The sequence below is a fragment of the Coregonus lavaretus genome (genome assembly GCF_964263955.1).
Source record: "Coregonus lavaretus genome assembly, contig: HAP1_SCAFFOLD_386, whole genome shotgun sequence".
NCBI lineage: Eukaryota > Metazoa > Chordata > Actinopteri > Salmoniformes > Salmonidae > Coregonus > Coregonus lavaretus.
This window is the reverse complement of record NW_028165272.1, coordinates 247,648-311,079: the sequence shown is the minus strand read 5'-3', so window position 1 is coordinate 311,079 and position 63,432 is coordinate 247,648. Positions and strand designations below refer to the sequence as shown.

The window sequence follows — 63,432 nt, the reverse complement described above, 5'->3', positions numbered from 1 at the left end:
GCCAACGGAACGAAACGTGAATAAACATAATTGAATTTGTCCAATAGAAACTCTCGTTTGCAACTGTTGGACTAATGATTACACCCTAGATCAGCTAGATGCAGGCAAGAGTGTACAAGGCGGAATTGAATGTGTCACTGACTGTCACTTTGATTACAAAAAATTATCTTGACCTGTGCACCTACGTTGTAAACTTTCATTCATAGGCTAGGTTGTAGCAACCTCATGATGGGTATAGGGAAAATGTGAGTATCATGTAGTAGCCTAAACCTATCGATGTTACATTGAGCTGGGTGAATGGAATATGAACGACAGTCATCCAAAACGCTGTAATAGAAATAAGGCCATGCAACAACAACAAAGAAATCATCCTCCCTCATCTTAACGACCATCACTGCTGCACAGGGTTCTTCAAACAAATACATTTTGATTAAGGAGCTAATTGTTGAGTTTTTCATGATTTCGTGAGCACTAATCAGACTCTTTTATTTTCCTCATGAAAGGTCAATTCATCCATCTGAACTTGCAAAAAAGCCTTTTGCGTGTTTATTTGTCTTACAGTGTTTATAATGTGTATTATCGTGATTTCACCACTAGAGGGCAGGAGGAATACGCTAATCATTATGGAACTGTATATCTGCCAAAGATCAATTGGAAATACAAATTAACTAATGATAAATCAATATCACAATTGTCAGTTATTATGGATGATTTTCAAGTACATATGTTGTAGAATTAAACACCTATATGCCTTAAAATGTTTATGGATTGAGAACCAGTTGAAGGGTTAATACAGAGCAGAGACATTTATGTGTTTTTCATAAACTCCCTGCAGCTGGTCTGGGTATGTCAATGACATGTGATGGCTGTGTGGAGATTGGAGTAACAATGGACCTAGTGTTATCATTTGTTTTGCTTATGACCCTATGACCTGACACATGGCCACATGCACATAATCTCAAGGGCCAGGGAGGATGGTAAATGATAAATGTTTAAATGTATGTGTAATGAGATTAGGGAAAGGGTCTGCTACTAATATAATGAGATTAGGGAAGAGGCTTCCTGTGGAAAAGCGCCCATGACCTTTTGGAGTAAAACACATGTGACATTTGGACGTTGAAAGATAAGGGTAGAGTGGCACTAAAATAAGTTAATCATTTGCCCTAAGGGGAGGGACTGTATATGCTATGTAACATGATTATGCATTTGTGTGTATAAAAGGGAGCTCTAAGCCAAAGAGAGACAGTTGTTGTTCCATGGAGCAAGCTCGGCTTTGTTATGCAAATAATAAAGTGTAATTCTTAGATTCACAAGCTCCGATGTCTTGAGAGAGATTTTTGAGTTGACTATTTTTGAGTCAAATATTTCTACGACATAATTGGCGAGCTTTACCAGGAGTTGAAAAATAGGGACCAGAGACGGTATACATCTGCAGTTGTGAAACGGCTTGGACGGACCATACAAACAAAAGCGGCTGCTTTTAACAGGTAAGCCAAGTTCTTACTTATATAGTATAACGTTTGTGTAGTCTGATCCGGGGCTCGGCAACATCTAAAGAAATACCAAAATAGGTCTCTCCAAATTTAAGAACCAGAACATTAGAGGCTAGGAGCGTTTGAATTTAAGAATACATGTCGATGTCACTCTGTTGTTTGTCTGAACCGTCTGTTCAATTGATTTGATTCATTTGATTCATTTGATTCATCTTGCTGATCGCTCTGTCTGGGTCATTTCGACACGGGCGGCTGTCCAGCTGGTTGAGCGATCAGACAATAACATGTTAAAAAGACCTACAGATACCGCTCTAGACGTGTAGTGGAAGTTAATCGTCTTGAGGACTGCTTAGGTAGGCGAAATCCTGTGCAATAACGCTCTTTCTCTGTGTCGTGAAAGTGTATCAGAGAAAGAGGGCCGAATTTACAGGTCGCTTAGGAAAGCGTAGTAGAAGTCCAGGTGTGTAGAGGAAGTGTAACACCTGGGCTAAATAAATAGAAATCCTGTGGATACCGCTTTGGAGAGCTAAAATTAGCACTCCAGAGGTCTGAACGGGCAGGTGGCTAGCTAAATTTGGGACCTACGGTACCGCTCTAATGAGGAATTCATTGTTAGAGGTCTGCTCGGGTAGGTAGGGCATCATCCTGTGTTGTGGTGATGCCAAAATTAGGTAGGGTCGATCAGGTAAAAAAGTTAGGTCAATCGGCGTAGGTGACAGCATAAATTGGAGTAACACCGGTCATCCTGAGTAGGTGAACGGGTTAAAGGGCTTCAAAATATTGAGAAAGTGTTAAATAGAGTAGGTCTGCTCATCTCGTATGGGTGAATGGTTTGCTTGGGCGGCTGTGAGTCATTCAACTGTCTGATTTATTTGGGCACAAGTGGCTGCTCATCTGTATGAATGAGAATAATAAGAAATCCTGCAGATAACAGCTTATTTTCTGTGTTGAGGAGAGAAGCTGTGTTTGAGGTCGTTTGAAGTGTCGGTGTTTGGTGGAGAAAGGTTGGCGCACCTTTCCTGGACCGTTGTTTGAGTATAACCTGGTAGGAAGGACGCACCCGGTCTCACACCAAGAGAGGAAGAGTGAATGGTGCGTGGATATTCATTGACCAACTGAGTGTAGAAAATTCACGTTACCAGGAGGGGTAGAATAAAACATGTTGGAGGAACAGGTCACATGTACCGGTGTGGTCATATGACGTCTATGCATTGTATTTTGATAGATCTTTTAGGGTATGTTTCTGACATTATATTTAGAAACTTTAGAGGTGATGTATTATTATGATAAATTGACTACAGTAAAATAATAACTAGGATAGGGTTAACATTCCAAATTTGGGCCCTTTGATAGAATAAAATATTCCTGTAGGTTATACAAATAGTAATTAAGGGCGTTTGAGAACAACATTGTATAAATATGGAATAAGAGTGGTATAATGATGTAAATTAGTCACACTCTGAAGTTTGAATGATGAGATATAGAGGTGTGTTTGATAATTATATATACGTTGGAATAATAAGCTTTTCTTGTAAATTATATCTTGGAGTTTCGTACAACAATGCCTGTCATAGAATTTTGTAAGATCAGGGAGTAGTGACCAGCATATATGATTCTAGGAGGATTCTATGACTGAGGGAAAGGATTTGGGTAATTTGTTGTTTGTTCCGCTGAGACTAGATGGTGATTAACAGATTGTGGCAATAAAGAATAATTAGAAACATGAATGGTTTGGTAGATATGAATATATTGGAATATAATGAATTTTCTGTGAGTGTGATTTAATACGAGGGATTGGATAAAAGTATAGGTGTTGACTTGCACGCCCAAACACGTAGACGTACGTGGAAATGGCAGAGAGTACATACGGCATGTGGTAGAATTAAGCATTATAATAAACTATCTATTATTTCAGAAGCAGAGGTAAGATAGTCAAGGAATTTTAGTATATTAGGGGAAAATATAATTCATTTGGTTAGGTCGTTAGATCTGTTTCCAAATCAATGAATGTGGGGTTTGACTTGTTGACTGTTAAATTGTATACGTTGAGCGTGTGAGATCTGTGTCCTTCAAAGCTATTTTCTGATAAAGTGTGGTATGTGCCAGATACTAAAACTACTGACCATTATCATTGAAATAAAGGAGGATTAACTTGTCTTTTCAATAAAGCATAGATTCTGCATCGCTGAACAGAGTCTGGGTTTTCTAAGTATAGTTTAGCTATAGTTGTGGGTTGTTTAGATTGAAGGAACATTCAGGATAAGACTGGACGATCTAGTAGCCTGAGTCTTTTCAGACTGAAGGACTCACTTATTCAACGGGAAAGAAGGAGGAGTGTCTATAGTCTAAATCAGAAAGGACAGTTACATTTGAATAGCGGACTGGCAATTTGGATAAGAGATTTGGCCATAATTTGAATTGTTTAGGTAGACTGGAATGAAAGTAAGGTATTATAATAGTATGAATATAAATATATTATTAGTTATTGTTGGGATGTTAATAGACTCTACTAATGCCATGAATTAGTTTCCGGTTAAAAGAGAGTCATACTTGCTTGACTGTATCGAGCTGAAAGAGATATTTGAAGCAAGTTTGAATAGTTGGATGGAAAACATTTATTTGACAAAATTCTAATTGTTATTACTTTATTCTATGGTTTGCGTGACACCAGTAATGTATGCGAATAGTTGGTGAATTGTAGAATGATAATGTATTTTCGTTACGTGAACAAGGGGATGCAAGGAGCTTTGGCTATTATGCATGGTGAATAGCACCAATTTATAGTGGGTTCTAGATTTGTTGAATAAACAAACTTATATTTTAAACTAAAGTAATGCAATAGGCTACAATTATAACATTATCCGAAAAAGGCACTATACGCTCATCTGTGGTCCTCTGTAGCTCAGTTGGTAGAGCGCGGTGCTTGCAACGCCAGGGTTGGGTGTTCGATTCCCAAGGGGGGCTAGTATAATAATGTCGTTTGGAATAAGAGCATCTGCTAAAATGTTAACGGGTATGGAGAGGAGAGTACGTGGTGGTAATTTTTTAGTCATTGAATAAGGTGTTGCTAGATTAAACGAGTGACAATGGTGGAATATGTCTTTAGATAAATTGGATTGTGATAAATGGATGATTTCAATATATGATGGTAAACTACAGCAAGTGTTTAGTGTTACTTGTAGTTTACTTAGAAAGGATAGATTAATAGATCTAATTCATTCTGATAATGGCGGAGTGATGGTTTAATTGCGTGGCATGATTTTAGTTGATTACAAGAGAAATAGGATATAGTTTACGACGCATGGAGAAGTGAATGTCTTATATGGTAATAGATCAACTGAACCAAACATGACGTTACTACGGCAATTTAGGATGGTTAATGTTGTTAAGTTCGTTTTTAAACCCTATGATAGAGGTAAATGCAGAATGCTGTTTGAAAGTGTGTTTTATTAGGTCTGCTAGTAAAAATGGAAGAATTTCCATTTTTGTCTGTGGGTGATAAACATTGGGGCTTGCTGAAACGTGAGAACGCTATAAGGGACATTATGGGTTAAGTTAGGTGTACAAGGATCGCGTATTTTGTAGGAAGTCATAGGAGGTTGAATATTATGACCGTAAGTCGCTTTGGATAAAAGCGTCTGCTAAATGGCATATTATTATTATTATTATTATTATCGGCAGGAAATTGCTAGCTAGTTAGCGGTGAGAGCTAGTGCGGTTTTTGTTGGGTGACGTCACTTGCTCTATGAACTGGAAGTAGATGGTTTGTGTGGCATTGGTGGAGCGACGGGTAACGGTGCTTCGATGGTGAATCCTGTCAATGTGTGCAGAGGGTCCCTGGTTCGAATGCAGTAAGGGACAGAAAGCAAATCTTTTACATTGATGCTATTGATGTGAATTACTGGTTTCATTGATAACATTATAGGAAAGATGTTGTCCTACCAATCCATGTCGGATAGGATAACATAGTAATTAAAATTGCATATTGGTGAATTGGATGTTTTATTGGTTTTTACTATAAATATAAAATAATTTGTCATCTGTTGAGGTACCGTTATAAGGGAAATTAGCGGTAGAGTATGATAGATATTGTAGAGGGTTTAAAAAATAAGTTAATTGGGTGATGAGACAGGTTGACTTGATGTTGAATGGGATTGTTTAATAGAAGTAATTATTTATATTTAGGAGAATGAGAATATGTTATTAGGTAGTATTGCTTTGTGGAGACGATTTACTAATGAAGAACATGTCTCGATAGTTGAATAAGGAACGATATTTGATAATTGATCATTTTATTATGACATTATATAGTTTGTTTAAACAGCAGTGAGTTATGATGATTGTTTATTACTTCAGATAACGATAATTTGTTTATAGTACGTTGAACGATGGGAGGTAGTTGTTGCTGTTGGCCTGGTGGATTAAGTAGACATATTTTTATGGGTTTTGGATTATGAAACAATAACTTTATATTTAAAAAAAATCATCAATGCAACAGTTTGCGACGTTTAAATTACTAGGTTTATAGTGGAAGGTGTAGCTAACTTAATAAAATGTGTTATTATCTAGTGTCTTCTAAGTGGGAGTTTTCTTTTAAGGATTGATGGGAGTCTCCTATAATATTATGTTAGGGGTAAAGTAGGACACGACGTATCAAACAATTTTAAATCGATGCTGGGGTTAATGATTGTTGATGAGATAGGACTGGGGATATATGTATGATGTTTTGTGTGTAATTACTATCTTTGGATTGTTGATAATATGTTAACGACATGTATACTTTCTCTTCCAGGAACATGGGGATTTCTTTATCTCATTGGGATGTTAAAAAAGTCTGTAGGCTAGGGTGGAATTCCCATGGGGGGCCAGTATAAAAAAATAAAATATAAAAAAATAAACGGTATTCACTAACTGTAAGTGGCTCTGGATAAGAGCGTCTGCTAAATGACTTAAATGTAAATATATTTATGTTGTCTCTCCACACAAGATTATTGTATGCATAATCCATGGCAAAATTCCCTGAAAACTTTGTTCTAAGTATTTCCAGACAAACTCCAGTGTTCTTTTTCAATTGCTACCATGGTTATGCATATGCTTCTCATAATTTGTTTTATTTTAGAACAATTTCAATTTTGGCGTGTCCATATAGGTAAATGCCGCAGAGTGTAAAGGGTTAAAACTATCATTTTGATGTTATGAATGGTCAGTCCTTGCATCCATAGCTCTGTTCATGAATTTGAGAGTGGTTACATTTCTCCAGCCTCATCCCTCAGATGTTTACCTTAAAAAGTGACCCCTCTGTTGGATTGACCGCTTTGTTGTTGTTTGAATCCCACATTGCTCCTTTAATTAAAGTACAATATTTCTATGGTATGACGAAAAGCTGTTTTCTGAGTAATAAGTCCACAGTCACAAAGAAAGTTTATGTAGGCCAACATGTTTTTAATCAATGCTCAACATTTCACCATGAAAATCATATTTTATGCATCAAAGGAAATTGATCAGACTTTGGTCTTGTTTATTCAGCCGCTTCTTTTCCCTGTAAGAAGAAATACAGAATATAATGGATCAGTATTAATAATGAACATGATAAATATATGGACAGATTTGGATAGAATATAATGGATCAGTATTAATAATGAACATGATAAATATATGGACAGACTTGGATAGAATATAATGGATCAGTATTAATAATGAACATGATAAATATATGGACAGACTTGGATAGAATATAATGGATCAGTATTAATAATGAACATGATAAATATATGGACAGACTTGGATAGAATATAATGGATCAGTATTAATAATGAACATGATAAATATATGGACAGACTTGGATAGAATATAATGGATCAGTATTAATAATGAACATGATAAATATATGGACAGACTTGAATAGAATATAATGGATCAGTATTAATAATGAACATGATAAATATATGGATAGACTTAGATAGAATATAATGGATCAGTATTAATAATGAACATGATAAATATATGGATAGACTTGGATAAAATATAATGGATCAGTATTAATAATGAACATGATAAATATATGAAAACTTGATGTGGTCATATTTGAACATGAGTCAAGTGTACGTTTAGCAGCAGTTCTGTACCTTTCCAGTGTCGCGGGTCTTGGCTCTGAGCTTGTTGACCTGAGTCTCAGCGATGTCAGCACGCTCCTCAGCCTCCTCTAGCTCATTCTGAACCTTCCTGAACTTAGACATGTGCTGGTTGGCTGCTTCCTCCTGGGTGAGGAAAACAGAGGAGAACATAACATCAGTATTCAAAGTTTAAGCTTCAGATAGCAAATTAATATTATTTTTTAAAGTTTTTTTATTGATATATTTAGGATAGCAATGTATATAGGGAGATAGATGATATAGCAGAGAAAGTGACTGGTGGAACAGAGGGATCAAACTGCTGCCTCCAGGGACATACAGTGGGGGAAAAAAGTATTTAGTCAGCCACCAATTGTGCAAGTTCTCCCACTTAAAAAGATGAGAGAGGCCTGTAATTTTCATCATAGGTACACGTCAACTATGACAGACAAAATTAGGAAAAGAAATCCAGAAAATCACATTGTAGGATTTTTTATGAATTTATTTGCAAATTATGGTGGAAAATAAGTATTTGGTCAATAACAAAAGTTTCTCAATACTTTGTTATATACCCTTTGTTGGCAATGACACAGGTCAAACGTTTTCTGTAAGTCTTCACAAGGTTTTCACACACTGTTGCTGGTATTTTGGCCCATTCCTCCATGCAGATCTCCTCTAGAGCAGTGATGTTTTGAGGCTGTTGCTGGGCAACACGGACTTTCAACTCCCTCCAAAGATTTTCTATGGGGTTGAGATCTGGAGACTGGCTAGGCCACTCCAGGACCTTGAAATGCTTCTTACGAAGCCACTCCTTCGTTGCCCGGGCGGTGTGTTTGGGATCATTGTCATGCTGAAAGACCCAGCCACGTTTCATCTTCAATGCCCTTGCTGATGGAAGGAGGTTTTCACTCAAAATCTCACGATACATGGCCCCATTCATTCTTTCCTTTACACGGATCAGTCGTCCGGGTCCCTTTGCAGAAAAACAGCCCCAAAGCATGATGTTTCCACCCCCATGCTTCACAGTAGGTATGGTGTTCTTTGGATGCAACTCAGCATTCTTTGTCCTCCAAACAAAGTTTTTACCAAAAAGTTATATTTTGGTTTCATCTGACCATATGACATTCTCCCAATCCTCTTCTGGATCATCCAAATGCACTCTAGCAAACTTCAGACGGGCCTGGACATGTACTGGCTTAAGCAGGGGGACACGTCTGGCACTGCAGGATTTGAGTCCCTGGCGGCGTAGTGTGTTACTGATGGTAGGCTTTGTTACTTTGGTCCCAGCTCTCTGCAGGTCATTCACTAGGTCCTCCCGTGTGGTTCTGGGATTTTTGCTCACCGTTCTTGTGATCATTTTGACCCCACGGGGTGAGATCTTGCGTGGAGCCCCAGATCGAGGGAGATTATCAGTGGTCTTGTATGTCTTCCATTTCCTAATAATTGCTCCCACAGTTGATTTCTTCAAACCAAGCTGCTTACCTATTGCAGATTCAGTCTTCCCAGCCTGGTGCAGGTCTACAATTTTGTTTCTGGTGTTCTTTGACAGCTCTTTGGTCTTGGCAATAGTGGAGTTTGGAGTGTGACTGTTTGAGGTTGTGGACAGGTGTCTTTTATACTGATAACAAGTTCAAACAGGTGCCATTAATACAGGTAACGAGTGGAGGACAGAGGAGCCTCTTAAAGAAGAAGTTACAGGTCTGTGAGAGCCAGAAATCTTGCTTGTTTGTAGGTGACCAAATACTTATTTTCCACCATAATTTGCAAATAAATTCATTAAAAATCCTACAATGTGATTTTCTGGATTTTTTTTTCTCAATTTGTCTGTCATAGTTGACGTGTACCTATGATGAAAATTACAGGCCTCTCTCATCTTTTTAAGTGGGAGAACTTGCACAATTGGTGGCTGACTAAATACTTTTTTTCCCCACTGTATGTGATATAGGGGCGGCAGCACTACCACTAGACCAGCCCCCGGCACAAAGCTAAATAATATTCAACCCCCTCTCTTTTAAATTGGTAACACATAGGCAGAGGAGTCACTGTGCATACATTTCTTCAGAAATTACTTGCACTATCAACTGAGTCATTGTTGACTGATGTGCAGTAGCAACACTTCAACTAAACTGTCTGGACATGAAGTTTTGTAATGTCTACTAGGGAACGTAAGCTTTCAGAGTATTTTACTAAGTCTGTGACTCACCGCTTCCTCAGCCTGCCTCTTGTAGGCCTTCACTTTCAACTGCAGCTTATCTACCAGGTCCTGAAGTCTGCCGACGTTCTTCTTATCCTCCTCAGTCTGTGGGAGAAGATCAAAGAATCAATACCCCATAGTTTAATACACAAACCAGTGTGCTTTAGTGTGTGAAGAAGGCACATGTTCTTACCTGGTAAGTGAGCTCCTTGACTCTGCGCTCATACTTGCGGACTCCCTTGACTGCGTCTACACCTCTTCTCTGCTCGGCCTCCACCTCAGTCTCGAGCTCCCGCACCTTTGTGGAAGAAATAAAGGTAGACATTTATGTGAGGTGGTGAAATCAGACGTAACAAATCTTTGTAAAAACAGAAGTATATTCTTCTGCTAGTCAAGGAGGCACAATTGGTGTCTGTTCCTATATACTTTTACAATTTTAATTAGAGGGGTCTATAATGAAAACAACTACTTTTCCTTATGTAGGTGGGTTATTGAGAGAAAAAGTCATTAAACCAGTCTCCTGTGTATTTTTATACGATAAAATACATTTCCAGCAATCTGTCTTTCAATACACCCTGCTGTTAACTCACCCTGGACTCCAGTTTCTGGAGCTGCTTCTTGCCTCCCTTCATGGCCAGATTCTCAGCCTCATCCAGGCGGTGCTGCAGGTCCTTGACTGTGACCTCCAGGTTCTTCTTCATCCTCTCCAGGTGAGAGCTGGTGTCCTGCTCCTTCTTCAGCTCCTCAGCCATCATGGCCGCCTGGAATGGTACTTTTTTTACTTTTTTAATTTATGCATCAACTGGCACCAACCATAATGTCCCTCTGAGATATTTGTTGTGGTTAATCAGCCCAGCTACCATTGGCAATCTAGCTAATGTAATTCAAGGACTCACGTCAGTGATGGCCTTCTTGGCCTTGTCCTCTGCGTTCCTGGCTTCCTGGACGATGTCGTCCACCTCTCCCTGCACCTGAACCAGGTCAGTCTCCAGCTTCTTCTTGGTGTTCAGAAGGCTGGTGTTCTGAAGGAGGAAACAAGGCCATTTGTTTGACTCAGAAATTACGAAAATCTAAAAGCAAGCATTGCCGAATTCCATGTGTTTAATTAGAAATGGCTTTTGACCCGTACCTGGGAGTGCAGCAGTCCGACGCGCTCGCTGGCGTCTACCAGCTCAGTCTCAGCCACTTTGCGGCCTCTCTCTGTCTGCTCCAGAGCAACTCTCAGCTCCTCAATTTCAGCCACCATCAGACCGTTTCTGCGCTCCACCATGGCTGCCTGCTCCTTCATATCCTCTGAGAGGCGGACAGCGTCATCAAGGTGCAATTGGGCATCCTGGGGTTCACAATGACATAGATTCATTAGGACTTGTGGAAATAGAGCGATACGATCGGTGAGAGAAATGTTAATGGGTAAAAATGTTCCTCAATATTCCTTCCTTTCTACACTCTTAGAATTAGTGGTGACTCGAGGAACCCTGGAGATCCTCAAGAAACCCCTGGGGTTTCTCATTGAACCATTGCTAGTCATATTTGCACCTTCAGTTAGTTGAGGGGTTCTTGGAGGAACCTTTAATGGTTCGATGTAGCAACGGGTTCCTGGAGGCATGGCTTAGTAGGGGCGTGGTTTAAGACGCTTACATTTTTTGGGCCACCTGTCAGAGTAAATGTAATTCCTGTTCATCTGTTCTGTTGTATTGTCATCACATGTTAATATTGAACACTGACAGTTTTGTAGCTTCAATGAGGCCAATGGAGGTGTATGAGTTGCTCATGAGCAAATCACAAAGTTAAAATTACTCACTTAGAATATGTAATTTGCATAAATATTCAAGGAACATTTTAATTTGCAGTTTTTAAACTGAAGGTGATGAACAGGAATTACATTTATGCTAATAGTTGACGAAAAAATCATCCTACAATAAGCCACGCCTCCAATCTGATAGGCTGCCACCTCTACAATATATTATTAAAATGGTTCAAAATATAACCCCTCCCATCACAAAAAGGTTCCGGTTTGAAACTTTAGACAGGAGTTATGAATAGCCATTTCAGAGGGGATCCTCATTGAACCTTTTTCAACGAGAAAGGTTCCACAGGAGCAGCAACCCAAAAGATTATTCCAGGCACCATTACTTCTAAGAATGTACAGTGTATTACAGTGTATTACAGTGTATTACAGTATATTACAGTGTATTACAGTGTATTACAGTGTATTACAGTGTATTATGGTGTATTACAGTGTATTATAGTATATTACAGGGTATTTCAGTGTATTACAGTGTATTATAGTATATTACAGTGTATTACAGTGTATTAGTCTTTACTTCTAAGAGTGTACAGTGTATTATTCTTTACTTCTAAGAGAGTACATTGTATTAGTCATTACTTCTAAGAGTGTACAGTGTACTACAAGTATTCGTCTTTACTTCTAGGAGTGTACAGTGTATTAGTCTTTACTTCTAAGAGTGTACATTGTATTAGTCATTACATCTAAGAGTGTACAGTGTACTACAATGTATTAGTCATTACTTCTAAGAGTGTACAGTGGATTAGTCATTACTTCTAAGAGTGTACAGTGGATTAGTCATTACTTCTAAGAATGTACAGTGTATTAGTCTTTACTTCTAAGAGTGTACAGTGTATTAGTCTTTATTTCTAAGAGTGTACAGTGGATTAGTCTTTACTTCTAAGAGTGTACAATGTATTACAGTGTATTAGTCTCTATTCCATTCCTATTTTCTATTATTTTCTACTGATTCACAAACAAATCCCTCCCCATGTTCAGGTTGTTGAGCCTGATGTCCCAGTCCCTTTACCTTGAGCTGTCCCTGGACGTTCCTCAGCTGTTTCTGGGCCTCAGCGGCCTGCCTGTTGGCGTGGCTCAGCTGGATCTCCATCTCATTCAGGTCTCCCTCCATCTTCTTCTTCACCCTCAGGGCGTCATTCCTGCTCCTGACCTCAGAGTCCAGGGTGCTCTGCATGGAGTCAATCACCCTCTGGCTGTTCCTCTTGATCTGTTCCATCTCCTCGTCCTTCTCAGCCAGCTTCCTGTCCACCTCACCCTTGATCTGGTTCAGCTCCAGCTGCACACGCAGAATCTTGGATTCCTCGTGCTCCAGTGTGCCCTGGACAAAGAGAAGCAGTCAGGTGAACTGTGCTCAATACATTTGGATGTGTATAACACAAGGAATTACATACTGTATAAATGACTACAATAAACACCAATAAAGGGGAGCATTAGACTGTAGCTGGCATTGGCTAGTGTAACACTGCTTTTCCTATCAAACAGCTGTAGTTTGTACCTCAGCCTCCTCCAGAGCGGTCTGGATCTCAGACTTCTCTGTCTCCACGGTCTTCTTAGCCTTCTCCAGCTCATGGATGCTCTTGCCAGTCTCTCCGATCTGCTCAGTCAGGTCAGAGATCTCCTCTGCACACACAAACACAGGAGCTGTTTAGACTTGGGAGATTTTCAGCGGACATCACCAGTGCACTGAAGTTTATATTGAATCATAATAACAGTTAATTAATTAACAGCACTTCATACTGTCTTGCTAATCTAATTGCCCCCCACATCCTTGGGTGGTTCAAAGGAATACCAATGACATGTTCCCAAAAAGTATATTTTATACTTTACATGAGACGGTTTAATAGTAATTTTGATATAATGTTGATGATTACAGTGAATTCCATTTTCAAACACTAGTCAAACATCAGTCAAATATAACTGCTGTCAAATGCTCACGTTGCAGGTTCTTGTTCTCTCTCTTCAGAGTCTCCAGATGATCCAGAGCCTCCTCGTAGGAGTTCTTCATCTTGAAGAGTTCAGTGCTCATAGAGCGAGCCTCCTTCTGAGCTCCTTCCAGCTCAGCCTGACCCTCCTCATACTTCTGCTTCCACTCTGCCAGAACCTAGGGAAATACATGGGATTTTCATTAGAACTCATTGATGGAGGGTTCTGAATCAAAAATATGCTACAATTATACTACAACTGATCAAATAGCAGACAGAAAATATCACCTAGAGTGACGTTTATAAATGTTCACCTTGTCAAAGTTCCTCTGCTTCTTGTCAAGGTTGGCGGCCATTGCGTTGGCTCTCTCAACGTCAATCATGAGGTCCTCCACCTCTCCCTGCAGTCTCTGCTTGGTCTTCTCCAGGGAGGCGCACTTTGAGTTGGTCGCCTCAATGGTCTCCTCAGCCTCCTGCAGACGCTGGGCCAGTTTCTTCCTGTTGGACAACAGAAGGTGGTGTTATGGTGAGCAATTTGTTGTGAAACAAATGTTGCACTACATATTGACATAACATTTTCTCAGAGCCCCCTATCACCCTCACCATCCACACCATTTATTTGAGTTTTTGCAACTGCGTGCAACTCACTTGGCCTCCTCCAGCTCCTCTGTGCGCTGGATGGCATCAGTTTCATACTTAGTCCTCCACTGAGCCACCTCACTGTTGGCCTTAGACATGCCGCGCTGCAGCTCTGCCTTGGCCTCCTGTTCCTCCTCAAACTGCTCTCTCAGGAGGTCACAGTCATGGCGGGCAGACTGGACACCGTGGGCCAGTGCATTTTTAGCCTGAGAAAGAAAGAAAGACAAAGACAAAGAGAGATTAGATAGAGAGTAAAACAAATGGCAGTAGAAGTCTCTGAGGGTGGCGTAGTCACCGTCTATATGTATATAGAGCTCTAAATTGTGGTGGGTAGTTTCCATTTTGTGTCCCTTACCTTGACCTCCTCCTCAATCTGCCTCTTCAGTTCCTCTACCTGCTGGGTGAAGGCCTGTTTGCCTCTGGTCAGCTGAGACACCAGGGCTTCCTTCTCCTCCAGCTGGCGGCCAAACTCACCTGCAGGGAAAGAGTGACCTCTTGTTAATGGGGTCTCTGTTCTCTAAGATTGAAAATGTATTTGAGGTATTGTAGGGCAGAAACTATGTGGACTGGATTTACAGCCCCAACACTTGTTATTGTTTACTACTGAAGTGTGCTACATTGGTTTGTTGTTCATTGTTGATGGTACCATTTTCTGTCAGGAGTCTGGCCCTCTGTCCGCTGATGTCGTTGACCTGGCGAGCATTCTCATCATTCTTAGTCTTGATCTCGCTCAGCTGGTCCTCAAGAGTACGGCACATCTTCTCCAGATTGCCCTGTTAGTGAAACATATGGGACTCCTGTCAACTTCAGTTTACTTGAATGGTAATGTAGCTGACCCTCCTCAACACTGCTTGACCAAAACATCACTACTCACCTTAGCCTTGGCGACAGCCTCCATGTTGCTGGAGAGGTCATCAATCTCCATCTTGTACTCACTCTTCTCCTTCTCCAGCTTCTGCTTGACACGCTGCAGGTTGTCGATCTGCTCCCCGAGCTCAGCCACACTGTCGGCCTGCTTCTTGCGCAGAGCGGCGGCTGTGGCCTCGTGCTGCAGGGTGGACTCTTCAAGATCACGACGCAGCTTCTGGAACTCAGCCTCGCGCTTCTTGTTCATCTCAATCTGAGCAGCAGTGGCGCCTCCGGCCTCCTCCAGCCTCTCGCTGATCTCCTCAAGTTCCCTGGAGAGATCGGCCCTCTGTTTCTCAACCTTAGCCCTGGCAGCACGCTCAGCCTCAATTTCCTCCTCCAGCTCCTCAATACGGGCCTAGAAGAGGTGGCAGGATCAGGGGGGATGAACACTACAATACAGTTGAAACAATTGAACCTCACTACATAATAATAGTATGTACAGTATATTTAGCATAAATGTGTTAATACATAGCCAGTTACACTAACATATTTACTATATTCATTAGACAGTGTCCCAAGGGCGGAACTAACACCGGTAAGAAGCACCATCTTTCCATAGAAAGAAGCACCATCATGAAGCACCATCTTCCATCTTACTGAGCCGTCAGAAGCTTCCAGATAGAATGTGTGCTACCAGAAGAAATGTGTCCGTTTTTTTCAGGAAATGATTCAGGTGTGTGCTTTCCTGTACAGGAGCTTAGATCCTGTACTGTACCTGGAGTTCCTTGATCTTCTTCTGCAGCTGAGCTCCCAGAGACTGCTCATCCTCAATCTTGCTGAGGAGCTGGGTGGTCTCAAACTCCTTCCTAACAAACACAAACACATTGATTGCAAAGTTTGATTTGGTTAGATAGTGTAAAGGGAGCCTATATTACCATTCTCTTTGCTTTTAAGAATCACATACAAATTAATAATTACAAGAATGAGCCAATAACAGCCATTATTTTGATCAAGATGGCAGGTAATACTGTGGTAATTGATTTGTGTTTACTTCTTGATTTTCTCATCAGACTGCTGCTTGTCATTCTCCAGGTCCATTATGGACTCCTGGGCCAGTTTCAGATCTCCCTCCAGCTTTCTCTTGGCTCTCTCAAGGTCCATACGGAGCTTCTTCTCTTGCTCCAGAGAACCCTCAAGCTACAAGATAAAAATACACATATATTGGTCAAATCTAAACAATTGAAGATAATATCATCTTACATACTATCATGGCCAAAATGTCAAACTCCACTCACGTCGTCCACTTGCTGTTCCAGCTTGGTCTTGGCCTTGGTCAGAGTGTTGACTTTGTCCTCCTCTGCCTGCAGGTCGTCCAGTGTCTGCTGGTGGGCCTCTTGGAGGGCTTTCTTCTCCTTGGTCAGCTTGGCAACACTCTCATCCACAGACGCCATCTCCTCTGTCAGGTTTTTAACCTGAAAACGGCAACAACAAAATTAGTCTTTGGTCACTTCACCATGAAGGGGAGATTTAGTTTAATTAATATTAGAAGTGTTTCAACAAGTGCTGTACTATAGATTCAACACTAGATGGCACTGTACTTCATTCCGGTGTATTGAGGGGAAGTCATAAACGAGGGGGGAACAGAACATGTAATGAATGTGTGGATTACCCCACAAATGAAATTCCACTATTTTGTGTCTTAGTTTTTACAGCACCCACAAAAAAACTTGAATTCCTTTTCTGTTTTGAGTAGATTATTGTTTAGATTATTGTTTGGTTAGACTGTCTACGAAACCTTGTTTTCAGTGGCGTGCTTCTCCTTCTCCACTTTGGCCAGGGTGAGCTCCAGGTCATCAATGTCCTTCTTCAGCTCAGAGCACTCATCCTCCAGCTTCCTCTTCTTGGCAGTCAACTCAGCATTCATCTCCTCCTCATCCTCCAGCCTCTCGGTCGTCTCTTTGAGTTTGGCCTCCAGCTGGATCTTGCTCTTGATGAGCCCCTCGCACCTTTCCTCAGCATCGTTCAGATTCTCTGAATCCTGGTTCCAGAGCAGGAGAAAATATCATTGGCCTCTCTTTGTGTATCAAAATATAAACTTAGTTTGGTCAAATAGGTCAGTGCAAATCAATTTAAATGTGTGAAATATAAATATATACCATGGGCAATACATTTTTTTGAGATTGCCAAAGTGTGCGTGTGTTCACATGTGCAGATGTGTGTGTGATTGTGTTCGTGTCTTTTTTCATGTGTGTGTAAATGTGCTCTAATGAGTGTCGTTGCTCACTCACAGCTGCGACTTGAAGTGCCAGGTCATTCTTCTCCTGCACCATGGCCACCATCTTCTCCTCCAACTCCTTCTTCTTGGCCAGAGCCTTGGCCAGGTCCGTCTGCATCTTCTCATAGTTCTCCTTCATGTTGGCCAGCTCCTTCTCAGTCTCAGCACTCTTCAGCAGGGGCTTGATCTTGAAGTACACCTTCATCCATGGCCAGGTTTTCACATTCATGAATGAGCGGATGTTGTACTGGATGGTGAAGACAGAATCTCTGGTCGACAGAAAGGATGGAGTGGCATGGTGAGTGGCATGGTGAGTGGCATGGTGAGTGGCATGGTGAGTGGCATGGTGAGTGGCATGGTGAGTGGCATGGTGAGTGACATGGTGAGTGACATGGTGAGTGACATGGTGAGTGGCATGCTTAAAGATCTCCTCCAGTGATTTTAGAACTTTTCCTGTGGAAAAGCGATATCCCAAGTATAAATACAGTAAAGTACACACACTAAAGGGTAAAAATATACATTTTGAAGAAAATAGTGTGAACTGCAGACTTCAAAGAAACTTCAAGGAGTTGGTCTGATGGTGGCTTTTCAAGTGGAGTTCCAGGTCTCTGGCAGCCTCTGGAACTTCCATTCTGCGGCCAACAAGGCAGAGTTCATCTCAGCCTATGCTACCCTCCAGTCCCTCGACTTCTTGGCGCTGACGGAAACATGGATTACCACAGAAAACACTCCTACTGCTCTTTCCTCGTCTAACCATGTGTTCTCGCATACCCCGAGAGCATCTGGTCGGCGCGGCGGTGGCACAGGAATCCTCATCTCTCTAAAGTGGACATTCTCTCTTTTTCCCCTGACCCATCTGTCTATCTCCTCATTTGAATGCCATGCTGTCACAGTCACTAGCCCATTCAAGCTTAACATCCTTGTCATTTATCGCCCGCCAGGTTCCCTTGGAGAGTTCATCAATGAGCTTGACGCCTTGATAAGTTCCTTTCCTGAGGATGGCTCATCCCTCACAGTTCTGGGTGACGTTAACCTCCCTTCGTCTGCCTTTGACTAATTTCTCTCTGCCTCCTTCTTTCCACTCCTTTCCTCTTTTGACCTCAACCTCTCACCGTCCCCCCCTACTCATAAGTCAGGCAATACGCTTGACCTCATCTTTACTAGATGCTGTTCTTCTACTAATCTCACTGCAACTCCCCTCCAAGTCTCCGACCACTACTTTGTATCCTTTTCTCTCTCGCTCTCCTCCAACACTACTCACTCTGCCCCTACTCAGATGATAATGTGCCGTCGCAACCTTCACTCTCTCTCTCCCACTACTCTCTCCTCTTCCATCCTATCATCTCTTCCCTCTGCTAAATCCTTCTCCCTCTGATCTCCTGATTGTGCCTCCTCAACCCTCCTCTCCTCCCTTTCTGCATCTTTTGACTCTCTATGTCCCCTATCCTCCCGGCCGGCTCGGTCCTCCCCTCCTGCTCCGTGGCTTGACAACTCATTGTGAGCTCACAAAAGAGGGCTTCGGGCAGCCGAGCGGAAATGGAGGAAAACTAGACTCCCTGCGGACCTGTCATCTTTTCACTCCCGCCTCTCTACATTCTCTTCTTCTGTTTCCGCTGCTAAAGCCACTTTCTACCACTAAATTTCAAGCCTCTGCCTCTAACCCTAGGAAGCTCTTTGCCACATTCTCCTCCCTGCTGAATCCTCCTCCCCCTCCCTCCTCCCTCTCTGTGGATGACTTCGTCAACTATTTTGAAAAGAAGGTTGACGACATCCGATCCCCATTTATTAAGTCAAATGACACCGCTGGTCCTGCTCACACTGCCCTACCCTATGCTTTGACTTCTTTCTCCCCTCTCTCTCCAGATGAAATCTTGCGACTTGTGACGGCCGGACGCCCAACAACCTGCCCGCTTGACCCTATCCCCTCCTCTCTTCTCCAGACCATTTCCAGAGACCTTCTCCCTTACCTCACCTTGCTCATCAACTCATCCTTGACCGCTGGCCATGTCCCTTCAGTCTTCAAGAGAGCGAGAGTTGCACCCCTCCTCAAAAAACCTACACTCGATCCCTCCGATGTCAACAACTACAGACCAGTATCCCTTCTTTCTTTTCTCTCCAAAACTCTTGAGCGTGCCGTCTCTAGTCAACTCTCCTGCTATCTCTCTCAGAATGACCTTCTTGATCCAAACCAGTCAGGTTTCAAGACTGGTCATTCAACTGAGACTGCTCTTCTCTGTGTCACGGAGGCTCTCCGCACTGCTAAAGCTAACTCTCTCTCCTCTGCTCTTATCCTTCTAGACCTATCTGCTGCCTTTGATACTGTGAACCATCAGATCCCCCTCTCCACCCTCTCCGAGTTGGACATCTCCGGCGCTGCTCACTCTTGGATTGCGTCCTACCTGACAGGTCGCTCCTACCAGGTGGCGTGGCGAGAATCTGTCTCCGCACCACGTGCTCTCACCACTGGTGTCCCCCAGGGCTCAGTTCTAGGCCCTCTCCTTTTCTCTCTATACACCAAGTCACTTGGCTCTGTCATATCCTCACATGGTCTCTCCTATCATTGCTACGCAGACTACACACAACTAATTTTCTCCTTTCCCCCTTCTGATAACCAGGTGGCGAATCGCATCTCTGCATGTCTGGCAGACATATCAGTGTGGATGTCGGATCACCACCTCAAGCTGAACGTCGGCAAGACGCAGCTGCTCTTCCTCCCTGGGAAGGACTACCCGCTCCATGATCTTGCCATCACGGTTGACAACTCCATTGTGTCCTCCTCCCAGAGTGCAAAGAGCCTTGCGTGACCCTGGACAACACCCTGTCGTTCTCTGCTAACATCAAAGCGGTGACCCGATCCTGCAGGTTCATGCTCCACAACATTCGCAGAGTACGACCCTACCTTACACAGAAAGTGGCACAGGTCCTAATCCAGGCACTTGTCATCTCCCGTCTGGATTACTGCAACTCACTGTTGGCTGGGCTCCCTGCCTGTGCCATTAAACCCCTACAACTTATCCAGAACGCCGCAGCCCGTCTGGTGTTCGACCTTCCCAAGTTCTCTCATGTCACCCCGCTCCTCCGCACACTCCACTGGCTTCCAGTTGAGGCTCACATCTACTACAAGACCATGGTGCTTGCCTACGGAGCTGTGAGGGGAACGGCACCTCCTTACCTTCAGGCTCTGTTCAGACCCTACACCCCCTCAGCCCAGTCACCCGCTCAGCCCAGTCAAAGCTATTTGCTGCTCTGGCACCCCAATGGTGGAACAAGCTCCCTCACGACGCCAGGACAGCGGAGTCACTGAACACCTTCTGGAGACACTTGAAACCCCACCTCTTTAAGGAATACCTGGGATAGGATAAAGTAATCCTTCTACCCCCCCCCCTCCCCCACCCCCCCATTAAAAAAAAGAAGAAAAAAAGTGGTTGTCCCACTTGCTATCATAAGTTGAATGCACCAATGTGTAAGTCGCTCTGGATAAGAGCGTCTGCTAAATGATGTAAATGTAAAATGTAAATGTCTGATGTTGGCTTTGTGATGTCATCGGCCTCCCCCCTTGCTTGAGGAACAATAGAGGAGCAATAGAGAACAAAAGAGGAAAGCCCCACCCCTCACTTGTGCCATGCCATGAGGATACCTGGAGCACCTAATGAGATGTGCCTTTTGTTAAGTAAATCAGGTGTTTAATGAGGTGAAAAGGAGACTGGGGTAGGACTTTAAAGCTACGTTCTGGGATTCAAAGAATAACAAAACGGGGACCAATGCCACTTTTTGCATACAGCTGAGGAATTGGGCTAGGGAAATGTAACCCCACTTACATTTATAGACAGCTCTCTAGATGAAAGGACTGACAGGTAATGCTAAGATCAGGAGGAGTCATATTCTTCAAGAATGAATGGGTAAATATCACAAATTTAAATAACAATTGAACAGCTTGTTAAATCCCAAACTGCTGCTATAACACACTTTCTCATAGTGAACAACTCACAGCATATACAGTCTGTAATCATAATGCTTTACATACAGGTGGTTGACAGAATTCTTTGCCAAGTTGTCTACTATTCCTCACCTCCTCTCCATCATCTTGGTGAACTCTCTCCTCATGAGGAATCCACGGCTGAGAGCCTGGACCATGCCGACCAGAGAGGCCAGCTTCTCATCTCTCATCTCCTCAAGGACACCCAGCAGACCAGCTTTGAAGAACACCTGAGACACAGGTAAACATGGTCAATTATGGAACCTCTGTCAGATGGTGACAGATAGAAAGGGTTGAATCAAAAGAGAGGAACAACGCCACTAGATTGATTTCACCAACATAAACATTGCAGTGCTTACAAACAAACCATGGGATAGGTTGTTTATAAGTTGTAAGTTATTTTACAGTTGTAGATGAATAATGTACACTGATACAGATAACTGCAGCCACACCACTCTGACACAATGCACATGATAATTAATTGAGATTTTTTCAAATTCTTAAGAAATAACGAAAAGATGGATAGATCAACTGGAGAGACATTGAATGGTTAGAATTTATATTATCATTGAGGTTGTGTTTTATTGTTAGCTTTTGCTGGAGGTATTTGACTGACCTTGGTGTGTCCAAACTTGTAATCCTCATGATTCACATCAATGGACCCAAGCAGCTTCTCAGAAGCCTTCTTGTTGTCCATGAACTGGCCCTCGGGGATGACACTGGCATTCAGTACTTTGTACCTGAATGAGGAGACATGTTTAACATGTGGTAGAAATTTAACAAACGTCAAGTTATAATAGGTTGGTTATATTACGTTAAAGAGAAGGCTATTCTGATGTTGGGAAAACCCTTAGAGAATATATTTCTGTGTGTCTGTCTGTTTGTGTGTGTGTGTGTGTGTGTGTGATTGTGTGCGTGTGTGATTGTGTGTGTGTGTGATTCTGTGTGTGTGTGTGCGTACATGCAGGAATTGTTTTGTGTTTGTGTGTGTGTACCTCTGCTTGAAGTCAGCATAGATGATTCTGCTGGGGAAGCCCTTTCTGCAGATCCTGATACCTTCTAGAACACCATTACACCTGAGCTGGTGGATAACCAGGAAGTTCTCCATCAGACCTGGAAACACAAACCAAGTCTCATTAACAGGTTAAAGATTGGTTCTTTAAGGTCACTGATACTGTACTGATAATATGTCATATTTAACTCAATATTTCTTGTACCTGGAGTCTTTGTCTCGTTGGGGATCAGGCAGCGCACAAAGTGAGGATGAGTGCTCCTCAAGTTGGTCATCAGCTTGCCCAAGTTCTCCTGTAAGAGGGTTACAAACCATTTTCTCAGAGATCATTTCTGATAATCAATGCACCTTTAGAAAGCCTGAATATACACATTTTAAAAGCTCACCCTGAACTGGGAGGACACAGTCTGCATGGAACCACCCTTCTTCTTGCCTCCTTTCTTGGTTGTATCTGTTAAAATGGGGAAAAGTGATATATGATTCTAAATTAGAGAATGTCAGGTTAACTTCACACTTATCTTAATGCAAATGCTGCCAATGAGATTGTGTAAAATAACACCTATTGTATGAGTACATTAACAGAGCGGCACGTCTTGCTCTTCATTGTAATCAGAGGGCTCATATAAATACTATGCATGCCAGTCCCTCTTGGCTAAGGGTTGAGGAGAGACTGACTGCATCACTTCTTCTTTTTATAAGAAACATTAATATGTTGAAAATCCCAAATTGTTTGCATAGTCAACTTACACACAGCTCTGACACACACACTTACTCCACCAGACATGCCACCAGGGGTCTTTTCACAGTCCCCAAATCCAGAACAAATTCAAGAAATGTAAATGTAGCAACAGCAGATTAACCCTTTAAAGGAGTTTTAATATGATGCTAGTCTTACCCTCAGGTGGGGCAGCGACATACAGGGTAGCCATAAGTTTGACTGAGGACTTCCCATACAGCTGAAGAACTGAGTCGTTCAGGGGGTCCTTGTTCTTGTCCAGCCAGCCAGTGATGTTGTAGTCCACCGTGCCGGCGTAGTGCACCAGGGAGAAGTGGGCCTCTGCCTTGCCTTTAGCAGGCTTGGGCTTCTCAAACGCCTTGTTTTTCCCAAGATGCTGGTCATACAGCTTGTTCTTGAAGGAAGTGTCTGAAGCCTTGGGGAACATGCACTCCTCTTCAAGGATGGAGAAGATACCCAATGGCTTTACGAAAAGAGATGTATATCAAATTAGTGATATTTACATTTAGGATCACATATATTCCTTTAGCAAGAACGCTATTATCAGAGTATCTTCATTTAGGGGCACATAATAGGATACAGAGTTCTCAACAGTCAGATACCTTGTACCACTGTGATAATATCTCACACAGCGCTCTCTATGAGCTTTTGCTGTTGAGGTCCATTACAATCCTGACAGACAGTTTACCTTCTCAATAAGCTCAATGCAGGCAGCCAAGTCCATGCCAAAGTCAATGAAGGCCCAGACGATTCCCTCCTTCTTGTACTCCTCTTGTTCAAGGACGAACATGGTGTGGTTGAAAAACTGTTGCAGTTTCTCATTGGTGAAGTTGATGCACAGCTGCTCCATGCTGTTGTACTGTTGATGGAATTTCAAAAGGGATCATTTCATCATACAGGGCTGTAATCCCTCTCAATCACAACTAATTGTCTTGTTCTGGTCTCATACTCACATCAAAGATCTCAAACCCAGCAATGTCAAGCACACCGATATAGAACTGCCTTGGATTCTTGGTGTCCAACATCTCGTTGATACGGATGACCATCCACAAGAACATCCTCTCATAGATGGACTTGGCCAGAGCCGAGACTGAGTTATTAACCTGCAATGATAATACCTCAAATGAATACATGAGACATTGACCATGTATAGTGAGAAGGTGAGAAGAAATTACTATTCAAAACAAGCAACGCACTAATCACCTAAATATTTCTGGTGCTCAGAAAATGGTAGATGCTGTGTTTGGCCACCTTACCTGAGGCACAGTCTGTCCCTTGGTCACATACTCGTTGCCGACCTTCACTCTGGGGTAGCAGAGGGCCTTCAACATCTCAGCTGAGTTCAGGCCCAGCAGGTAGCCGATTTTATCAGCCACTGGAGAGAGAACCAACAACAACAGACTCAGGAACACAAGATCACTTGATTCTGATGTCACACTGACAAAAGGATTTGGCAGTGTTTTCTGTGGGTTCGTTGAACCCACATTGATAATTTCAAATCATTTCTGGAGGTTGGAATTTGGTCTCCATAAATGATCTCCTGCCGGACTGTCACGATCGTCTGAAGAAGCGGACCAATACGCAGCGCGTGGAGTGAACATGATGACTTTATTTAATAAAGCAACCACGAAAAAACAACAAATGACGATAGTGAAGTCCTCTGTAACACTGACAGAAACATGGAACAAAAACCCCCAACCCCAAGGTGAAAACACACAGTATAAATATGGCTCCCAATCAGAGATAACGAGCCGACAGCTGACACTCGTTACCTCCGATTGGGAGTCATCGACCAAACATAGAAAACAACAACCTAGACACCCAACATAGAACAAAACCACATAGACTGCACACACCCTGGCTCAACATAATGAGTCCCAGAACCAGGGTGTGACAGTACCCCCCCCTAAAGGCGCGGACTGCGACCGCGCCTCAAAACCCCCAAACAGGGGAGGGCTGGGCGGGCATACCTCCTCGGTGGCGGTTCTGGCTCCGGCCTAGACCACCACCCCACCATAGTCACTACCCGCTTACGTAGGTTCCTCCAAATGACCACCCTCCACCTTAGCCCCACTAGATTAAGGGCCAGCACCGGACTAAGGGGCAGCACCAGGATAAGGAGCAGCACCAGGATAAGGAGCAGCACCAGGATAAGGGGCAGCACCGGACTAAGGGGCAGCACCAGGCTAAGGGGCAGTACCGGACTAAGGGGCAGCACCAGAATAAGGGGCAGCACCTGACTCAATGGCGGATCCTGGCTGGCTGGCTCTGGCGGATCCTGGCTGGACGGCTCTGGCGGATCCTGGCTGAACGGCTCATGGCTGGCTGAAGGATCTGGCTGCTCATGGCTGGCTGACGGATCTGGCTGCTCATGGCTGGCTGACGGATCTGGCTGCTCATGGCTGGCCGACGGATCTGGCTGCTCATGGCTGGCCGACGGATCTGGCTGCTCATGGCTGGCCGACGGATCTGGCTGCTCATGGCTGGCTGACGGATCTGGCTGCTCATGGCTGGCCGACGGATCTGGCTGCTCATGGCTGGCTGACGGATCTGGCTGCTCATGGCTGGCTGACGGATCTGGCTGATCCTGTCTGGCCGACGGCTCTGGCTGATCCTGTCTGGCGGAAGGCTCTGGCTGATCCGGTCTGGCGGAAGGCTCTGGCTGATCCTGTCTGGCGGAAGGCTCTGGCTGATCCTGTCTGGCAGAAGGCTCTGGCTGATCCTGTCTGGCGGAAGGCTCTGGCTGATCCTGTCTGGCGGAAGGCTCTGGCTGATCCTGTCTGGCGGAAGGCTCTGGCTGATCCTGTCTGGCGGAAGGCTCTGGCTGATCCTGTCTGGCGGAAGGCTTTAGCGGCTCCGGTCTGGCGGACGGCTCTGAAGGCTCATGACAGACGGGCGGCTTATGCAGCGCTTGGCAGACGGACAGTTCAGACGGCGTTGGGCAGACAGGCAGTTCAGGCGCCGTTGGGCAGACGGGCAGTTCAAGCGCCGTTGGGCAGGCGGGCAGTTCAGGCGCCGTTGGGCAGACGGGCAGTTCAGGCGCCGTTGGGCAGACGGCAGACTCTGGCCGGCCGAGACGCACTATAGGCCTGGTGCGTGGTGCCGGAACTGGTGGTCCCGGGCTGAGGACACGCATCTCAGGGCTAGTGCGGGGAGAAGCAACAGGGCATGCTGGACCCTGGGGACGCACATAAGGCCTAGTGCGTGGTGCCGGAACTGGTGGTCCCGGGCTGAGGACACGCATCTCAGGGCTAGTGCGGGGAGCAGGAACAGGCCAGGCTGGGCTGGCGACGCACACCGTAGACTTGGTGCGGGTGGCAGGAACAGGCCGGACCGGGCTGGCGACGCGCACCGTAGGTTCGGTGCGAGTGGCAGGAACAGGCCGGGTCGGGCCGGCGACGCACACCGTAGGCTTGGTGCGGGTGGCAGGAACAGGCCGGGCTGGGCTGGCGACGCACACCGTAGACTTGGTGCGGGTGGCAGGAACAGGCCGGACCGGGCTGGCGACGCACACCGTAGACTTGGTGCGGGTGGCAGGAACAGGCCGGACCGGGCTGGCGACGCGCACCGTAGGTTTGGTGCGAGTGGCAGGAACAGGCCGGGTCGGGCTGGCGACGTACACCGTAGGCTTAGTACGTGTGGCAGGAACAGGCCGGGCTGGGCTGGCGACGCACACCGTGGGCTTGATGCGTGGAGTAGGAACAGGCCGGTCCGTACTGGGAACACACACCACTGGCTTTAACTGGGGATCAGGAACGGGCCGGACCGGACTGGTACCACACATCAGTCTCTCACGCCGTGCCGCAACAACTTCCCTTCCTCTACTCGCCAATGGCTCCCGTAATCCGATAGCCTTCTCTCCACATCTCCCTGTGGCAGCCTCCTGCTGCCCAGCCGCCCAAGCCATGTGCCCCCCCCCAAAAACTTTTTGGGGTTGCCTCTCGTCCCTCCGACGATGGTCCTGCCGACGCCGTTGCTCCTCTCCTGCCAGGTTCTCCCCCGTCATCGCCCTCCGGTACCGGACGGCCTCCTCCTGCGTAATATGTCCCCAGCCGAGGAGGACATCCACCAGCGTTCTCTCCTGCGGGTGTTCCTGGATACGCTGCTTGGTCCTTCTATGGTGGGTTTTTCTGTCACGATCGTCTGAAGAAGCGGACCAATACGCAGCGCGTGGAGTGAACATGATGACTTTATTTAATAAAGCAACCACGAAAAAACAACAAATGACGATAGTGAAGTCCTTTGTAACACTGACAGAAACATGGAACAAAAACCCCCAACCCCAAGGTGAAAACACACAGTATAAATATGGCTCCCAATCAGAGATAACGAGCCGACAGCTGACACTCGTTACCTCCGATTGGGAGTCATCGACCAAACATAGAAAACAACAACCTAGACACCCAACATAGAACAAAACCACATAGACTGCACACACCCTGGCTCAACATAATGAGTCCCAGAACCAGGGTGTGACACGGACTTTGATGAGGCGCTGTCTGTCTTACATATTGTATATCTATGAGTGGGACTGGGAATGGGACTAATGCTTTACATTATGTATATCTATTTTTGGGACTTGGAATGGGACAAATTCTTTACATATTGTATATCTATGAGTGGGACTGGGAATGGGACTAATGCTTTACATATTGTATATCTATGAGTGGGACTGGGACTAATGCTTTACATATTGTATATCTATGAGTGGGACTGGGAATGGGACAAATTATTTACATATTGTATATCTATGAGTGGGACTGGGAATGGGACTAATGCTTTACATATTGTATATCTATGAGTGGGACTCACCCTCTGTGCCGTCTGGCTCGGCCTGCTCCTCACGCTGTTTCTGCTTGAATTTCAAGTTGCCATGGTGCAATACAGCTCCTGTCAGCTTGTAGATGCTCATCTTCTCATCATTATTGAAGCCCAGGATTGTAATGGCATCCTGGTATTTGACAGGAAGTACAACAGTGATGAACTGAACGGTAGTTTGCTCACTTACAGTACACTACAGTTCTGTGCTCTCACCAGAACAAATGGGATGGATATATTTGACTGGCTTTCACAGAGCCACATGATTACGCTTGGCCAACACTAGTAGATGACAGTACAAAAGGAGTTTTCCACAGTTTCACAGGGCACTTAGTGGCCCTCTCTTGTGGATGTCTTACATGTGTGTGCCTCAAGGTGAAGTGTGAAGTCATGAAGAATGCCTTGAGGCACATGCCTAACTAAAACAAGGCATTTAGAATCTGACAAAAAATTACATGAAAATTCCCAGCTGTTTCCAAGTTGGAATTGAACAGTGCATTCAGTGTGTATGGTGGTTCTACCCATTCCATATCTAGAGTTTGGTTAACCCTTTGTTTGACTCACGTCTGTGGCATCCAGCTCTTCCTTGTCGTTGATGCTGGCCACAGTGATCTGACCCTGGCTGCACATGGGGAAGTCGTAGGGGTTGGTGGTGATGAGCGCCATTTCTATGGACAATGGAGAATGTCTTGTCAGTTAAATCTCTTAGAATTGTGCTGTCCTACCTTTACAGTATCTCTCCTTCCTTTACTCAATAGATGGACTCAACTATATCACTGTTAAGGTTTCAAAACTATCGTTAATTGATCAAAGTTACCGGAATGTTCAGTAATTTTGGTAATTAGCAGAAAATCCATCGCAATCTATCGTAACTTTGGTAAAATATACTTTAATAACTTTTTAAAAATGTATTCATATATACGTCTCTTCCAACTATTCCAACTGCCACCAGTTTGATGCCAAAATATTGACAACCAATACATATTGACATAGTAAAATGAATCAGATTTTGTAAAAATAAATTGAATAATTACATTTCATGCTGAAACCCTGATATTAAACACCAATGGTATTCACTAAGTTCATGGTTTATATTTAGGATAATGTTTTACAGATTTGTCATTCTATTTTCTATTTTAAAATCATATTATATTAATAATTGTTTCATATTTTACTTGTGATAAGGCCACACAGAGGGCCAGAGATAATTACAGACCCCTGGGATAATCTGAAACACCCAAAAGGGCCACTGGATGTTTTACATAAAATCCTTGAAAGATACCAAAATGCTGGTAGTTTACTGGTAAACTTGGAAAAGTTTCCAGTAAAATACCCTCCATTTGCAAACCTAATCACAGTGCATTACTTTCTTAAATACCTAATCCATATCTAGATGCCTTGTTACATTGGATGTACTCATTGTAATACTATTAATAGTCCGGACTGTGGACATTTTTTTAAGGGGAAACATGTCCTCTGAAACTCTTTGCCATACCAACGATCTCAGGTTTATGATTGGTCATCATCTGGAAGAAGATGTGGTAGCCTCTCTCATCGGGAAGCTGGAAGGACACTCTGGACTTCTCTAGCAGGTCTGAGAGAGAAAGAGAGAGAGATTGGCACAAAGAGAGAGAGCGAGAGAGCGAGAGAGAGAGAGAGAGAGAGAGAGAGAGAGAGAGAGCGAGAGAGAGAGAGAGAGAGAGAGAGAGAGAGAGAGAGAGAGAGAGAGAGAGAGAGAGAGAGAGAGAGAGAGAGAGAGATAATTAGATAATTAGATAATTATGATCTCCCAAAAAAAATCTGTGTGAATTTAGTAAAGCATTGAAAAAAAATCAAAATCAACTCACAGGTCTCAATGTCAGCTTTAGCCAGTTTGCTACCTTGGAAGTGAATCCTGATGAATTTACCCTATAGTAGAGCATGGGGGTTAGAAATAGGTCAACTAAATAAATCTATAGTTTTACCTTGATAGACCCCTTTAAATGTTACAGAATGTTGGACATCTATTGATATAACAAAAGGGAACTACTGAAATAAATGTTTCCAATCTAAGGTAACTTTCACAGTATGCCCTTCATACTTACAAAGCGAGACGAGTTGTCGTTCCTCACTGTCTTGGCATTACCGTAAGCCTCCAGCAGAGGGTTAGCTGCAATGATCTGATCCTCAAGAGACCCCTGATTGAGACAAACACATTTACATTTTAGTCATTTAGCAGACACTCTTATCCAGAGCGACTTACAGTAGTGAGTGCATACATTTTCATACTAGTCCCCCGTGGGAATCTACACGGTTGCTCATAAACTGGTAAAGTTAGTTTTTCTCAATCGCTTGAACACAGCCCACCAAACTGAAATGTGTTAGAAAGGTAAAACCTACCTGCATTTTGCCTGGCTCTGCTTCCTTCTTGGCACCAGAAACTGCAATGGTGGCGAAGTACTGGATGACACGCTTGGTGTTGACAGTCTTTCCTGCACCGGATTCTCCACTGGTTAATATAACAGAGAAAGAGGGGTTTTAGTCACATGTTTGAATGTCAGATTGGTTTTCACTAAGAAATAGCATTGAAAAATACACTGTTGACCTGGTTTCTTACATAAGTAAATAATTAACAAATATTCCCACTCATCAACTTCTTATTATGCATAGCCTAATCCATTCATTATGTCATATATTTTCATCACACCCAAGTGACCCAACATATTGCAGCAGAAACACTTTCTCAAGTGAGATTTTTAGTACACAACTCACGTAATCAGGACGGACTGGTTCTCCTGGTCTGTAACCAAAAAACATATTGCTTATCATACTCGAGCAACATTCTGGGTACATTATTGAATTCATAGCATCATCATGAATTTCATTTAGGAACATTTTTCATTCAAGGTTACTGAAATCAGATATTACCAGCAAACTGTTCCAGCCTAGACTAGAAAACAGTAGATAACTCTCTAAAGCATATTTTAACTTCCATCCATCCATGCATCCATCAATCCATCCATCAATCCATCCATTAATCCATCCATTAATCCATCCATAACCACTTATGGACTTTGAGATCCAAGAAGGAAGTAGACCCCAGCAAAATGCAGGAAGGTTGTGGCTTTTAAACTCATTTCAGTTTTCTTGGCTGTGTAAAACTTTTATTCCACCTGTGAATCCTGTTTCAAGAAAAGTGTTCAAGCAATCGAGAAAACTAACTTGACCACTTTACCAGTTTCTGAGCAACTTGTGTTTGTCTCCACCAGTGGCCTCTGCTCTTGTCCTTCTAGACCTGTCTGCTGCCTTTGATACTGTGAACCATCAGATCCTCCTCTCCACCCTCTCCGAGCTGGGCATCTCCGGCGCGGCTCACTCCTGGATTGCGTCCTACCTGACCGGTCGCTCCTACCAAGTGGCGTGGCGAGAAGCTGTCTCCGCACCACGTGCTCTCACCACTGGTGTCCCCCAGGGCTCAGTTCTAGGCCCTCTCCTATTCTCCCTATACACCAAGTCACTTGGCTCTGTCATATCCTCACATGGCCTCTCCTATCATTGCTACGCTGACGATACACAACTAATCTTCTCCTTTCCCCCTTCTGATAACCAGGTGGCGAATCGCATCTCTGCATGTCTGGCAGACATATCAGTATGGATGACGGATCACCACCTCAAGCTGAACCTTGGCAAGACGGAGCTGCTCTTCCTCCCGGGGAAGGACTGCCCGTTCCATGATCTCGCCATCACGGTTGACAACTCCGTTGTGTCCTCCTCCCAGAGTGCGAAGAGCCTTGGCGTGACCCTGGACAACACCCTGTCGTTCTCCGCTAACATCAAGGCGGTGACCCGATCCTGCAGGTTCATGCTCTACAACATTCTGAGAGTACGACCCTGCCTTACACAGGAAGCGGCACAGGTCCTAATCCAGGCACTTGTCATCTCCCGTCTGGATTACTGCAACTCGCTGTTGGCTGGGCTCCCTGCCTGTGCCATTAAACCCCTACAACTCATCCAGAATGCTGCAGCCCGTCTGGTGTTCAACCTTCCCAAGTTCTCTCACGTCACCCCGCTCCTCCGCACACTCCACTGGCTTCCAGTTGAAGCTCGCATCTGTTACAAGACCATGGTGCTTGCCTATGGAGCTGTGAGGGGAACGTCACCTCTGTACCTTCAGGCTCTGATCAGTCCCTACACCCAAACGAGGGCATTGCGTTCATCCACCTCTGGCCTGCTGGCTCCCCTTCCTCTGCGGAAGCATAGTTCCCGCTCAGCCCAGTCAAAACTGTTCGCTGCTCTGGCACCCCAATGGTGGAACAAGCTCCCTCACGACGCCAGGACAGCGGAGTCACTCACCACCTTCCGGAGACATTTGAAACCCCACCTCTTTAAGGAATACCTGGGATAGGATAAAGTAATCCTTCTACCCCCCCCCCCCCCCCCTAAAAAAATAATAATATTTAAAATAAAACAATTGTAAAGTGGTTATCCCACTGGCTATAGGGTGAATGCACCAATTTGTAAGTCGCTCTGGTTAAGAGCGTCTGCTAAATGACGTAAATGTAAATGTAAATGTTAAGAATCTGATCAACGCAGCTAACCCTCTGCTGGAAGCTTACGGTAATGCCAAGACAGTGAGGAACGACAACTCCATATTAACATAGGACAATTTAAATGTTTCTGTATCTTTTGCTACCTCTGTCCCTAAGCAGTTTGATTGTCTCGTTCTTAACGTGGGCCTTGGTCATAATAACCAGCTGACACTAATGGGAGTTCATCACCCCCCCTCGGCTCTCTCATGTGCTCTTAACAATTTATCTCAATTAGTATCTAAGTATGGTCATTCTGAACTATCTATGATGATTTTATTGACTGGAGGTCACCAGTGTCAGATACGCTGAAAGATATTTGCTCTGAGCTAAACCTGTCTCAGCTGATAACTGAGCTTACACAGCCAAATCCTAAAGATCCATCGCAAAATCTACCCTGATTTATCTTATTTTGACAATAACGCCAGATGAATATGTTGCTGGTGGGGTTTTCCCACAGGATTTTTGTGACCGTTACCCAGTTGTCTGTGTCAGAGATGTGAAAATGTGTACATCTAAGCCTCGTGTAATCACTAAGAGGCACTTAAAAAACGTTAGTGAACAAGCTTTTTTTTACATGATCTATAATTGAGTGACCTTGACTGTATCTCAGCTAACCCTGAACCTGATTTGTCTTCAAGCTTTTTTCCAAATATCTTCAATACTATTGTAGATAATCATGGCCCCTTCAAAACTGATTCATCTGAAGTCATTCATAAGAGAATTGTTGCCTTGGTCAAGGCCAGGAACACAGGCTTAGGCCCGGATTGGTAATATTTTAGACAACTGAGGACTCAATGTGTAAGACTGACCAAGAAAGCTAAATCTGATTATTTTGTAAATACTCTTTCTGATTTTAATGGGAACCCGGCAAAATTCTGGAAAACTGTCAAATCTCTAAAGGGTTGCAATTCCTCCTCTCTGACCCAACAAATTCATTCAGACTCTGGCCCCGTTACGGACAAAAATGCTATCATTAATGCATTTAATCGTCTTTTTATTTCAGCTGGCTATCTTTTTTTGAAAGAGCATCTAACCCTTGTATCTCTAAGAGTGGGCTGAACGCTGATTCAGGAATTTTGCAGATTGAAAACGGTAGTCAAGATTTTGCATTTCAGTAAATCACAGAAAAATAAGTCCTTGATGCCTTACTTTCTATAGATACCTAGATATCCACAGGGGCTGACCAATTGGAGCCGGGTCTGCTCAAGTGTGCTGCCCCCCGCATTGCTGGCTCAGTAACCCATATCTTCAATCTATTAAAATTGATACGAATGACCTTTATTGAGAAACTAAGGTTTAAAGTGGGCATTTTTTTTCAGAAACAGATATTTTCTTGTCTCTCTCTAGTCAGCAGGAAGCAGATTGTGCAGTCAGCCTTTCTACCTGTTCCTGATTATGGTGATAGTATTTATCAGCCTTTCTACCTGTTCCTGATTATGCTGATAGTATTTATCAAAGTTCAGCTACCACTACTCTTAAACTCATGGAGGCCGTTTTTCATAACGCCATGATTCATTTTTATCACAGGAGACAGTTTTATTAGTCATCTCTGTGTTCTTTACCATAATGCCCTTCGTTTTATCACAGGAGACCGTTGTATTACTCATCTCTGTGTTCTTTACCATAATGCCCTTCGTTTTATCACAGGAGACCGTTGTATTACTCATCTCTGTGTTCTTTACCATAATGCCCTTCGTTTTATCACAGGAGACAGTTTTATTACTCATCTCTGTGTTCTTTACCATAATGCCCTTCATTTTTATCACAGGAGACCGTTGTATTACTCATCACTGTGTTCTTTACCATAATGCCCTTCGTTTTATCACAGGAGACCGTTGTATTAGTCATCTCTGTGTTCTTTACCATAATGCCCTTCGTTTTATCACAGGAGACAGTTGTATTACTCATCTCTGTGTTCTTTACCATAATGCCCTTCGTTTTATCACAGGAGACCGTTGTATTACTCATCTCTGTGTTCTTTACCATAATGCCCTTCGTTTTATCACAGGAGACCGTTGTATTACTCATCTCTGTGTTCTTTACCATAACGCCCTTCGTTTTATCACAGGAGACCGTTGTATTACTCATCTCTGTGTTCTTTACCATAATGCCCTTCGTTTTATCACAGGAGACCGTTGTATTACTCATCTCTGTGTTCTTTACCATAATGCCCTTCGTTTTATCACAGGAGACCGTTGTATTAGTCATCTCTGTGTTCTTTACCATAATGCCCTTCGTTTTATCACAGGAGACCGTTGTATTACTCATCTCTGTGTTCTTTACCAAAAGGTCGCCTGGACCTCTTTGATGTCACGTTGATCACATCGTTACGCTCTATTTGTTTACAAAGCCCTGCTCCACAAGCTTCCGACTGACCTAACGTCACTGTTAAGATTTAAAATGACTAGTTACCAAAACCCCGTTCACAGGGTCGGTTAATAACTCTGGAGACTCCTTTGGTGTCTAAATAGCTAGGGACGCCAGCATTTAGATTTCTTGCCCCGCATGTTTGGAAAGATGAATCCAAAATACATTTAGAATAGATGTGTTAGTAATCCCGGGGCAGTTCAGACAGCGGAAAGAGGATTCTGATGATGAACAATGTGTTGTTGTAGTTGACTGTGTTGTTGTGTATATTAATGTTTGTCTGTTCAATATGTGTTGTTGTAGTTGACTGTGTTGTTGTGTATATTGTGTACATTAATGTGTGTCTGTTCAATATGTGTTGTGCTGTATTTTATTAGTTTTATATTGTAATTGATTTTGATGTATTTTATTAAATTGTATATGCAGGGCTCACTTGTAAAAGAGACACTGGTCTCAATGGTGACTCCCTGATTAAATAAAGGTACATAAAACATGCACTTATGGACATCCATCCATCCATCCATCCATCCATCCATCCATCCATCCATCCATCCATCCATCCATCCATCCATCCATCCATCCATCCATCCATCCATCCATCCATCCATCCATCCATCCATCCATCCATCCATCCATCCATCCATCCATCCATCCATCCATCCATCCATCCATCCATCCATCCATCCATCCATCCATCCATCCATCCATCCATGAGAGCTCGTACCAATCTGCATGAACTGAAAGGCGTTGTCAGAGACGGAGAAGATATGGGGTGGAGCCTCCATCCTCTTCTTCCCTCTGTAGGCGTTGACAACCTCCATGTCGTACACAGGAAGCCACTTGTAGGGGTTCACCGTGGCACAGAAGAGCCCAGAGTAGGTCTGGATGAAAGGGATTCAACTAAATTAGGGGATTAGCTCAATCAGATTGACTTTTACCTGGATTTATGTGAGGATGTAGGTGTACTATGGTATCCTAATGTAGGTCTACTGTATTGGTATGTTTTGGTTTCTACCATTCATTTATGTGTAGTACTGTATGTGTGTGTTTCTCATGTTCATGTATGTGTGTGTGTGTATGTTTATGCAGGTATCTTACATAGATCATCCATGCTGCATAACGCTCTTTGAGGTTATACAACACAGAGGCTTCATTCAGGTAGGTCATCATGGCCATGTCCTCAATCTTGTCGTACTTAGGGGGGTTCATCTGGTAGACGTCTGCGTCTTTGAACTCTTTTCCTGCCTGAAACAGTCAGAAATCTAGATTATACACAGATCAAACTGGACATGACTGAATGCTTTTTGCTCATTAAATACGAGTTCAATCTTTAAATATATATTTTTAACTGCATACCCCCATCTAATCCAACTACTTTGTTATCCCCACTGACACATACATGGTGATTCTTAACTAGTCCATATACATGTTTAATTAGCAGCGATAAAATGTATGTGTTTGAAGGTTATATTCTGCTTACAAAAAAAACCAGAGGAATCCTTCTCAATCTATCTTTTGTTACTGATTTCATTATGCCTGTTGGCATGTTTGGATAATTTTGATGTTTATTTCAAGAAATGGAGTAATTGCACAAATCAGGCTTACCTCCTTAGTGCCGTCAGGATGCGTGACTGTTACAGTACACTTCCCATCAGCCCTTGCAGTGACCAGACCCTTAAGGTACAGCTCCTTGGTGTCTGACACATAGCAGGCGTTCTTTGAATCAAACGGTGCGGTTTGTGCCTCCATCCTCTCCTTCTCAGGCTTACGGAGGTATATGGCAGCCTTGCCGTAGATTTGCATCTCCGCGTCCGTACTCATGGTGACGGATCACTAGGAAAGAGATGAGACAAGAAACATGATTGACTCTGTGGTGCTTCATCCCCAGTCAACAGAGCTGTGAGTGGTATCTCTCACAGAACATTTGTCACTTTTCTTATGAAGACTCAAACTATGTCTCACCTTCTTTTTCCCCTTCTACAGATGAATTTGTACTTCTTGGAGGACCCTGGGAAACATTAGGGTGTTGTGAATACGCACAAAAAACGTTTGAATGGCATCATTCAACACAATCATTACGGCCAATTCAACTACAGGTGCAACTTGTAACATTCATTTTCCTATTGGCAACTCACTTTACTACACATTCTGTCAAGAATTCAAATAAAACCCCTGAAAACCCAGTTACATTCTAGACCATCCCCTCAATTTACAAACAGCAGGAGCACTACATTTGACCCTAAATAAAAGCTACAGGTTTGAAGTAAAACACATTTAAAGCAAAAACCTTTTTTTCCCCAAAAAACAACATTTTAAATGAATGCCACTTGATTGCATATTGTAAAATCTGACAAGGGACATGTAAATAAGTCAATCCAGAAGTCAATTCCAACAGTGCAGTTAGCTACTGACTCAGATGCTGAGCACAAAAAAAATGATACAAATGGAAACATCTAAGGAGGTGGAGAGTCTTACCACAGAGAAGGAAGGGATCTGACTAATGGATGCTGGGGTCTCAGCCTGCTTATATCTGGTTGAAAGTGCCAACCAAGCAAAAGTTAATTATGGACCACTCTGGTAAAGGAAATGGATGGGATGAGAGACCTCTGTATTTCTGTGTCTCACTAGCGCCACCAACTTCCTGGAGCGCTAACACTCCCATTACATGACTTTTTAATGTCATATTTGTCTCTGAATTGAATTGAATTAACATCAGTAAGAGATGTCATTACTAATAATGATGACAGTATCAAAAGTTTGAGTTATCAGATTGACTCCAATGTTACTACCATTGACCTCAAATACTGTAATGGAGTCCATGTTACCCCACTACCACTAAAAACATTTCATAATAATCTGACCTTATTTAGTTCAGTTACATTAATCTTTATCAACAACTTAATATGTGTATTTTGACCCATGTTTTTCTATTTTACTTGTCAACACATCTGAACTGTGTCCTCAGTCACCTCATGCTTGTGATTTATCACCCTGGTGAAACCATATTAAATACATATTTAAAAGCTGGAACAGAAATATTTAGGCTTTCAATTACAGCTTCATCAAAGTGTTCAATCAACTGTGTAGTTATTTATCTCCAGTCTGATCTATTGAAGATGCTGCAGGGGCTTTTATTGGTCTCACATTTCAGTTGGCTAAAACCATCCAGTGGGATTCTTAAGGCTTACATAACATCAGTACAGTGCTTCAATCATCTCATCCACTCATATTTCTGACAGCAATATAGCTGCTTCAAACTTCTATTACACTCTGAAGTTAACCGTTTAGCAGCTGGTTTTTAATAAAACTGCTATAAAATTAATAGGGGATAGTTACAATAAAGCAACAGATTACTTTCCATTTCCATTTTAATTAATCCTTCACATCACAGTTTTAATATCTTTCTAAAAGACAGCTCTAGCAACTTGTGAAGGAGCCACCATCAGCAGAGACGTTGGTTAAAATGATTTTTAATACATGTATCTGAGCAAGATCTTCTTTAAAGTCAGACATTTCACAGCCTTCAATGTCGATCACATCTTTTCTGTTTCAAAACCTCTACATTCAAACAGTTGTTCTTTGTGTCTGATGTGGTGCAGCTAAATGAATGTTCAATAGGGTGAATCCATACAGAACGTTCAGACAGAAATGTGTTTTAAAGAATAGATACGACTGTCTGTCAGATAGAATAGATAATCATGTCAGCTCTATTCAATACATTTCTATTAGCAACGTTCAGAACATTTCACCTGAATACACCCTGCTTGTTTTGTGAGCAGTGTCCACCCAGCACATCAGTACAAGAAGCCCCATAGCGGGGAGCTGCTTAATGCACTAGTTGAGCAGGGGGCTGGACTGGACTGACCATCTGGAAGGACCATCAACGCCTTTTCATTTCTTGGACTGTGCTCTCGTCTTCACGTCAGCCAAGGTTTATTGTTTGGTATATCTGCCAACATTTCCACACAGCCTAAATCTGGCACCGATGCCACTGTTATTAGACAGAAGATATTAACTTGGCATGTTTGTGGGTGGAGAGAACATTCACACCATGCACACTAAGAGTTTATGACATTCAAGTTATTTTAATGTGCAAAGATCTGGCATGATATCTGACCTGTGTTTTTGTATCTGAGGGACATGGTGCTGGGATGTAATATGAGCCTGCATACCATGTGGATGGGCTGTCCAGAACAGGAGTTGCAGGCCTCTGAGATACTGTTAACTGCCAGACGTCAAATCAAATCAAATCAAATGTTATTTGCCACATGCGCCGAATACAAATAGGTGTAGACCTTACAGTGAAATGCTTACTAACAAGCCCTTAACCAACAATGCAGTTTTAAGAGAAGAAAAAAAGTGTTAAGTAAAAAATAGATAAGTAAATGCAAATAGTCCGGGTAGTCATGATTAGCTGTTCAGGAGTTTTATGGCTTGGGGGTAGAAGCTGTCATTAAACAGTTGACATTATAAAACTGTCATTGTACATATTTAACATATTTTGGCAGGGCCTTGGGAGGATCGGACATTAACTCTTGATCCAAGACATTTTAATGGTGCTTTCAACAACTCAGGCTCGTAATGTAGTTTAATCATCACAGACAGGAGTTTGCCTGAGACGCCCAAAAGCCTTGGTTCACCTGCAGCACTTTTAACATGATTCAATCCATTAAAATGTCACAGCCAGTCACATCTATATCTGGATACGACATGTCACACGCTGTGGCATGGATCCACAAAAAAACCAAGCTGGACTCGGATCCTTCACATCTTATTCAGATCTCACCGTCAATCTATTATGGGGGCCAATCCAATGTCAGCAATGTGAGGACCTCATGGTCGACTAATAAGGTCAAAATAATGTGCTGGCTTGTACCGGATCTCTCTGTGGTTTACAGTATCGGTTATGAGGTCTTCACTTTTCAGCATGCAGTGTGAAGTCAATGGAGGGCTAAATGTAATATTTATCTCAGAAATGTACAAGGATAAACACTTGGATCAAATAGGGAGCTGTTGTGTTTTTTTTTTGCAAGCTTTACAGATCTTTGGACAAACGTACAAAATGTTCCAAGAGGTATTACCTCCTGTCAGTGAACTTCTCCAGCTGCTGAGCTGTTCTTGACACTCCAATTTCATCCCATCCAGTCGATGCCAGAGTTCCAAGAAGCATACCAAAGCAACAGATGAGTTACGAGCCCAATATGGCCGTGTTCAGTGTCAGAAATACATTCAGCTTCCACAGCAATCTCTAAGGTAGTTTGGCATTGCTTCGTTGCTTTGTTGGCAGATCTGCTGCCATTTGAGCTGTGCACCAGAGGATATGGCCTGCTTCTTTTAGGAACGCTTTATTTTTAGACTCACAAACTTGTTCATGGAATTGCGATTAGGCCACACCGTCCCAGCTCTCATCCTCCCAGAGCATGCCAACATGTACACGGACACAGGGAAAATACTGGGCATTTAATGGCAAAACCCCGTCCCACTCTAACATCTAGCACCTGTAAATAACGACAGTAGGTGAGGCATGTCACACAGAGAACATAAATATAACTGGGAATCCCACACATTGGGTCTGGGGGAGCAGGGGACTCGTCCTAGCCAAGCCTTTGGAAGAGTCAAGGACAAGTGACAGCCCAATCTACTAGATGGCCCGAGGCCAATGACCAATGTCTAGAAGGGAAACACTTCACATCCATTCACACAATTGGAAGATTGATTTAAATAACGGGGGAAAAGGAAAGTGTTCCTGTCTGCCTGGGAATGAGTTGACCAGAAGGTGTTGAGTGGAAGGTTGTCCAGTTTAACTGCTGTTGTGGTAATTGCCTTGACCTCTATGGCAGCTGTTATATCTGGGACGACTGAAGACCTGATGGCCTTGACCTCTATGGCAGCTGTTATATCTGGGACGACTGAAGACCTGATGATAGGAGCCTCTGCTGAGGGATTTATGTCAAACTGTCATAATAACAGTCAACTTTAATATCACAATCATCTCAATAATGACCGGAATCAGAGTTCTTAAATAGGCATATTGAAGTCGGAAGTTTACATACACCTTAGCCAAATACATTTAAACTCTGTTTTTCACAATTCCTGACATTTAATCCTAGTAAAAATGGACAAGCCACTTTATTTTAAGAAAGTGAAATGTCAGATAGTAGAGATAATTATTTATTTCAGCTTTTATTTCTTTCATCACATTCCCAGTGGGTCAGAAGTGTAAATACACTCAATTAGTATTTAGTAGCATTGCCTTTAAATTGTTTAACTTGGGTCAAACATATCGGGTAGTCTTCCACAAGCTTCCCACAATAAGTTGGGTGAATTTTGACCCATTCCTCCTGACAGAGTGTCACGATCGTCTTGAAAAGAAGCGGGCCAAGGCGCAGCGTGAGATGCGTACATATTTATTTTCTTGTACACCACAGCGAACAAAACAACAAACGATACGTGAAGTCCTACGATACAAACACAAATCAAAAGGAACAAGAAACCACACCAAACGAATGCCTTACCTAGGTATGGCTCCCAATCAGAAACAACTAGCTACAGCCGTCTCCAATTGGGAGCCACCCTGGCCAACATAGAAACACAAAACTAGAACCTAACACCCTGGCTCAACATACGAGAGTCCCCAGAGCCAGGGCGTGACACAGAGCTGGTGTAACTGAGTCAGGTTTGTAGGCCTCCTTGCTCGCACACGCTTTTTCAGTTCTGCCCACAAATGTTCTATAGGATTGAGGTCAGGGCTTTGTGATGGCCACTCAATACCTTGACTTTGTTGTCCTTAAGCCATTTTGCCACAACTTTGGAAGTAAGCTTGGGGCCATTGTCCATTTGGAAGACCCATTTGCGACCAAGCTTTAACTTCCTGACTGATGTCTTGAGATGTTGCTTCAATATATCCACATCATTTCCCTTCCACATGATGCCATCTCTTTTGTGCACCAGTCCCTCCTGCAGCAAAGCACCCCCACAGCATGATGCTGCCACCCCCGTGCTTCACAGTTGGGATGGTGTTCTTCGGCTTGCAAGCTTTCCCCTTTTTCCTCCAAACATAACGATGGTCATTATGGCCAAACAGTTCTATTTCCGTTTCATCAGACCAGAGGAAATTTCTCCAAAAAGTACGATCTTTGTCCCCATGTGCAGTTGCAAACCGTAGTCTGGCTTTTTTATGGCGGTTTTGGAGCAGTGGCTTCTTCCTTGCTGAGCGGCCTTTCAGGTTATGTCGATATAGGACTTGCTTTACTGTGGATATAGATAGTTATGTACCTGTTTCCTCCAGCATCTTCACAAGGTCCTTTGCTGTTGTTCTGGGATTGATTTTCACTTTTCGCACCAAAGTACGTTCATCTCTAGGAGACAGAACACGTCTCCTTCCTGAGCGGTATGACGGCTGCGTGGTCCCATGGTGTTTATACTTGAGGAGGTCTACAATTTCTTTTCTGAGGTCTTGGCTGATTGCTTTTGATTTTCCCATGATGTCAAGTAAAGAGGCACTGAGTTTGAAGGTAGGCCTTGAAATACATCCACAGGTACACCTCCAATTGACTCAAATTATGTCAATTAGCCTATCAGAAGCTTATAAAGCCATGACATCATTTTCTGGTATATTCCAAGCTGTTTAAAGGCGCAGTCAACTTAGTGTATGTAAACTATGATCCACTGGAATTGTGATACAGTGAATTATAAGTGAAATGATCTGTCTGTAAACAATTGTTGGAAAAATTAATTGCGTCATGCACAAAGTAGATGTCCTAACTGACTTGCCAAAACTATAGTTTGTTAACAAGAAATTTGTGGAGTGGTTGAAAAACAAGTTTTAATGACTCCAACCTAGGTGTATGTAAACTTCCGACTTTAACTGTATGTATGTATGTATGTATGTATGTATATACAGTGCCTTCGGAATACTTCGGAAAGTATTCAGACCCATTGAACCCGATGGTCACTCTGACAGAGCTCTAGAGTTCCTCTGTGAAGATGGGAGAACCTTCCAGAAGGACAACCATCTCTGCAGCACTCCACCAAACAGGCCTTTATGGTAGAGTGACTAGACGGAAGCCTCTCCTAAGTAAAAGGCACATGACAGCGCGTTTGGAGTTTGCCAAAAGGCACTTAAAGTCTCTCAGACCATGAGAAACAAGATTCTCTGGCCTGATGAAACCAAGATTTAACTCTTTGGCCTGAATGACAAGCGTCACATCTGGTGGAAACCGGGCACCATCGCTACGGTTAAGCATGGTGGTGGCAGCATCATGCTGTAGGGATGTTTTACAGCAGCAGGGACTGGGAGACTAGTCAAGATCGAGGCAAAGATGAACGGAGCAAAGTACAGAGAGGACCTCAGACTGGGGCGAAGGTTCACCTTCCAACAGAACAACGACCCTAATCACACAGCCAAGACAACGCCGGAGTGGGTTCGGGACAAGTCTCTGAATGTCCTTCAGTGGCCCAGGCAGAGCCCGGAGTTGAACCCGATCGAACATCTCTGGAGAGACCTGGAAATAGCTGTGCAGCAACGCTCCCCATCTAACCTAACAGAGCTTGAGAGGATCTGCAGAGAAGAAATTGAGAAACTCCCCAAATACAGGTGTGCCAAGCTTGTAGCGTCATACCCAAGAAGACTCAAGACTGTAATTGCTGTCAAAGGTGCTTCAACAAAGTACTGAGTAAAGGGTCTGAATACTTACACTACCGGTCAAAGGTTTTAGAACACCTACTCATTCAAGGGTTTTTCTTTATTTTTACTATTTTCTACATTGTAAAATAATAGTGAAGACATCAAAACGATTAAATAACACATATAGAATCATTTAGTAACCAAAAAAGTGTTAAACAAATCAAAATATTTGTTATATTTGAGATTATTCAAATAGCCACCCTTTGCCTTGATGACAGCTTTGCACACTCTTGGCATTCTCTCAACCAACTTCATGAGGTAGTCATCTGGAATGCATTTCAATTAACAGGTGTGCCTTCTTAAAAGTTAATTTGTGGAATTTCTTCTAAAGAATCTCAAATATAACATATATTTTGATTTGTTTAACCCTTTTTTGGTTACTACATGATTCCATATGTGTTATTTCATAGTTTTAATGTCTTCACTATTATTCTACAATGTGGAAAAAAGTAAAAATAGATAAAAACCCTTGAATGAGTAGATGTTCTAAAACTTTTGACGGGTAGTGTTTGTAAATGTGATATTTCTGTTTTCAATTTTTACTTAATTAGCAAAAATTTCTAAAAACCTGTTTTTGCTTCGTCATTATCCGGTATTGTGTGTAGATTGATGAGAGGGGAAAAAAACAAATTAATTAATTTTAAAATAAGGCTGTAACGTAACGAAATGTGGAAAAAGTCAAGGGATCTGAATACTTTCCGAAGGCACTGTATGTATAGTATGTATGTATAGCTTTTTAATTCCAGCCAAACTTCCTTTCTCAGGTAGTTCATGTTTCCTCTTTCAGAACATTTTCATCAGGAACTCCCTCTTCCTATTTACACAGGAAGATCGTCAAGGACATGAACCGCCCGAGCCACGGCCTGTTCACCCCGCTATCATCCAGAAGGCCAGGTCAGTACAGGTGGATCAAAGCTGGGACCGAGAGACTGAAAAACAGCTTCTATCTCAAGGCCATCAGACTGTTGAACAGCCATCACTAGCACATTAGAGGCTGCTGCCTATAGACATAGACTAGAAATCACTGGCCACTGTAAGAAATGGAACACTAGCCACTTTAATAATGTTTACATATCTTGCATTACTCATCTCATATGTACAGTGGGGAGAACAAGTATTTGATACATTTACATTACATTTACGTCATTTAGCAGACGCTCTTATCCAGAGCGACTTACAAATAGGTGCATTCACCTTATAGCCAGTGGGATCACCACTTCACAATGTTTTTATTTTATTTATTTTTATTTTGGGGGGGGGAGTTGGGGTTTGGGTTGGGGTAAGGGGGGGTAGAAGGATTACTTTATCCTATCCCAGGTATTCCTTAAAGAGGTGGGGTTTCAAATGTCTCCGGAAGGTGGTGAGTGACTCCGCTGTCCTGGCGTCGTGAGGGAGCTTGTTCCACCATTGGGGTGCCAGAGCAGCGAACAGTTTTGACTGGGCTGAGCGGGAACTATGCTTCCGCAGAGGTAGGGGAGCCAGCAGGCCAGAGGTGGATGAACGCAATGACCTCGTTTGGGTGTAGGGACTGATCAGAGCCTGAAGGTACGGAGGTGCCGTTCCCCTCACAGCTCCGTAGGCAAGCACCATGGTCTTGTAGCAGATGCGAGCTTCAACTGGAAGCCAGTGGAGTGTGCGGAGGAGCGGGGTGATGTGAGAGAACTTGGGAAGGTTGAACACCAGACGGGCTGCGGCATTCTGGATGAGTTGTAGGGGTTTAATGGCACAGGCAGGGAGCCCAGCCAACAGCGAGTTGCAGTAATCCAGACGGGAGATGACAAGTGCCTGGATTAGGACCTGTGCCGCTTCCTGTGTAAGGCAGGGTCAAACTCTCCGAATGTTGTAGAGCATGAACCTACAGGATCGGGTCACCGCCTTGATGTTAGCGGAGAATGACAGGGTGTTGTCCAGTGTCACGCCAAGGCTCTTCGCACTCTGGGAGGAGGACACAACGGAGTTGTCAACCGTGATGGCGAGATCATGGAACAGGCAGTCCTTCCCCGGGAGGAAGAGCAGCTCCGTCTTGCCAAGGTTCAGCTTGAGGTGGTGATCCGTCATCCATACTGATATGTCTGCCAGACATGCAGAGATGCGATTCGCCACCTGGTTATCAGAAGGGGGAAAGGAGAAGATTAGTTGTGTGTCGTCAGCGTAGCAATGATAGGAGAGGCCATGTGAGGATATGACAGAGCCAAGTGACTTGGTGTATAGGGAGAATAGGAGAGGGCCTAGAACTGAGCCCTGGGGGACACCAGTGGTGAGAGCACATGGTGCGGAGACAGCTTCTCGCCACGCCACTTGGTAGGAGCGACCTGTCAGGTAGGACGCAATCCAAGCGTGAGCAGCGCCGGAGATGCCCAACTCGGAGAGGGTGGAGAGGAGGATCTGATGGTTCACAGTATCAAAGGCAGCGGATAGGTCTAGAAGGATAAGAGCAGAGGAGAGAGAGTTAGCTTTAGCAGTGCGGAGAGCCTCCGTGACACAGAGAAGAGCAGTCTCAGTTGAATGACCAGTCTTGAAACCTGACTGGTTTGGATCAAGAAGGTCATTCTGAGAGAGATAGCAAGAGAGTTAGCTAAAGACGGCACGCTCAATAGTTTTGGAGAGAAAAGAAAGAAGGGATACTGGTCTGTAGTTGTTGACATCAGAGGGATCGAGTGTTGGTTTTTTGAGAAGGGGTGCAACTCTCGCTCTCTTGAAGATGGAAGGGACATAGCCAGCGGTCAAGGATGAGTTGATCAGCGAGGTGAGGTAAGGGAGAAGGTCACCGGAGATGGTCTGGAGAAGAGAGGAGGGGATAGGGTCAAGCGGGCAGGTTGTTGGGCGGCCTGCCATCACAAGTCGCAAGATTTTATCTGGAGAGAGAGGGGAGAAAGAAGTCAAAGCATAGGGTAGGGCAGTGTGAGCAGGACCAGCAGTGTCATTTGACTTAACAAACGAGGATCGGATGTCGTCAACCTTCTTTTCAAAATGGTTGACGAAGTCAGCAGGGAGGAGAATGTGGCAAAGAGCTTCCTAGGGTTAGAGGCAGATGCTTGGAATTTAGAGTGGTAGAAAGTGGCCTTAGCAGCAGAAACAGATGAAGAAAATGTAGAGAGGAGGGAGTGAAAAGATGCCAGGTCCGCAGGGAGTCTAGTTTTCTTCCATTTCCGCTCAGCTGCCCGGAGCTCTGTTCTGTGAGCTCGCAATGAGTCATCAAGCCACGGAGCTGGAGGGGAGGACCGAGCCGGCTGGGAGGATAGGGGACATAGAGAGTCAAAGGATGCAGAAAGGGAGGAGAGGAGGGTTGAGGAGGCAGAATCAGGAGATTGGAGGGAGAAGGATTGAGCAGAGGGAAGAGATGATAGGATGGAAGAGGAGAGAGTAGCGGGAGAGAGAGAGCGAAGGTTGCGACGGCGCATTACCATCTGTGTAGGGGCAGAGTGAGTAGTGTTGGAGGAGAGCGAGAGAGAAAAGGATACAAAGTAGTGGTCGGAGACATGGAGGGGAGTTGCAGTGAGATTCGTAGAAGAACAGCATCTAGTAAAGATGAGGTCAAGCGTATTGCCTATGATAAAAATTATAGACCTCTACATGCTTTGTAAGTAGGAAAACCTGCAAAATCGGCAGTGTATCAAATACTTGTTCTCCCCACTGTATATACTGTATTCTATACTATTCTACTGTATCTTAGTCCATGCCGCTCTGACATCGCTTGTCCATAAATGTATATATTCTTAATTCATTCCTTACTTAGATTCGTGTGCATTGGGTATATGTTGTGAAATTGTTAGATATTGGCCTGTGTCTGCAATGCACTCCATAATCCTATTTTTTTGTAGTCAGCCTGGAAGGTAACTGCCCACTTCTCCACAAACTGCCTTCTGACACCATGTGTCTAGTCTGTTTTGTCTGACTGTTCGGCCTTCATTCCAACCTTTCGGTGTAGTCAACAATCAATATCATGCTAATTAATTTGACACTGAGTAATATTTTGCATCTCATGAAATATATAGTTTCTGTTTTAATGGCGTGCTGGTACAAGAGTGCACTGCTCATGCTAATTAAGATATAAACATTTTGAAAATATTTTTCATTATGTTTCTATTTATAGCCCTGTCAAACAAGTCTGTGGCCTCCGCTATGTGTTTAATATGGTGACAACGCTATCTAACAAGTCTGTGGCCTCCGCTATGTGTTTAATATGGTGACAACGCTATCTAACCTCTAACTCATTGCAATTTGAACCCTCTGGTAAATGTGGATAAGTCTAACGTTACCAAATACATGAAATGCTTTTTTCATGTTATTGCTTGTGTAGTAGATGGGGGATCTGTGAAACTCACTCCTCAGCCTGAAGTGTCTCCACTTGAGCTGTCAAATAGAAGCATTAGCATTAGCATTAACTATAAACTTAAATGAACATCCGGCATCATATGATACAGTTAAAAGGCAATAAACACTTAAAGGCCCTGAACAGTCAAAATCATGTTGTTTATCGAATTGGATGATATTTGGATGAAACCAGTTCAAAGTAAGGTGACTAAAGTTAGAAAAATTATTGTTGCTGGAAGACTGATGAAGTTAGATCAACAAATGACTAGCTTCATCATCTGTGTCAAAAGCATGATTTCAGGAAGTGAGTTACTATTGGCTTATACCCTATGAATGTGACACGTAATTTTCCAGGAAATAGCAGTGCAGTTTTTTTACTTTTGTAGGCTTTTTGAAACGTAGCGCAATGGTCTTCAGCTCAAAAACGTCATAAAAGTCATCTGGCAGAAGTAATCTGGGCGTGAGGAAATAAAAGCATGTATACGTTTTTCCAGATCAGTGACTGAAATAAAAGACTTGACTTTAGCTATATTTCTTAGATGATAAAGGCAGGATTGGACAACCTATTTTAACATGCAGCTCAAGCTTTAGGGTCAAGGGTCAAAGAAGACACCAAGGTTTCTGGCCGCAGGCTTTACATTTGTGGACAAGTGACCAAGGTTATCTACAATCTGAGTTCTAGCAAGGTGGGGACCGAATAAAATCAACCTCTGATTTCTCATCATTGAGCTGGAGAAAATTGTCAGACACCCAACATTTGATGTCAGCAAGACACTCGTGAAGGGAAGCTATGCTAGCTTGGTCACTGGGTCTGATTGGTAAATAGAGCTGCGTGTCATCCGCCTGGCAGTGAAACTGAATGTTATGATTGCGGTTGATGTCACCAGGGTGAAGCATATACAGGGTGAAAAGGATGGGGCCCAGAATTGACCCCTGAGGGACACCATAGTGAATAGGTGCTGGGGACAATACTGGACCACCCATGCTCACTGAGAAATGTCTGCCACAAAGATATGACCTGAACCAGTCGAGGGCAGAGCAGGGCACCAACAACAACAACACACTAAATTGTTTTAAACAGAATTTTTCGAGTTGTGGGAGTTCTCAGAGACCAGGGTATATATCTCATGGAATACTTGAAGTTGGGTGACCAAAGTTAGAAAAATGATTGTTGTAGTCTCTCTAGAGAGAGCGTTTTAATTTCTTGGACTGTGCTCTCGTCTTCACTGGAGCCAAGGTTTATTGTTTGGTGTATATCTGAAAACATTTCCCAACCTAGCATCAGGGCAATTAGTAAGATTTGGGATATAAATGTAGTATGATACATTACATTATGAATGGAATAGCAGTCTTACAATATCACATGAATTGGAGGACATATCGTATGATACGTCTTACCCTGTCGTACGATATCATACGAATTGGAGGACATATCGTATGATACGTCTTACCCTGTCGTACGATATCATACGAATTGGAGGACATATCGTATGATACGTCTTACCCTGTCGTACGATATCATACGAATTGGAGGACATATCGTATGATACGTCTTACCCTGCCGTACGATATCATACGAATTGGAGGACATATCGTATGATACGTCTTACCCTGCCGTACGATATCATACGAATTGGAGGACATATCGTATGATACGTCTTACCCTGCCGTACGATATCATACGAATTGGAGGACATATCGTATGATACGTCTTACCCTGCCGTTCGATATCATACGAATTGGAGGACATATCGTATGATACGTCTTACCCTGTCGTACAATATCATACGAATTGGAGGACATATCGTATGATACGTCTTACCCTGTCGTACGAAATCATACGAATTGGAGGACATATCGTATGATACGTCTTACCCTGTCGTACAATATCATACGAATTGGATGACCTAATGTATCACACGTCTTGAAGGACATGTAGTATTACATTTCTTATTCTGAGACCAGGTGGCTTGTTGTGTCGTATCGACAAAGAACAGGAGAACGACAAAGGTTAGGAAGGGGTTAAGGGAAGAGTAGCTAAAATGCTACAGTTGTCCCCGACGCGACTCGAACATGCAACCTTTGGATTACTAGAGGGTCGCAGTATCCACCCATCCATCCTTCCCGACCAACCTCCCTACTTTAGTTTCTGTCTTAAAGGGCAACTCCGCCACTTTTCAACCTCATTTTCATTATCTCCAGCACAATGCCAGTGTCTACAAATGTGAAAACTGCACATTTCTACATTTTGTAGAAGAAAAAATATATAAAGTTAAAAAGTTCTGCCCGATGACATCATCAAAAGTTAAAAACAGTGATTTTCAAACGCTATGAGATTCACGTTGACGTGGGAAGCGAGAAGATCCCTCTGGTTAGAAACTTGTTGTAGGTTTTGAAAATCACAATTTTTCATACTTCAAATCCTACCCTGTGATGTCACAGAGAGTAATTTGTTAGGACCTTTTTTTCATAGAAACATTACATTTACATTTTAGTCATTTAGCAGACGCTCTTATCCAGAGCGACTTACAGGAGCAATTAGGGTTAAGTGCCTTGCTCAAGGGCACCTCAACAGATTTTTCACCTAGTCGGCTTGGGGATTAGAACCAGCAACCTTTCGGTTACTGGCACAACGCTCTTAACCACTAAGCTACCTGCCGCCCTTAACCACTAAACATGCCTTTTTCACATACGTAGACACTGGCATGAGATAATGAATAGGGGTGGAATTTCCCTTAGGTAACCAGGAAAGAGCTACATAACCATACCATTATTCAATTTGTAACGTAACATATCACACTCACTGGAGGGGCACACATTTTACGTTCCAAACGTCTGTTTAATGTGGAAGGGCTGACATTTCCACACAGTGTAATTCTGGCAGCGATCTCAGAGTTATTAGACTGAATTTATTCACTAAAGCGTGTTTGTGGATGGAGAGAACATTCGTGCCATGCAGACTTAATGTTGAGTAAGCTGTCATTATAAAACTGCCATTTTACATATTTGAGGTATTTTGGCTGGGCCTTGAGAGGATCAGACAGTAACTCTTGATCCAATACATTCTAAAGGTGCTGTAGACGACTCAGCCTGTGGTCGCCAAGTAGTTTTAGCACCACAGACAGGAGTTTGGCTGAGATACCCCAGCGCCTTGGCTCATGTCAACATTGTTTCCATATTTCTGTAAGCGTTCTCCAATTCCAGCGGGATCCTCTTACTGCTCAGACATAATGAGAGAGAATCACAGAACTGGTGAAGCTTGAAGGACCTAGCCTAGAAGATGCAGCTGACTGGCCTCTATCCAAAGTCCCATCTAGGTATCCCATCACTTCCTCTGTCCAGAGTCCCATCTATCTATCCCATCACTTCCTCTGTCCAAAGTCCCATCTATATATCCCATCACTTCCTCTATCCAGAGTCCCATCTATATATCCCATCACTGCCTCTGTCCAGAGTCCCATCTATATATCCCATCACTTCCTCTGTCCAGAGTCCCATCTATATATCCCATCACTTCCTCTATCCAGAGTCCCATCTATATATCCCATCACTACCTCTGTTCAGAGTCCCATCTAGCTATCCCATCACTTCCTCTGTCCAGAGTCCCATCTATATATCCCATCACTTCCTCTGTCCAGAGTCCCATCTATATATCCCATCACTTCCTCTGTCCAGAGTCCCATCTATATATCCCATCATTTCCTCTGTCCAGAGTCCCATCTATATATCCCATCACTTCCTCTGTCCAGAGTCCCATCTATATATCCCATCACTGCCTCTGTCCAGAGTCCCATCTATATATCCCATCACTTCCTCTGTCCAGAGTCCCATCTATATATCCCATCACTTCCACTGTCCAGGCATTGTAACCGATCACTTCCTCTGTCCAGGCATTGTAACCGATCACTTCCTGTGTCCAGGCATTGTAACCGATCACTTCCTCTGTCCAGGCATTGTAACCGATCACTTCCTGTGTCCAGGCATTGTAACCGATCACTTCCTCTGTCCAGGCATTATAACCGATCACTTCCTCTGTCCAGGCATTGTAACCGATCACTTCCTCTGTCCAGGCATTGTAACCGATCACTTCCTCTGTCCAGGCATTGTAACCGATCACTTCCTGTGTCCAGGCATTGTAACCGATCACTTCCTCTGTCCAGGCATTCTAGCCCATCACTTCAGGCAGGAAGACCAATTAGGATGCTGAAAGTGTTAAAACACCTCAACAACAGCAACATATAAAACAACAGTAAAAACAAGCATGTACTTTGACCTCCGTAAACACAGGCCAGCGACTGAGGATACAGGACACAGCAATAGCATGTACCTCACCTTTCATTTGGTCTTGGCCAGTGGAAACAGATCAACTTTGCGAAGTACTTTAGATGTTGTTTTCATGTCATTATGATGCTATTGAAGTATATGTCCTCTTTGGACAAGAGACATGCTGAGATGTGGCACCATTGTTCCTACACTCACATGCACCAAATACAACAGGTGTCGACCTTGCCTTGAAATGCTTACTTACAAGCCCTTAACCAACAATGCAGTTTTACGAAAAAATAAGAGTTAAGAAAATATTAACTATATAAACGAAAGTAAAATAAATAAAAGAGCAACAATAAAATAACAATAACAAGGCTATATACAGGGGATACCGGTACCGAGTCAATGTGAGGGGGTACAGTTTAGAAGAGGTAATTGAGGTAATATGTACTTGTAGGTAGGGGTAAAGTGACTATGCATTGATAGTGAGATAGTCCTGAGTTGTGTTTCACCAAACAGAAAAAAAGACTGAAACAAGGAGGGACTATTTTCGACCCCAAAAAAAAGGTTTTTATTGCAAAATGTTTGAAGATGTTTTTCGTTGCATGCCCTAATAAACATTGGCCTTGCTATTTATTGCAGATCTCCAAACAACATGTAGTATTACTATTCTCCAATAGAGGGCACTAAACGAACGCAAGAAGCCATTTTTTTTGCCTGCCACTGCAAAGGTTACTGGAGGTGCCTGATAGAGATCCTGGAGGGAAATGGGAGGAGCCTAAAGCATGTCCAAAACAAACAGTTAAATAACCCCAGTTAACCTCTCCACCCTGATCTCTGTGAGTCAGCATGTAGGGAAGGGTTCCCCTGACAGGTGGTTGGCTAGTCTATTTATAGACAACGTGTGCTAGTGTTTTAGGAAACGGGGGATCAATGCAGGACTCAGGAGGGGCTTCCTTGTTATTTCATAGTGTTGATGTCTTCACTATTATTCTACAATGTAAATAATTGTAAAAAATAAAGAAAAACCCTTGAATGTGTAGGTGTTTCCAAACTTTTGACTGGTAGTGTACATGTAGGTAGTGGTAAAGTGACTATGCATAGATAATAAACAGCGAGTAGCAGCAGCGTAAAAAAAAAAAGGGGGGGGATCAATGTGATTTTAATGTGTGATTTTAATGTGTGATTTTAATGTGTGATTTTAATTATTATCTATGTTCTTTTTTCATTCATCCTTCTTGGTTTTGTTTCTTTGTTCAGACAAGTATTTTATTTTATTATTTTATGATGTCATGCACTTTGTTACTTGTGTGAAAAGCCGTATATAAATAAAGTTATTATTGTTATGACTTTTAACAGGTTTCATCAAATATCATCCAATTCCATTAACGTGCTTTTGACTGTTCTGTTAAGTGTATATTTATCGCCTTTTAATTGTATCCTATCCCTGGCAGAAATGATTGTCCCTCAGGGATGTAGGAAGTTAATTGAAATGTATTTTTAATGCTAATGCTAATGCTAATGCTAATGCTAATGCTTCTATTAGGCAGCGCAAGTGGAGACACTTCAGGCTGAGGGGTGAGTTTCACAGATCCCCCATCTGCTACGCAAGCAATAACATGAAAAAAGCCTTTCTTGTATACGGTAGCGTTACAATCATACACATTTACCAGAGGCTTCAAATGACTTAGAGGCTAGATAGCTTTGTCAGCATATCAAACACATAGCAGAGGTTTCAGACTTGTATGAGAGGGATATAAATATATCCACAGTGGTTGAAATGAAGGCCAAACAGTCAGTCTAAACAGACTAGACACATGGTGTCAGAAGGCAGTTTTTGGAGAAGTGGGGCAGTTACCTTCCAGGTTGACTACATTGCAGACACAGGCCAGCTCTCAGAACACCTGGATTGATGTTAATTAACTGTCACGCCCTGGCTCTGGGGACTCTTAATTGTTGAGCCAGGGTGTGGATGTTCTATGTTTAGTTTTTCTATGTTTTGTTCTAGATCGTTTAGTTTCTATGTTGGCCAGGGTGGTTCCCAATCAGAGACAGCTGTAGCTCGTTGTCTCTGATTGGGGACCATACTTAGGCAGCCTTTTGGCACCAGGTAGGTTGTGGGATCTTGTTCCGTAAGGTTTGTTTTGTATTAACCTAGGACTTCACGTATCGTTTGTTTGTTGTTTTGGTTCGTGTTTAGTACTAATAAAATGTACGCTTATCACGCTGAGCCTTGGTCCGTGTCTTCCAATAACGATCGTGACATTAACATATCAGCTGAGTAGGGGGTTCTACTAAGCTAACATATGGAATTGTTTTAAGATGGTCATACCATGGATCATTTAGCTATTTGATTTAGGTATACAAAAATATATGTAAAAAATATTTGATCAAATATTGAATTTGGACTTTCCTACTATAGCCCATTGATGCGGAAGGGCGCCATAGGCGTAAGCAGTGGATTGAGAGCAGCCCATGCAGACAAACATGTCACGATCGTCGTAGGAGTGAGTAGACCAAGGCGCAGCGTGTGAAACAAACATGACTTTAATTAGTTAAAGTACAAAACAAAACACGACTCGTGAAGTCCACGGTGACACTGACCGAATAAGGAACAGGAACGGACCGGACCGGGCTGACGATGCGCACCCCTGACTTGGTGCGTGGAGTAGCAACTGGCCTGACCGGGCTGACGATACACACCCCTGGCTTGGTGCGTGGAGCAGGAATGGACCGGACCGGGCTAACGATGCGCACCCCTGGCTTGGTGCGTGGAGTAGCAACTGGCCGGACCGGGCTGACGATACGCACCCCTGGTTTGGTGCGTGGAGCAGGAATGGGCCGGACTGGGCTGGCGACGCGCACCACAGACTTGGTGTGGAGAGCAGGAACGAGCCGGACAGGGCTGTTGCTACTCCACGCACCAATTCAGGGGTGCGCATCGTCAGCCCGGTCCGGTCCGTTCCTGTTCCTTATTCGGTCAGTGTCACCGTGGACTTCACGAGTCGTGTTTTGTTTTGTACTTTAACTAATTAAAGTCATGTTTGTTTCACACGCTGCGCCTTGGTCTACTCACTCCTACGACGATCGTGACAGAAGAACTCACCATAAAAGGACCAAGCAGCGTGTCCAGGAGCAGGCAGACTGGACATGGGAGGAAGCGCCAGGTAAAGAGATGGAGAGGTTGGCGATGGCCCAGGTGGGCAAATCGTGGTCCTGGGAGGACATGCTCGGGGGCAAGGGACCTTGGGGTAGGATTAAGGCCCTGGCAAGAGAGGAGCAGCGGCGTCAGCAGTGTCATCGTCGGAAGGACGAGAGGCAACCCCAAAAAAAATTTAGGGGGGGGCACACAGCATGGGCGGCTGGGCAGCAGGAGGCTGCCACAGGGCGATTTGGAGAGGAGGCCACCGGGTTTGGGGGGCCAGAAGGCAGGTTGGCGGAGCCTGGATGGAGAGCGGAACCAACTTCCCGTGCTCAGGCATGGCAGCATGGGACGGGGCAGGTTCCGCGGTATGCGGAGCGGCGTACTGTGCCACGAGTGGTCCGGCATAGTCCTGTACGTCCTGTGCGAGCACCCCGCACGTGTCGTGCGAAGGTGGGTATGCAGCCAGGACGGAGTGTGCCGGCTCAACGCTCGTGGTCTCCAATGCCTCTCCGCGGTCCCGGATATCCTGCTCCAGTGTCACGTGCTGTTATGCCAGTACGGGTACACAGCCCTGTACGTCCTGTGCGGATGCCACACACAGAGTGTGTGAGGGTAGGCATTCAGCCAGGACGGGTGGTGGCCGCTCTTCACTCCAGGTCTCCTATCCGTCTCCACAGCTCGGTTCGGCCTGTCCCTGCTCCACGCACCAAGCCTACGGTGTGCGTCGCCAGCCCAGCCCGGCCTGTTCCTGCTCCACGCACCAAGCCTACGGGGTGCGTCGCCAGCCCAGCCCGGCCTGTCCCTGCTCCACGCACCAAGCCTACGGGGTGCGTCGCCAGCCCAGCCCGGCCTGTCCCTGTTCCACGCACCAAACCTACGGTGTGCGTCGCCAGCCCGGCCCGGCCTGTTCCTGCCACTCGCACCAAACCTACGGTGCGCGTCGCCAGCCCGGCCCGGCCTGTTCCTGCCACTCGCACCAAGCCTACGGTGTGCGTCGCCAGCCCGGCCCGGCTTGTTCCTGCCACTCGCACCAAGCCAGGGGTGCGAGTCGTCAGCCTGGTCCAGCCTGTTCCTGCCACTCGCACCAAGCCAGGGGTGCGAGTCGTCAGCCTGGTCCAGAACGTTCCTGCTACTCGCACCAAGCCAGGGGTGCGAGTCGTCAGCCTGGTCCAGCCCGTTCCTGCTACTCGCACCAAGCCAGGGGAGCGAGTCGTCAGTCCGGTGAGGCCCGTTCTGGCTCCACGCACCAAGCCAGGGGTGCGAGTCGTCAGTCCGGTGAGGCCCGTTCCGGCTCCACGCACCAAGCCAGGGGTGCGAGTCGTCAGTCCGGTGAGGCCCGTTCCGGCTCCACGCACAAAGCCAGGGGTGCGAGTCGTCAGCCCGGTCCGGCCAGTTGCTACTCCACGCAACAAGCCAGGGGTGCGCATCGTCAGCCCGGTCCGGTCCATTCCTGCTCCACGCACCAAGCCAGGGGTGTGTATCGTCAGCCCGGTCCGGTCCGTTCCTGCTCCACGCACCAAGCCAGGGGTACGTGTCGTCAGTCCGGCTCCGGCCAGCGGGGCTAGACCGGACCAGGGGCGCTATGGGGGGTTGATTGGAGGGTGGTGGGCAAGGCCGGAGCCAGAACCGCCGCCGAGGAGGTATGCCCACCCAGCCCTCCCCTGTTTAGCTGTTATTGAGGCGCGGTCTCAGTCCGCGCCTTTAGGGGGGGGTACTGTCACACCCTGGCTCTGGGACTCTATTTGTTGAGCCAGGGTGTGTTTATTCTATGTGTTATATTTCTATGTTGGGGGGTTCTAGTTTGTCATTTTCTATGTTGGCCTGAGTGACTCCCAATCAGAGGCAACGAGTGTCAGCTGTTTGCTGGTTGTCTCTGATTGGGAGCCATATTTAAACTGTCGGTTTTCCTTTGTGTTTTGTGGGTTCTTGTTTCGTGTTGGTTGTGTTTAACCGTGTACTGTCACGTTACCGTCTTTTGTTGTTTTGATCACGTTTCGCTAATAAATGAGTATGTTTGCCTGCAACGCTGCGCCTTGGTCTACTCCTTACCCTGACGTTCGTGACAAAACAGATATCTCTATCTTAAACTGACACATTTCCAGAAATACAGAATGTCCCTACTGTAAAACATGGTGGTGGGTCTTCGATGTTATGGGGTTATTTTACTTCCACACAAAGTTTTTGGAGGCATTATTTCATGTTATGGAACCAACTTAATATCTTCATTAACAGGAAATTGATTGAATTGCTTGTAACCCAGTTGAATACATTTTACATTTACATTTTAGTTATTTAGCAGACGCTCTTATCCAGAGCGACTTACAGTTAGTGAGTACATACATTATTTATTTTTTCATACTGGCCCCCAGTGTGAAGCGAACCCACAACCCTGGCGTTGCAAACGCCATGCTCTACCAATCCATGCCGGCCATTCCCTCCCCTACCCTGGACGATGCTGGGCCAATTGCGCGCCGCGTTTGGATAGGTAATTCCAAAGTGAAAAATCTACTTGCTACAACATGAAAAAATGGGTTGTATATACACGGAGTATACCAAACATTAGAAACACCTTCATAATATTGAGTTGCACCCTCTTTTGCCCTCAGAACAGCCTCAATTTGTGGACTGCAAGGTGTCGAATATGTTACACAGGGATGGCTGGATGTCCTTTGGGTGGAGCACCATTCTTGATACACACGGGAAACTGTTAAGCGTGAAAAACCCAGCAGTGTTGCAGTTCTTGACACAAATCGGTGTGCCTGGCACCTAGAACCACACCCCGTTCAAAGGCACTTAATTTGTCTTGCCTATTTACCCTCTGAATGGCACACATACACAATCCATGTCTCAATTGTCTCCACGCTTACAAATCCTTCTTTAACCTGTCTCCTCCCCTTCATCTACACTGATTGAAGTGGATTTAACAAGTGACATCAATAAGGGATCATAGCTTTCACCTGGATTCACCTGGGCAGTCTATGTCATGGAAATAGCAGGTGTTCCTAATGTTTTTTATACTCATCCTTGTTTGTATTTAAGTTATTTATTAGGTTTAACCAAAGGGGCAACATATTTATTAGGTTTAACCAAAGGGGAAACATATTTATTAGTTTTAACCAAAGGGGAAACATATTTATTAGCTTTAACCAAAGGGGAAACATATTTATTAGGTTTAACCAAAGGGGAAACATATTTATTAGGTTTAACCAAAGGGGAAAAGTTATTTATCAGGTTTAACCAAAGGGGAAAAGTAAGTTGAGTGTTGAAATAAATAGGTTGCAACTTGAAATATAGGTTGGTTAATAATAAAATATGTTTTATTTTCACATACACCAGATAGGTGCAGTGAAATGTGTTGTTTTAAAGGTACAGCACCCCTGGAGCAAATTAGTGCCTTGCTCAAGGTCACTTTGACAGTTGTTTTTACATTTCATTTCAGTCATTTAGCAGACGCTCTAATCCAGAGCGACTTACATGAGCAATTAGGGTAAAGTGCCTTGCTTAAGGGCACATCGACTGATTTTTCACCTAGTCGGCTCGGGGATTTGAACCAGCGACCTTTCGCTTACTGGCACAACACTCTTACCCACTAAGCCACCTGCCGCCCAGGTGTTTCACCTTGTCGGTTGGGTATTTGAACCAGCGACCCTTCAGTAACTGGCCCAACACTCCAACTGCTAGGCTACCTGACCCCCCTGATGGCATTGGATCATATATTAGGTTTCAACAAACATAGCTTTTGTCTACTGAGAAAACCAAACTCATTTACTTGACACCAGTTGACACCAATTTTTTATGTCGATCCAAAGAGTACTTTTTTTTACAGTGCATAGAGGTCAAGGCCATCAGGTCTTCAGTCGTCCCAGATATAACAGCTGCCATAGAGGTCAAGGCAATTACCACAACAGCAGATAAACTGGACAACCTTCTACTCAACACCTTCTGGTCAACTCATTCCCAGGCAGACAGGAACACTTTCCTTTTCCCCCGTTATTTAAATCAATCTTCCAATTGTGCGAATGGATGTGAAGTGTTTCCCTTCTAAACATTGATCATTGGCCTCGAGCCATCTAGTAGATTGGGCTGTCACTTGTCCTTGACTCTTCCAAAGGCTTGGCTAGGACGAGTCCCCTGCTCCCCCAGACCCAATGTGTGGGATTCCCAGTTATATTTATGTTCTCTGTGTGACATGCCTCACCTACTGTCATTATTTACAGGTGCTAGATGTTAGAGTGGGACGGGGTTTTGCCATTAAATGCCCAGTATTTTCCCTGTGTCCGTGTACAGGTCGGCATGCTCTGGGAGGATGAGAGCTGGGACGGTGTGGCCTAATCGCAATTCCATTAACAAGTTTGTGAGTCTAAAGCGGTCCAAAAAGAAGCAGGACATATCCTCAGATGGGAGCAGATCTGCCAACAAAGCAACGAAGCAATGGCAAACTACCTTAGAGATTGCTGTGGAAGCTGGATGTATTTCTGACACTGAACACGGCCATATTGGGCTCGTAACTCATCTGTTGCTTTGGTATGCTTCTTGTAACTCTGCCATCGACTGGATGGGATGAAATTGGAGTTTGAAGATCAGCTCAGTAGCTGTGGTTTGATAATTTGATATTTCTATGTCAGAGGGTCACATTCCGAAACGACTTTAAGCTGCATGTATTTCTGACACACAGTTTCAGAACATGGCCATTGGCCATCGAGAAGTTCACTGACGGGGTAATAATTTGGACTACTTCTTGTGACATTTTGTATGTTTGTCCAAAGATCTGTAAAGCTTGCTAAAAAAACACAACAGCTCTCTATTTGATCCGGGTGTTTATCCTTGTAAATGTATGAGATTCATATTACATTTAGCCCTCCATTGACTTCACACTGCATGCTGAAAAGTGAAGACCTCATATCCTCTACTGTGAACCACAGAGAGATCCGGTACAAGCCAGCACATTATTTTGACCTTGTCCTCACAGTGATGACATTGATGACATTGGCCCCCATAATAGATTTACCATGAGATATTAGAGACACATATTTCACTCAGATTACACAGACCCACAAATAATTTGAAAACAAACCTAATTTTGATAAACTCCCATATCTATTGGGTAAAATACCACAGTGTGCCATCACAGCAGCAAGATTTGTGACCTGTTGCCACAAGAAAAGGGCAACCAGTGAAGAACAACACCATTGTAAATACAACCCATATTTATGTTTATTTATTTTCCCATTTGTATTTTAACTATTTGCACATTGTTACAACACTGTATATAGACATAATATGACAATTGAAATGTCTCCATTCTTTTGGAACTTCTGAGTGTAATGTTTACTGTTAATATTTATTGTTTATTTCACTTTTGTTTAATATCTACTTCACTTGCTTTGGCAATGTTAACATGTGTTTCCCATGCCAATAAAGCCCTTTGAATTGAATTGAACTGAATTGATATGTGACCTGGAAAATAAGATGTGAATGAACCGAGTCCAGCTCGGTTGTTTTGTGGATCCATGCCACAGCGTGTGACGTGTCATATATTGTGACTGGCTGTGACAGTTTAATGGATTGAATCATGTTAAAAGTGCTGCCGTGAGCCAAGGCTCTTGGGCGTCTCAGGCAAACTCCTGTCTGTGATGATTAAACTACATTGCGAGCCTGAGTTGTTGAAAGCACCATTAAAATGTCTTGGATCAAGAGTTAATGTCCGATCCTCCCAAGGACCTGCCAAAATATGTTAAATATGTACAATGACAGTTTCATCATGTCAGTTCACTCAACTGTTTTATGACGTCTGGCAGTTAACAGTATCTCAGAGGCCTGCAACTCCTGTTCTGGACAGCCCATCCACATGGTATGCAGGCTCATATTACATCCCAGCACTATGTCCCTCAGATACAAAAACACAGGTCAGATATCATGCCAGATCTTTACACATTAAAATAACTTGAATGTCATAAATTCTTAGTCTGCATGGTGTGAATGTTCTCTCCACCCACAAACATGCCAAGTTAATATCTTCTCTCTAATAACAGTGGCATCGGTGCCAGATTTAGTCTGTGTCGAAATGTTGGCAGATATACCAAACAATAAACCTTGGCTGAAGTGAAGATGAGAGCACAGTCCAAGAAATGAAAAGGCCTTGATGGTCCGTCCAGATGGTCAGTCCAGTCCAGCCCCCTGCTCAACTAGTGCATTAAGCAGCTCCCCGCTATGGGGCTTCTTGTTGTGCTGGGTGGACACTGCTCACAAAACAAGCAGGGTGTATTCAAATCAAATCAAATCAAATTTTATTGGTCACATGCGCCGAATACAACAGGTGCAGACATTACAGTGAAATGCTTACTTACAGCCCTTAACCAACAGTGCATTTATTTTAAACAAAAAAGTAAGAATAAAACAACAACAAAAAAGTGTTGAGGAAAAAAGAGCAGAAGTAAAATAAAGTGACAGTAGGGAGGCTATATATACAGTAAAATAAAGTGACAGTAGGGAGGCTATATATACAGGGGGGTACCGTTGCATAGTCAATGTGCGGGGGCACCGGCTAGTTGAGGTAGTTGAGGTAATATGTACATGTGGGTAGAGTTAAAGTGACTATGCATAAATACTTAACAGAGTAGCAGCAGCGTAAAAAGGATGGGGTGGGGGGCCAGTGCAAATAGTCCGGGTAGCCATGATTAGCTGTTCAGGAGTCTTATGGCTTGGGGGTAGAAGCTGTTGAGAAGTCTTTTGGACCTAGACTTGGCACTCCGGTACCGCTTGCCGTGCGGTAGCAGAGAGAACAGTCTATGACTAGGGTGGCTGGAGTCTTTGACAATTTTGAGGGCCTTCCTCTGACACCGCCTGGTATAGAGGTCCTGGATGGCAGGGAGCTTTGCCCCAGTGATGTACTGGGCCGTACGCACTACCCTCTGTAGTGCCTTGCGGTCAGAGGCCAAGCAGTTGCCATACCAGGCGGTGATGCAACCAGTCAGGATGCTCTCGATGGTGCAGCTGTATAATTTTTTGAGGATCTGAGGACCCATGCCAAATCTTTTTAGTCTCCTGAGGGGGAATAGGCTTTGTCGTGCCCTCTTCACGACTGTCTTGGTGTGTTTGGACCATGATAGTTCGTTGGTGATGTGGACACCAAGGAACTTGAAGCTCTCAACCTGTTCCACTACAGCCCCGTCGATGAGAATGGGGGCGTGCTCAGTCCTCTTTTTTTTCCTGTAGTCCACAATCATCTCCTTTGTCTTGGTCACGTTGAGGGAGAGGTTGTTGTCCTGGCACCACACGGCCAGATCTCTGACCTCCTCCCTATAGGCTGTCTCATCGTTGTCGGTGATCAGGCCTACCACTGTTGTGTCGTCGGCAAACTTAATGATGGTGTTGGAGTCGTGCCTGGCCATGCAGTCATGGGTGAACAGAGAGTACAGGAGGGGACTGAGCACGCACCCCTGAGGGGCCCCCGTGTTGAGGATCAGTGTGGCAGATGTGTTGTTACCTACCCTTACCACCTGGGGGCGGCCCGTCAGGAAGTCCAGGATCCAGTTGCAGAGGGAGGTGTTTAGTCCCAGGATCCTTAGCTTAGTGATGAGCTTAGAGGGCACTATGGTGTTGAATGCTGAGCTGTAGTCAATGAATAGCATTCTCACGTAGGTGTTCCTCTTGTCCAGGTGGGAAAGGGCAGTGTGGAGTGCGATAGAGATTGCATCATCTGTGGATTTGTTGGGGCGGTATGCAAATTGGAGTGGGTCTAGGGTTTCTGGGATTATGCTGTTGATGTGAGCCATGACCAGTCTTTCAAAGCACTTCATGGCTACAGACGTCAGTGCTACGGGTCGGTAGTCATTTAGGCAGGTTATCTTAGAGTTCTTGGGCACGGGGACTATGGTGGTCTGCTTGAAACATGTTGGTATTACAGACTCAGTCAGGGACATGTTGAAAATGTCAGTGAAGACACTTGCCAGTTGGTCAGCACATGCTCGGAGTACACGTCCTGGTAATCCGTCTGGCCCTGCGGCCTTGTGAATGTTGACCTGCTTAAAAGTCTTACTCACATCGGCTACGGAGAGCGTGATCACATAGTCGTCCGGAACAGCTGGTGCTCTCATGCATGCTTCAGTGTTGCTTGCCTCGAAGCGAGCATAGAAGTGGTTTAGCTCGTCTGGTAGGCTTGTGTCACTGGGCATCTCGCGGCTGTGCTTCCCTTTGTAGTCTGTAATAGTTTTCAGGCCCTGCCACATCCGAAGAGCGTCAGAGCCAGTGTAGTA

At 44.1% G+C, this 63,432-nt stretch overlaps 1 protein-coding gene across 2 annotated transcripts; it reads right to left on the bottom strand.

Annotated features, from left to right (window-relative positions):
- Positions 1–7,011: 7,011 nt before the first annotated feature.
- On the bottom strand, positions 7,012–36,587 carry LOC311116032 (myosin heavy chain, fast skeletal muscle-like; the record flags this gene model as incomplete). 2 transcript variants are annotated; one of them, XM_084191163.1, is made up of 39 exons in its annotated part: positions 7,012–7,032; positions 7,619–7,750; positions 9,807–9,902; positions 9,991–10,095; positions 10,388–10,558; positions 10,694–10,819; positions 10,927–11,130; positions 12,614–12,922; positions 13,100–13,224; positions 13,540–13,705; positions 13,841–14,024; positions 14,175–14,371; positions 14,521–14,639; positions 14,812–14,938; positions 15,040–15,429; positions 15,790–15,880; positions 16,066–16,211; positions 16,310–16,486; positions 16,810–17,052; positions 17,303–17,558; positions 21,359–21,495; positions 21,882–22,005; positions 22,261–22,378; positions 22,483–22,570; positions 22,664–22,728; positions 23,173–23,476; positions 23,702–23,872; positions 23,967–24,116; positions 24,270–24,388; positions 27,826–27,964; positions 28,396–28,499; positions 29,327–29,425; positions 29,679–29,739; positions 29,916–30,008; positions 30,211–30,319; positions 30,583–30,610; positions 35,491–35,647; positions 35,865–36,011; positions 36,372–36,587. In XM_084191163.1, 39 exons carry the CDS (start codon positions 36,585–36,587, stop codon positions 7,012–7,014), a joined length of 5,814 nt encoding a protein of 1,937 aa, XP_084047289.1. The 2 variants fall into 2 exon arrangements, with proteins under 2 accessions (XP_084047289.1, XP_084047290.1); XM_084191164.1 differs by having other exon boundaries at positions 35,865–35,999.
- Between the last annotated feature and the right edge of the window lie 26,845 nt (positions 36,588–63,432).